Source organism: Symsagittifera roscoffensis, chromosome 1 (genome assembly GCF_963678635.1).
Source record: "Symsagittifera roscoffensis chromosome 1, txSymRosc1.1, whole genome shotgun sequence".
Taxonomy (NCBI): Eukaryota; Metazoa; Xenacoelomorpha; order Acoela; family Convolutidae; genus Symsagittifera; species Symsagittifera roscoffensis.
The window spans coordinates 12760232-12832320 of NC_087062.1; the positions used below are offsets into that span (position 1 = coordinate 12760232).

At 36.4% G+C, this 72089-nt stretch overlaps 2 protein-coding genes across 4 annotated transcripts; both read right to left on the reverse strand.

Moving 5' to 3' along the window:
• Nucleotides 1-7783: 7783 nt before the first annotated feature.
• On the reverse strand, nucleotides 7784-12155 carry LOC134854646 (neuronal acetylcholine receptor subunit alpha-7-like). Its single transcript, XM_063870998.1, has 2 exons — nucleotides 11256-12155; nucleotides 7784-8437 (listed from the first exon to the last, which is right to left on the reverse strand). The coding sequence occupies exons 1-2, from the start codon at nucleotides 11842-11844 to the stop codon at nucleotides 7890-7892; spliced, it is 1137 nt and encodes a 378-aa protein (XP_063727068.1). The 5' UTR covers nucleotides 11845-12155; the 3' UTR covers nucleotides 7784-7889.
• Nucleotides 12156-36573: 24418 nt separating this feature from the next.
• On the reverse strand, nucleotides 36574-56734 carry LOC134844794 (uncharacterized). 3 transcript variants are annotated; one of them, XM_063861930.1, is made up of 2 exons: nucleotides 56465-56734; nucleotides 36574-40214 (listed from the first exon to the last, which is right to left on the reverse strand). In XM_063861930.1, exon 2 carries the CDS (start codon nucleotides 40131-40133, stop codon nucleotides 36672-36674), a length of 3462 nt encoding a protein of 1153 aa, XP_063718000.1. In that variant the 5' UTR covers nucleotides 40134-40214; nucleotides 56465-56734; the 3' UTR covers nucleotides 36574-36671. The 3 variants fall into 3 exon arrangements, 2 of the variants coding, with proteins under 2 accessions (XP_063718000.1, XP_063718740.1); XM_063862670.1 differs by lacking the exon at nucleotides 56465-56734 and adding an exon at nucleotides 41990-42030; XR_010162788.1 differs by lacking the exon at nucleotides 36574-40214 and adding an exon at nucleotides 48968-49953.
• Between the last annotated feature and the right edge of the window lie 15355 nt (nucleotides 56735-72089).

A 72089-nucleotide genomic window follows, 5' to 3' on the forward strand; every position in this document is an offset into this window, starting at 1 on the left:
CTAAATAATTCAGGCCGGTTTTTCTCGACACCGAAACAAACTTTTAATTTTGAAATCGAAGCGTGACTTAAAGGGCTCCGGTATGACACAACAGTAACTCTTCTATTGTTTATTGGTAGGTAGCTAATTTTGCGTTAAAAAATATAACCGAGCCCTAGTTCCTTCCTTCAGCTTTGCGTGGTCGGAAAAACAACAGATAAGACAACTATTATACTAAGTACCAAAAGTCGACAATTTTTAAATTAAGATTAACCAGTTTTTTAGTCAAATACAGTTTTTCAGTACGAAGTAGTTTTCCAGAATAAAATTGGTACTAAATGGAAGGGTTCAATTTTTCTGGAACTTAGGTTTTTAGTGATTGAATTTATGTGGCGTGCCATTGAAGACGTTGAAAATTCAACATTTCGATCGACTGATCTTTCATGTCGAACCCAATCAGCTGGTATAATGTAACCCGGAAATGAACCAAAGTTATATCAGACTGGTTTCTAACTGGTCTCACTCGGATGTCATAATTGGACAGAAGTTTCCGGAGGTGTGACACTTCAGGCAGTGCAGATGAGTCATTGGTAGCATCAGCTGCTGAACAAAAGTAATTTGCAACATTTGAAACCAAGAACAGAAAAAAATAGCTGGAATTTTTGAACTATCTGCATTCGACATTGTTAGAACTGTAATTGACTGAACGAAAATGGTAGCTGGCTCAAAGCTTGCAACCATATGAAAATGAAAATTTATAACAGCTGCAGAACTGACTTTTTTCAAGCTTTTTTACTCTCCGTCATCTAAATAATCTCCGTAAAATATCTTAAATGCAAAATTTTGTAGCTCTGTCGATTAGTGTACCGACTTTTGAAGAAAGTAACAGAAATGGTTTCTGAACCGGATAAATTTGCGGCTTACGCGTCAGAAACGCAATATATTGAACCATAATTATCCCATATTGACAACTGTGAAATATTGCAAATAAAGATGACAAACGATTTCCTGTTAAGTTTTCCCTTTTGAGCTCAAAACAACAAAATCCTTCACACCGCTTTAAAAATTCGGTCAAAACCTGTTATTTATAAGGTCGCTTCTTGTCCGGAATAATCATATTCCGAGCACAAATTCGTCGTCAAAATTTATTATTGTCCATTTTTTTGAAAAAAGGGTCGGAATATTTATGCTTGCTGGTTTTTTTTTAATGAATGAAACCTGTGCATTTTTCAATTTTCATTTGCGTGTACCAATTGCGATGGTGGCACCCCTCATACGCGAAGGACCGAATGCGCGAAAATCAAAATCAGCCAATCAGATTTCAGTAATCTAAAATGTGGAAAGAAAGTATACATTACCAGGGACTGAATATTGATATTGGCCGAATATAAAAACGGCAGAAATATGCAAAATTTTCAAATTGCCACTGACTGCCGCCGAATTGGAACTAATTTTGGATCATGTTAACTATTCCCCCCCCCCCCTTTTGCAATAGAGGGGGGGGGGTGAATAGTTAACAAGATCCTAAATTTTATATTTCAAGGATTTCGTTATGAAAGAAGCAAAAAATTGCTTCATATAACTGAATGGTAATTGCATCTTTCTAAAAAATTGACTTTCGGCTAATTTTGTTTTCGGTCCTTTGCTCACGAGTTTTTTTCGCCCATTCGGTCCTTCGCGCTTGAGAATAGCCCCCAATTGCGATACCTTAATCAAGCTCAAAAATTATTCGAAGTGGAGTTGAGGACGCTTATTGGCCCAAATAATGTGGCAATAAAAGAGAAGTGCTTACGTAGCAGTATTTAGACAACCGCGTATTCAGACACGTTAGTATTTAGACAAATACTGTTTTAACCAATCAGAATCGAGACAAGGAAGAAATTAATAAATATTTATTATTTATTTTGGATTATTTATGTCTTATGTCGATTCTGATTGGTTCATACAGTATTTGTCTAAATACTGACGAGTATGACTTGTCTAAATACAGGCCGCACTCCAAGCGAAGTAGATCACTTTATATGTCTATAGGACAAATTACAAAAAAAAAGAAGAATATTCCACATTGCTTCATCAATGTTGTTTCTTTAATTTAAAGCATTTTTGAAGCCTATTCCAAGCAGCCTAAGCTAAAGTCAAAATATCCAGCCTCCATTATTGTATGTTTTAAACATGAGGATTTACATTTAAACAAATCAAGACTGCTAATATCAGGGCGTTGCCCTGGATGTTTTGACTGTACTTTAGGCTAGTTGGAATAAACTTAGCTGTGAAACCTCAATAATAGAATTTAAGAAAAAACATTGATAAACAAATTAGAAAACTTTAATTTTTTTTGTAGTTTTCGAAAAAAGATATTTCATATGTGCTAGATGCAAAGCAAACGGATGTTGATTAAGTTGAAATTTTGTTTTGAAAATTTTGTTTGACAGATAATGGTGTTTCAAGCAGCAGTTTGTAGTTTTTCGAACTATCTGTTCAACTTTTTCTATCGGCATTTTTGTACCGATCATTTCTTGTATCGGACATTTGAAAAACAAACATCGGTTTTTTTGGTCATTGAATTTATCCATTTTACGGTGATAAGCTGACGTGAACTTAATGTCAAGTCATTTCTGCTTAGTGCTATGAATGAAGTCTCCCGCCTTTAACAAAAATGAAAACAAGTCGGTTATTAAAAATTTTCGTGGTCTAAAAAATAGTCAAAATAATCGATTCCCAAGTTTAGTTCAGAAAACAAAATTAGACTAAAAAGGGATATAAATCCATTTTTTCTCGCCAAAAATATAGTGCATTATGATTCATTTGAAATCCCTGGTAATGGATTATATAATAGGTAGAAAATCACATTAAAATTGATTTTTTCCACTTTAGTTTTGCTTTGCGTTGTGCAAAATTTTGTAAGATTTTCTGCATTTATCAAATGAGTAATACGGAAATTTTGCAAAGCGAGTGTCGGCCTATTTCATTTCTAACTCTAAATACAAGTTGCAAACGGTTCCGTTAACCTCCCCCACCCACCGCATTTTAAAGAACAAACCCCCCCCCCCCCCCCCCCCCACACCGCACCTGAACCAACCCTCCTCACCGGGTGCGAGGTAATTGGTTTAGGTACGGGCTTGGAGGGGGTTAGTGGTTCAGGTGGGGGGAGCGAATGGTCAAAGATGCAAACGTTAGGGGGGATGGTTAATGGAAGGAGGATTAGTCCACCTCCAATTTAACACTCCGTTCAAAGTTTCTTAAAGTTTAAAAAAATTGTTGAAAGAAACAAAATTCAGTTACTGAATAACATTTAAAAAAAAATCAAAGCACCGCAGCAAAAAATAATTTGAGCAACCAGTAACCAACGTTAGTCTAAAACGTAGAAAAAGCTTTATGTGCGGTAAAATTCGCATCTCAATAAAGTGAAAAAAAAATTTATTACAGAATGGATTTTTTTTGCCTCGAAAAATAGTAAAATTATTATGCATTTTTAATTGATTATATTTGATTTTTTTTCCATTTTTGTGGACACTGACAATGAAACTCAATTATAATCGATTTTTATTCATGGAACTACAATGCGGGCTGTTGTCGATCCTGCCCAATTTTGGTCGCTATGGACAAGTTTGGACACATGCATTGAAAAATTGCATGATAAGATAAACCTTTTTTCTACAACCGTTCTTTTAGATATTTCATTTCTGGAAAAACTTCTAAAAAAATAAACTACGAAAAAGCGAAAGGAATATTTTCCAAAAATTCTGATACCAAAAAAATGTGCCTCAAACTAATATGCCAGATATAGTATTCATTTATATACAAATAGAACAAAAAAGGATAAGTGAAAACACACGCTCTGTTCAAAAAAAATTTCAGTACAATCACAAATTACCCGTGTCGAAGTGCTCAATTTGTTTTGATTTTCTCGACCAAAAATTGGTATGTTTCGACCGCCTCGACCAAGTTTTGGTATGTCTCCATTTTCTCGACTAAATTTTGGTATGTTTTGACTTTCACGACCCAACAAAAAAGTGTTCGACTTTGTTCGACCCAGTTCAGATATGTTTCAACTTCCTCGACTTTCTCGACGAAAAATTTTTAAAAATTTGTTTGTTCGACCTCGCCGAGATATGCTTCGACATTCTGAACCAAAAATGGGTGTATCTCGACTGTCTCGACTAAAAGATTTTTGATCGATCCCAGATTCGTTTCAAGCGGCGTGACTAACTATGCGATGTGTAATGATTTGCTCATATCCAGATCACAAAAGACTTGTTCTCGACCAAAATTGGGTATGTTTCGACTGTGCTCAACCTTTGTTTCAACTTTCTCGACCGACGTTTTTATAAAATTTGTTTCTTTGACCTCGAATAGATATTTTTCGAGATTCTCAATCAAAAATGTGTGCATTTCGACTGTCTCGTCTGAAATGTTTTGATCGATCCCAGATTTGTTTCTAGCGGCGTGGCTAACTATGAAATTTGTAATGATTTGCTCATCTCTAGATCACAAAAAGCTTTGTTCTCGACCAAAATTGGGCATGTTTCGACTTTTTCGACATATGTTTCAACTTTCTCGACCAAAATCGGGAACGTTTTGACTTTCTGCTTGCCCTATATTTCAACTTTCTCGACCGAAATTGAGTATGTTTTGACTTTATCAGTCTATGTTTCTGATATTGAGGAGTAAAAATTATGCAAAATTTGGTAAGAACCCTGTGAGAAGTTTTAATAGTCTACAAAATAGTTACTAACAAAGAAAAATTAACAGCCATCCTAATGGTAACTATATGATGGTCTTAAAGGTTTATCAGAACAATCTGTTAAACTTTTGACTATTTTTATGCATATTTTTCCAAAAATTGATTTTTTAACTGATCAGCCGCAAATATGTGATAAGAAACTCTCTAACGAAAATTGAATCTTTAGAACTTGTTTGAAACATTGATCTTTGTCAATTTTCATTTATAAAAAACACCGGATTTTCATTTTTTAAACTTCTCCGTGAATTGTTTTTGCATCGTAGTTTCCACTTAAAAGTATCCATAAAAAGTTTTCAAAAATATGGAAAAAAAACTGAATTTTTCATTCATTGTTGTTAGATCATTCAGTTTCATTCATATCCTAATTTCCTACTAATACGACCTTACCATAGCTCTTGCAACGATTAACCCCTTTCCATTGAAATTTTGGTCAATACATGTACTTTTGCCTGTTCACAAGGTTGCTTGAACCATGAATCGTTTTCCGACATTTCCGCTGTTCTCACGATTGAGTTTACGACCTTCCTATAACCTTCCAAGTTGATTTAGTTCGCTTACTAAGCATATAAATTTTTTTGAATGTTAAGGGCGATGGGTCTGTTCCAGACAGTGAACTTAAAAAGCAACAAAACTGCTCGTACATCAGGGCAAAATCCTGAATGTTCCGACTGTACCTTAATTCGTATCGAATAGTTTTTGGGAAAAGAAAATATTGAAAACCTATAAATTTTGGACAACATCAAAAAAGTGTTAAATTTGATTCGCACCGATTAAAACGACTGATTAGCTAGCCTCAGTTCAATTTGGAACAATTTTGTTGCGCGGGATAACTGGCCACGCACAATTAGTTCGCGTTACGCTCTCAGAATTATGAATAAACTCTGCAAAGCGCGCTTAAATTGTTCAACATTTTGGCCAATTTGGCAATTTTTAAACGCCAAGAAATTCACAAAAAAACAATTGGAGGTAAAATATCTTTTTAAATTTTAAATCAAGAAGGCGATACCTTCAATGGGGTATGTAAAATTTTTTGTTGAAAATTATTGTTTCGATCGGCAAAAATTGACTGAATAAAAACACTACACCGAGCATGAATATTCCGTTTTTCTCCAAAAGTTTACGACTGACAGTAATTGAAAGCAAAGCAGAAGTAAGGCACCCAATTAGAAGAAATTAATTAGCCCAAAATTGAATCATAATTTATTACAGCAATTATTCTGATTTTGAGGGAAAGGAATTTGTGGAAAAATTGTTCGTTTACCTCTTAATTTTTTCACTTACCCGTCAAAACGCCTTCTTCATTTTGTTTTGCGCTTTATTGAGCTCACATCCTGGATCAGATCCACCTCCTTGCCGGTCAGAGAATTTTGTTAACTTTATCTTTTAAATAGATAGAGGGAAAAAATTTTAGATGTTTCCGCAATGGTTGTTTTTAGGAGGTTGTGATACCTCAAACTTTTTGATTGAGATAGTTTTATATATATTTTTTGAAATTTTAGACCGGGAAAATATTAGCCCTTAATTTGTATTTTGTATTTAGGCTTGTGTATTTGTATTTGCGTATCTGTATTGTTCCAACTTTCGTAATATTGAACTCGGGTGGTTTTTTTTCTCCAGGCAAATTTTGACTTCTTAAGGTATTGTTGTTTGAGTTTAAAATTGAAAACATATTTCACCTGTGATCAATTTTTGGTAAACTTATGGGGGTCTAAATATTGCCATTTTGGCTTATTTGGGACAATTAACGCTCGATATAATTCGCGCTTTTAACGCGTAAGTGGAGATTTAATCCGTCTTAAAATTTTTCCAGATTTGTTGAAGAAAGCTTATAAACCATAAATGATTTGTTAATAGGAGCAAAATCTATTACTTTGAACTTTATATGGTGTGTGGGGGGATGATTTAAACAAAAATCTCAATTTAAGAAAAAAAATCGCTTTATTTCATTACATTAAATTTTTTCTTGTTTTTACTGCTCCATAGACCTTAAAAGGCAGTTGGAACATTCAGTCTTGTTGTTCTTGTTGTTACTGCTCCATAGACCTTAAAAGGCAGTTGTTGGAACATTCAGACTGGTTGTTCTGGCTTTCGAACAACAAGACATACGAGGAGTCTTGCTGTTCTGAATTTCGTAACGAAAGTAACGGAATCCTTGTGCTCGGGGTGTTTTTTTCTTCAGACAATTTCGTCGTTTAAACTAGCCAGTTTTGACTGAACTGTTTTATATCATTCGAAAAACATGGTTGTCCTGAGCCTAAATTTGAAAAGATATTTTACTTGTGATCGTTTTTCGCAACGGAGATTTGGAGATTTAAAGATTACCATTTTGGCAAATTAGGACAATTAACGCGCGATATATTTCGCGCTATCATTGCGTAAGCGGAGATTTAATCCCTCCTAGAAATCGTTCAAAATTGGCTGAAGGCAGCTTGTTTGTCATAATTTATTTGTTACTAGGAGCGAAATTTATCACTTCGTACTTTATATGGTGTGTGGGGGGATGATTTTCACAAAAAATTTCAATTTAAAAAAATGATAATTTTATTTTTATTATATCATTTAATTTTTTCGTGTTATTACTGATCCACAGAACTTAAAATGCAGTCGAAACATTCAGGGCAGTCTTGTTTATGTTTGTATTTGAGCCAATATTTTGTATGCTAGAAAATTATCCATGATATGGGCGGAAAAAATAGACAACTCGGAAGTCTACTTTTGGTTGTTGGCAAGTGCTCAGAGTAGTTACAAGCGACAAAAAAAAAGACTGAAAATATGGACTTTCATAGCTCTTCTGGAGCAAATAATATTCCAATTTTTTCATAGATTGTTTTCCGCTTGTGCCAACCCACAAATGGGCGGGCTACTAATCGGAACCATAACCCCGCGCGGGGAGGGGGGTAATCAAGCGAATGTTGTTCAGTAAAAATTATTCCTTTCTTTTTAATACCATTTATTTGTACTTTTCCAAATAAAACAATTTTTAATTTTTGCCATATCCAAGCAAAATAAAATTTTAAGCTTTTGTTTTCTTGTTGTTGCTCAAATACGAAAATTGTGCAATTTATTTTTGTAACATGGAAACACAATTAATTGAATTGCGGTTCGTGATATATACAATTTTTGGAAAGTTTTTGGTTTTTGTATTTATATCGCAGGAGAGTTTTATTCACAGTGTTACGAAGAACGCGATTGTGTAAACCAGAACTCCGATCAAGTATACAGTTCCGATCACGACGTCAACCAATCTGGGGCTGATTGCCTGTTTCTTCCTCTTGGTTCCGAAGTCACTTAGAGCCATATTGGATACCGTTTGAGAAGAATCCTTGGCATAGGTATCTGAATTATCATCATCATGGACCTGATGATCGAAGTTAATTGAAATAGTCGCCAAAACCATTGTCAAGCCAGACAACATCACACTTGTCAGGAAAAACGTGAACAGTTTGGGGAAGTGTTTCGATGTCATCGGGAGAAAATCAGTGAAGATTGTTAGACTAACAGTCAGAGCAAGAGTGACGGTTATTCCGTATCCCAATTTCTCCCCCAGTTTTCCAGGGATGAAAAAAGTAAGTGAGCTCAAGATTAGAAGCATGACGTTAGGAACGACAAGATTGACTACAAAGTAAGTTTGGATCCGATCGTAGGTGACAGTTATGATTGCATCACTGTATGACTGGTTATCGGTGTCCGAGATTTCCTCTTTGCAAGTGGCACCTGAAATTATAAAGAGTTCACGATGAGTCTTTGAAATATATTGAACGGACTATGCTTACACAAGCCCGATAGCCTTTCATAGATCTTCTGCGAACCACAGACGCCTCAATAATCATTTTTATTTTAAAACGGTAAATGTAAATTTTTTATATGCTTTTTTCACTATATATGTAATACATTTTACCATCTACAGTTGAATATTTTTAGAGTGATTTTTCAGAGTGAAACTATAAGAAAACTTCCATAACAAAAAAAGCCAGCAAGCAAAAAGTGCTAAAATAAACTGTAATCTTATGATGAAAAGGCATCTTATCAATCATACGATCAACCCGGGATGGTAAGCAATGCCCGTTATATAACTTCATGCTATGAAAAAATGCTTGTCACTTAGAGCCATATTGGATACCGTTTGAGAAGAATCCTTGGCATAGGTATCTGAATTATCATCATCATGGACCTGATGATCGAAGTTAATTGAAATAGTCGCCAAAACCATTGTCAAGCCAGACAACATTTTTTCTCAATCATACGATCAAGCCAGACAACATTTTTTCTCAATCATACGATCAACCCGGGATGGTAAGCAATGCCCGTTATATAACTTCATGCTATGAAAAAATGCTTGTCTTACTGTTTCATACATTTTATGGGCTGAAAAAAAGTGCTAAAATAAACTGTAATCTTATGATGAAAAGGCATCTTATCAATCATACGGTCAACCCGGGATGGTAAGCAATGCCCGTTATATAACTTCATGCTATGAAAAAATGCTTGTCTTACTGTTTCATACAACTTATGGGCTGAAAAAACTGTATGAAAAAGCAAAATAAGCATTTTTTCCATATTGAGAAATTTTACAATTAGCATTTTTTGCCACAATCGATAATTAAATAACAAGTTTTTTGCCATACTTTTCATCACAAAAATTAATAAAAATAGCAATTGCAACTTTTTGTATTATGAAATCATTTTTATTTTTTGCTTTTTTCATTAAAATTTCATAGAGCGTGGTTTTTTAGTAAAAATTTTTCAAAAAATGCCCAAAATGGCTTTTTTTACCTGTTTTTTTTTCTCAAAAAATTGTCTGTGGCGCAAACAATATTCTCAAAATACGGTCTGTTAGTGTACTCGAAGGACTTGGAAAATCAATTTGGTCGACCTTAAAAAAAGTCGACAAAAATTTGATTTTTTTTTGAAAATCTGCCTCCACTTCAAGAAAATTTTAGATCCGCCCATGAATTGTATGATTTTTTTTTCAAACTATGAAATTTCATGAAACGTTTTTTTAAAAAAAACGGTAAAATTAAAAAATTTTGTTTTGAAATTTTGCACTTTGTTCAAAACAAACTAAGCAAGAAACTATCTGCGATAGAAAAAGTCAGTTACAACGAAGATAAACTTGATTTGGTGATATTACAAATGTAAGTTAAAGTTAACATTTTCACACTTAATTACACATCAGAAACGTAAACTTTTGGCTAGAAAAATTTTAGTTAAAAAAATTCGGTGGTTGAGAAAAAAGGCCTGTTTTTTCAAAACAAATTTATGTTAATCTTAGCATATGAAAACAAAAAAAATTGTGTTTATAAAAACACCTACTTGTAATTTTTGGATTTTTTGGGTGAAAAACTCAAGCTGAACTACGTTATAGGCGCAAAATGTCAAACTTTGCTTGCAAATTTTTTGTGTGAAATGTATTTTTGAGCGCAGAAGCAAAATGGCAATCAAAAAACGATGAAAAAAATTTTACCTCAATTTTGTAGATTTTCTATGAAAAAATGCAAATCATAGAATTTTTATTCATGAAATTGAATAATAAGCTGTTTTTAAAAAAAAAATTGATTTCAAAGTTGCTTTCATGTAACCAAAACTGCCACTACATTATTTGTTCGGCTTTTGAACCAATTTAAGATATTTCTCGAAAAAAAAACTTTCGATTGAAAAAATGCTTGTTATACAATTTTTTTTCAATGAAAATTGTATGATACGCATTTTTTCCATATATGAAATTGTATGAGTGGAATTTTTTTGTATGGATGTCAACCCGGGAAGTCCGTTAGTGTTTTTTATTGGGATCAATTGAGCAATCTACCCCCCCCCCCCCCCCTGTAATGACCAATTGAGCTATCTCCCCCCCAGCAAAAACGAATAAACTATTCAAAAAGACGTCAGGAAACGGAAGTAGATGGATGTTTTGCTTATAGCACGCAATCGTTTGACCGACTGAAGTGTTTTGTTTATGAGTATTGAAAAAAATTTTGAAAAAAAAACTCGAAATTTATGAAATTTTTTTTTTTGGAAATTTTTGTATAGGCGACCATAGCCTCATCGAGGAAAGCGGTTTACCAGGGTTGGTGCTCTGGCCTTGTGTACGCAAAAGCTTTTTGTCTTTTTAAGAAAGAAAAAACTCGCTTTTTATGCCTGATTTATTGATTCTTTTTTCTATTTGAATGAAACTTTTGTTTTGAGCTTTGATATTGTAAACTTTGGCTTTCCACAGTCGTTGGAAAATACCCCCCCCCCCCACGCGAGAATGGGGGGGGGGGAGATTGCTCAATTGATCCTTTTATTGTCTTAGCTTGCGTTTATTCTTCCACTCTTAAGAATGTTCACGTGTTTATAAACATGCGCACAATTCAATACTCTCGTTGCTTCACTTGATTGAAAACATGAAAAACCGAGTGTTTTAATTGAAAGTTCAGGTAGCTCTCGTGGTCTTTTTTCAAGAGATTTTGTCAAGTAAAAACACGCAATTTTTCAAGCGAAAAGATGTGAACATTTTTAGAGTGTATTTTTGAGTTTATAATGAGCGACTTACTTTGCAGTTCCCACAGGCTATCTGAACTGTACACCGACAAGTCCACGTGGTCACATGACATCCTGATCTCCGAAGTTGAATACTGCCAGGAGCCAATAGAAATATGACACGTCTGAGAATCGAAGGGGAAACGAGTCGTGTCCATAGAACAACTAGTTTCGTAGTTCGCCGGCTGAGCCCAGTGAACTAAACCTGTATGCCGAACCAAAATGGGGACCACATAGTTGAATCTGTCGTACTTGGTATTCCCGACATCGTTGAAAGGCACGACGTCTGGAGTCCAGAGGTTCGGCCGGTAGAGCCGCATACTTTCGATTCCAGAGTAGTTAGCTGGATCCCAGCGTAAAAACTCATCGATCCACTCCATACGTTGAAATGTCAGCATTTTGATTGTTTGCGCCTCAGAACTAAACCCGACTAGTTGATAAATTGCTGTTTCATAGTAGATGTGAACAATTGTCGAGTGGTTTTCAACAGGGCGTGATTGGAAATCGTAGTCTTGGAGGAGATCTTTTCGAAGCTGGGTCTCGACTCGGCTTGCAAAAATGCCGAACAAATATGAACACAAAACAACTAATCTCAGCATCATTAAATTTTAAACGATACTTTTCAGTTTTTCTTCAAGTTAAAATGATATTTATAAGAAGGTTCATTAAACCAATGAACTCTCCAGATAATTATTTTGTCTGACTAATAAACACTTGACGCTTTTTCAGCGTCGCTCTAATTTTGCACACCAAAGTGAGTGTTGATATCCAGTATGTTATAGATACTATCTTCATCAAATGAACATTGACAGATCGCATGGTCTATAAACTTGTGGGCCACATATGGACCATAAAATCGCATATGGACCATAACAAAACAAAAACTTTTGTGCTTGCGCATAAAAGCTTCGGCATTGATAGGACCAACTACATGAGATCTCTAACGCATATGAAACAAAAGAAGTAAGCTTGCGAGCATTAACAATATCAACAAATTCTTAGCAAAGCTTTTTTTGAAAATAGCAAAATGAACAAAAAATTTTTCATTTTGAGAAAATTTCAGAATTTTTTTAAATTGAACATGAGAGTAATAATAATAATAATAACACTAATTACCGAGCGTCGGAGGCCCTTGAAAAGAAAACCATACCTCCACGCACTTACTTGGCCAAAATGCCGTAATTTTCAATGGATTTGTTTCGGGTTCCCTTGCCGTGTCCTGCTTGCTGCGCCATTACAAACCGTAATCAATACGTTTATTACAACGGTATAAATTGTCCCAAACTATAATCTGTAATTCATTCAACAACAGCTATTTTAGTACTCAAACAGTAAACTGGATGGCAAAATTGCAGGTACTTAATCAACTAACACCGAAGTGACAGATAACTCAAAGGGCGACAACAATTAACCTCAAACAACTCAAGCTCAAACTAACTGATGTACTGAAATATACATATAAGACACATACGTCAGATATAAAACAGAACCATCGAAAACATGAGTATCTTTTGATTAAACCTGAAAACGCATAGAAAAACGCAACATGAGTCATGCCCGCATTTCGTTAATAAAGCGTTAGTTATAACAAAATTAGAAGAAATGAGATGAACTAAAACTTCCATAGCAATTGTCAACAATTGTTGCAATCACTTCTTGGAAAAAGTGTCAAGGAGTTTTGGCTTCCGATTGAATTTAATCAAGCTTAGGGTATTCGATTGAAACTTCCTATCAGAAACGAATGAGTGTTTTAAATTATAATATATAATGTGTAAATAAATTTTTTCTTTCGAAGTGCATTTTCAAAAAAAAAAAATTGTCATAATTTAAGATTTTGAATTAGTCCCTTTCTCTGCATTTGTTCCAATTTATTTTGTTTTATGAATTTTTTAGGCCTAATTTGGCAGAAAATCTCAAAATCTATTGAGTTTTCAAAATAGAATCAAATATTTATGCTTGGAAAATGTTTATCAGAAAAGTTTTGAATAAACAATAAAAAAAACGACCTTTAAGCCTGTAAAAATACTGAAATTCCTGAAATTATAAAGAAAAAAGTTTTTTTTGTACCTGCAATCATTTTTGATGAAACTTGAGGGTTTGAACGTTGTCAACAAATACTTATATGGACTTGTTTTCGCGTGCTTTCAAAAAGTTTTCTATTATGATGCAAAAAGTAATTCCTACATACTTATGATTGGCGAATTGTCCGTTACCCAAGTTTTTCCAAATTGAGTTGAGGTAAATGATTAGTCAATTTAGTTCCATATTAGACTCACCCGCACCGAAGTTTCATGGATAATAATCGATTATAATGGATTTTCGTTGACTAAAATGTTGTCAATATAATCGATTATCATGTCAAATTTAGACCATATAATGGATTTTTAATCGATTATAATCGATTATTTTGGAAAAATTTAAATCCATTATAATCCATTAGAATCGATTATAATGGATTTTTATTGAATAAAATGTTGTCAATATAATCGATTATCATGTCAAATTTAGATCACATAAGTGATTTTTATTCGATTATAATCGATTATTTTGGAAAAATTTAAATCCATTATAATCCATTATAATCGATTATAATGGATTTTTGTTTTCAATATAATGGTTTATTTTTTTTACATAAAATCCATGAAAATTGAAAAAAAATTTTAAATAATGACTCTAATTTCTGCAACTTTCTGCAAAACTCGAACGAACACGTTCATCCAGGGGCGACCAATATGTAGTAAATTTCCAAAAAAAAAGCCCAAAAACAGCATTTTTGACCAGCTCTTCACGTCAACAATAACACCCCCCCCCCCGCCAACGTACTCCCTCCCCCCAACGTAACCCCTCAACGTATCCAATATCCAACCCCCCCCCCCCCACCAACGTACCCCCCTTCCCCAACGTACCCCCCCCCCCCCCTCAACCTACCCCCCAACCCACGACGTAACCCCTTCACGTTTACCCATCCCCCCACGAAACCCCCAACCACGACGTGCCCCCTCTCTCTCTAGTTAGGGGACATCTAACTCTAGTAAGGGACATCAACTCTAGTAAGAGGTGAGGGGGGACATCAACTCTAGTAAAAGGTGGGGGGGAGGGGAGGGTTGGTGTGCGATCTATAGGTAACTTTTTATAATTTTTCAATAACTCGATTGAAAATAGGAAAAAAAGAAATTAAGCGAAAAGAAATTAAAACAAAATAACTAACTTAAGTTTAACAAAATTATGAACAACACACAAAAATATTTGAATAAATAGATTATAATCCATTATAATTGATTAAAATGGATTATTTTTCTTTTGAAATTTTTTTTTTTGAAAATAATCGATTATAATCGATTATAATCGATTATATTAGGATTTTATTGCTTTAAAAATTATTATCACTATAATCCATTTTCAATCGATTATAATCGATTATTTTTGTTATTTTGTAGAGACTGACAATAAAAATCCAATATAATCGATTATTATCCATGAAACTTCAGTGCGGGCAAACTATAACACTAACTGTTTGATATTGACTGTTTGGGGAAGAGAACATAGCTTCCAATTTCACAAATTGACAATAACAAATTATTTGAGAATACTCAAAGAGCAGTCAAACCGCTTAGAACTTCTTCTTGATACGAGCAGCATAGCTTTAGTTCAATTTCAAAATATCCCGGTCTCGACGTTTTTTGTATTAAACGCACAGAAGATAAATTTTTTTTGTTGTGCTGTTTTTTCAATGTGCGGCAACTTTTGACAAATTAGGGTCTATGATGGGTTTTGGGGAATTTTGATAGCCGAGAAAGCTCTGAAATAGCAGCGGATTTAGGTGACAAGCGGACTCCTCCTTCCCTAATGGATAAAATCCTCTCGCCACCATAAGAATCAACTTGTGGTATTATGTACGAAATCCATTTTTTAGCAAGCTGAATTTACCGTTTTTCTTTGACGCCAAATTGCCCAAAAGTTGAGAGGGAGCGCGCACTACAAACCACAATGCTTTGGGCGCAACTTTTAAAAAAAAACTGAAAATTTTCTTTTTGTTTTTTGGCTTTTTTTAAATGATTTACCTGCGGCGCATAAATGTTGAGCAAAAAAGGTTCTGTATAAAGTTATAGGGCAGCTGAGATACACATTGTCGGTCTCTCCAACTCTTCCTCGAAAAAGTTCTACGTGACTGGACGAAATCGATGAAAAAAAGTTCAACAATTCGGAGGAAAAAAAAAGATTCTTGCGCTCATACGATCTCGAGTACTGAGTGATAAAATGAAACATCTTTTCAACAATTCCATCGTGTCACATCTCAGTTTTTTTGTTCTCCTTTCGTTTCATTTGATCGCTCCGACAAAAATTTAATATGTTTAAAGACTTGTCTCTGGATTTCAGAGACCTACATACTTCAAAAAGTGCACAAATCCAATGCAAAGTTTGGCCTCGTAATGCATGTGAGCAGTTTTTGAACAGCCTAACTTCGTAATTTTACAAGGGGTTAGAAACTGGAGAAGGGCCAAAAAATTCTTAATCGTTTTGTTTGGAGTTGTTAATTTGAAGGTCGAAGTTATCTGGAAAAAACCGCATCTGTTCTGTGGTACTGCAGCATCCGCAGTACATAACCTTGAGGACAGTTTGCTAGCTATTGCACCTGCAGTAACCATATGTGCTAACTATATCTATTATGCTATTATTATATAAGAGTGGTCAAGGCCATTTGGTGTTGCTAAAACGTTATAGATGAATTGGTCAGTGTTTCATATCGCATGCTATAAAACAGTAACCAATCTCAGCTACTAACTTCATTAACAAGACAAGATCAAGAACAGTAAATTAACACCATCTTTTCTTACTTTTATTCCTCAACACGCTAAGCAGTTTAGGAATATCACATGGCGCAACCAGCAGGATTTTTGGCTCAGGACAATAGAACTGACATGGGAATTCCTGTTTACTGGACCACAGCGAACTCTGATCCATCTTGGAATTTTAAAGTATGGTTCGATCAGTTCCTGATGGTGGTAACTGTAAAAGAAAATGTCAACCCAGAAGTTATGCTGGAAGATCCTAAACCAGTGTTGGAGGAGCCGGAACCCCGTCCAGAAACACCCAGAGAGGGCGAATCTGCTGCTGCAACAGCAGCTAGAGAAGCACGGGACAGACTATTAAAAGATCGAGTAGCAGCCGATAATGAAGAGAGGAGAGAAAGAGGACCTAAAGTGGGTCACAATATTTACTACAACGAAGTTCAAAAGAGCTAAGTATCCAGACTATTTCTTGCGTTTGGGACGGAAGGAAAGAAACGTTTTGTTCAAAAAAATCCACATGTGGAGATTTCTTAATTGCAATTTAAAGAGATGGCTAGATTAGCAAAGGAGACTTTTGAAAAGTGCCAGAGCATCACTTATGAGCGTTACAAGAAATTTAATAGATCGCAGGAAATGGGAGAATCGTTAGAGTCATTTCATGCCGCACTAACTGCTCAAGCAGCGAAATCGGCATTGGACACTTTAGAAGATGAGTTAGTCAGAGATCTCTTTTTTTCTAAAATGCGAAGTACAGCATTGCAGGACACGCTCACGTTCGAAACATTAACTCCCGAAGAAGTATTAAAACGTGCGATAAAATTCGAGCAGAGTAAACAATCGACACAGGCGTTTCAGAAGTCCACTCTGGGTACTGCTCAAACAGGGTCTCAAATTAAAATCAAGCAGGAACCGATTCTGGTGGTAGGAAACAGGAATCAGAATACTAGAAAACCCTATCGCGAAAGGAATAGACGGAAACAGCCGGAAGGAAGGGCGATATCGAATAAATATAACGCAGATGATAGGAAACAATGCAATAGGTGTGGCAGACCGTTTGTCGATGGTCATTTGAAAAATTGTGCGGCAATGGGGAAACAAGTTAAGAACTGTAACAAACCAAACCACTTTGCTCGAATGTGTCGTTCACAACATGTCAGTGAAATAACTGAGAACACAGAGAGTTCTGAGGAAGAATGTAATTTGATTCAAACATTTGATTCGTGCGAAGAATTTGAGGTTATGGCAATTGAACAAAAAGACAGTCAGATAGAGATGATCAATCGATACATCGAAGAGAAAGTAAAAGAGAACAGTGGTAGCAATGGAGTAAACAAACTCGAAACGAAAAAGATCGACATTCGGAAAGATTCAACATCGGGAAGGATGATATCACTGAAATCCCTAATCCGAAATGATAACCAAATAATAAATATGACCGTGGACACCGGAAGCCTAATTTCATTTATAAAATTTATAAATTGGACAGTGGCGAAACAGATTTTCGACTCGTCAGGAAAAATAAAGTTTACTCCGGTCGAAAAATTGAACTTACCAGCACAATTCGTGGACTATAATAAAAAAATCAATAGCAATATTGGGTTCTGTGAAGGCAAAAATACGGTCCGCTGGCTGGGAAGTTCCGGGTGCCACATTTCTGATAACTGAACGAAGGACACGGTGTATCTTAGGTTAAGATTTACAAAATAAAGTGGGTATAACCACTAGGCAAAGACCCGCCCCGAAGATAAAATCCCGATTTGACATAATGCTGTGCGAACAGTCGGGGCCGTGGAAAGAAATATTCTATGAGGATTTCAAACCCTTGTTTGACAGAAAAAGACGATCAGTACATCATGTAGTATATACAACGTTCAAGTACACTCTCTGTCCGATTCAGGAAAAGGAGAGGAGAATACCCATCCATGTGCAAGGAAAAGTTGAGAAGGAAATCGAAAAATTATAACTAGAAGGCCATATTCAGAAGTTGGACAAGTGTACCAGTGATTGTTTCATAGCCCCTATTGTCATCACAGTGAAGAAAGGTGACTCAATTAAATTGGCTCTAGACATCAACAGACAATTATACAAAAACAAGTATCAGATGCCGAATGTGGAGGAGCTATTAGACGGTGTTAGTCAGATAGTAACTGCACAAAAAGCAGGTACCTTGTTTTTCACTGTGTTAGATTTGAAATATGCGTATAGTCAATTAAAGTTGACTCCGCAAACTGCAAGACAGTGTAATTTCAACATCGTAGGGGGGAAAGCTACGGGCACATATCGATTTTTGACGGGATTCTATGGGTTGGCAGATATGCCAGCCGAATTTCAAAAAGCAATGGATCGAAAGTTAAATAGTTCCAAGAATACGTTTTGTTTCTTGGACGACATACTGATCGTCTCAAAGGGATCGGAGCTAGAACATGAAAAACTAATTACCGACGTTCTAATGAAACTAGATAAGGAAAACTTATCCCTGAAGCTGTCGAAATGTGATTTCTTCAAAACAGAAGTAAATTGGCTTGGACACAAACTTTCAGAAAGTGGGGTTACCCCGAAAATTACGAAAACGGAGGCTATCCTTAATTTAGAGCATCCCAAGTTGCTTAAACAGCTTAGATCCTTTCTAGGTAGTATTAATCACCTTTCGAAGTTTATACCAAATGCAGCCAATTTGACAGACAAGCTTAGACCATTATTGCGTGAGGAAAAAGAAAAGAAAAAATTGCAAAAATATTAAAATCCCAGTAAAAAAAATTGAATGGGGACCCGAACATACTGAGGTATTCGAAGAAATCAAACAAGCGGTAGCAAATATTGCTAAACTGAATTATTATGACCCGAGTAGGGATACTCGGGTCAAGTGTGATGCAAGTCATAGTGGACTAGGGGCATCCTTAGAGCAACAAACAGGAAAGAACGAATGGATTCCAATATCATTCGCATCGCGCTACCTGAATAATCAAGAAAAAAAGTATTCTACTAATGAGCTTGAATTGTTAGCGGTAGTGTGGGCAGTTGATCGTTTCAAACATTACTTATTAGGAAAAAATTTCGTAATATTCACTGATCATAAGGCATTAACATCCGCCTTAGAAGGCAACAGGTCTAACAAAACATATCAATCAAGATTAACGAGATGGGTGGACAGATTATTGCCATATCAATTCAAAATTGTCCATATTCCGGGAAAGGATATGGGGATAGTCGATTATCTATCTAGAGAACCAACCGGAGAACCTTGGCCAGAAACCAAATTGGATGAAAAATTTGTGGTCACTTCGATTGAGTGTTTTCCTAGAGCACTCGACTGTTTATACAGTCGACTGAATGATACTGATGTAACAATTCAGAGTGAAAAAGTTCTAGAATATTCTCAAAATTAGAAAAGAGAAGGCAATTTGCTAAAAACCAGGCGTGGTTGCCATAGCAACAAAACTGTCAAAAACCGAACAAAGCTCGACCGGAACGAGAACTGTGGCAATTCAAATTTTTTGTCTATTAATAACGTGTTGAATCAGAACACTTTTGTCAATTTCAATAGAGCAGTTCAGTCGGTCAATTTAGTCAAAAACAGAAAAAATAATCTCAGAAGAAATGGAGGACGAAAAAATGAAGAAAAAGACAGTGAGGATCGGAGACTGTAGGACACAGGAGGAGAGCAATAAATTAACGGAAGCAGAAATAACCGAGACTACCTTCCATCGAACGTGTCGGATAAGAAGAGGAACACTAGAAAGAGCGGGGTCAGACAGCTTTGAAGAAGACAGCTGTGCTGCACGACCAGTAATATGGGATCAAGACGCGGAAGAAACAAAAAACTTGCTATCCATTTGGGATCTGGTCAGCAAAGATCAAGAGATGCCGGGAAACATCAAAGAGCTAGAGGCGATCACTCAGATGGTCACGAGCAGCCCAAGAGATTCACCAACTAAATCAATCATAGAAGTGGATCTAACAATGGAGGACGACAATCTGGGTCAAGAAGTTAGCAAAGTTCAACCCTCGAGAAGGATTAACAAACGGCAAACGCATTTAGAGAGCTCAGTGGCAGACATGGGAGACGTCGAGAGTTTCAGTTTATCGAAACTGTTCGATAAAACGCTGTTGGCTGAACTCATTTCGGAGGATGTGTGGATGGACCGATTACGTCGCGTAATGGAGAGGAAGGATCGGGCTAAATTTGAACTTATGGGCCCATACACGAATCCGCTGTGGAATCAACTCTCAGTAATCGATGACTGCATTCTGGTAGACAATAGGATAGCAGTACCAGTTCAACTGCGTCAAGCTGTTATGAAGCGCATTCATAGAGGACATCCGGGGCAAGAGGCAAGGATTGACGTGTCCAATTATTTGTGGTGGCCCCACATGCACAAGGATATCGTGAACCTAGCGGAGGAATGTAGAGAATGTACATGTATTGCAGCCAGGGCAGGAGGTTCAGTTAGATTACGCGGGACCTTTAGAAGACTATAAAGGAAAGAAAATCTACCTGCTGACAGCGATTGATCGGTTTTCGAATTTTCTTTAGGTGAAAGTAACAAAATCAACGGGGGGAAAATCCACTATAAAATTTGTACGGTCGTACATAGATACACACGGAATCCCAGAATCGATAAAAACCGACCAATTTTCCGGATTCAAAGGAAAAGCCATGAAAAAATTCTGGTCTCGAAAATAATATAGAACAAAAGTTCTGCCCGGTGGGCGACCATCGCGGGTGTGGTCTAGTCGAGAGAACAATTCAAACCATAAAAAGGCGTTTGGGGGTGATGCTACTGGAAGAAAATGTAAAGTCAATTAAACTATGTCTCAGTACGATAATTAGGGACATGCGGTGGATAAAACAGAAAACCATACAGAAATCACCGTTTGAAGCACATTTTGGTAGATTACCAAAAACGGAGTTTAAAATTATACGAGATAAATTTGTAGAGTTCTGTGATAATTTAGATAAGCAGCATCTGGAGAGGTCGGCACTAACTGCAAACCAACTCAAGAAGGTGATTGACCAATCTCGGGATTCCCTAAAGATCGTCAAAAAAGGGCAGAAAAGCAGGGATGTCAGTCCCCTCTTCAAACAGGCCAGTATGTCGACACAGGAGAGAAACAGAGCAAGAACTCTACGGAACCTGTTAGAGGCTAACGCTAACTGGAACGCAGAGCGGCGTAGATATGACGGACAATTAGTGGACACCTCGAGTACAATCGACCCCGAGTTGCGAAAGGAGCTTCTTTACTCATGGGAAAAGGGATTTATTGAGGACAAACCAAAGGGGTCGGAGTGGAACAGCCACAACCACAGTCGCAGAGACGAGACAAGAAAAAGCGGGGCGCCACTGACAAAACCGTTCAAGGGGAAGGTTGCTTTCGATTCACCAAAAACAGTGACAACAGCTGCAGGAGCAGTATACCGGAAAAGTGATCTGGTAAAGTTGCCGAGTTCCCCTACGAAGACACCCAAGGAACGGACAAACCAAAAGGAGAAGGCAAAAAGTGTCCATTAGAGGAGCCAAAGAGCAAACACCAGAAGAAAGATGATGAGCTGTTGGAGGACTCGATATCGGAAGAGGAGGAATGGAATATACCGAGGGAACAGGCAAAAGACCTGTTTCAAGACAGCGAGACTGTCGTAACATCGCGGGACACACCTGTTGGTGGGGGACTCAACCTAGCAATAAAGCGAGCAAAGCCGAATCTCGGGGGTCCAAAGACAGTGGGACCGAAAACGCAAGAGCAGGTGGCGTTAAACCCGGTAGGGGACTCGCGGGATAAAAGAGATCAAACGCTTAAACCCAAAGGGAAAGAAAAAAAGAAAGCTGCTGTAACAGCAGAAGAAGTCACTGATCCAGGACAAACAGAAACGGTGGATCAAGCTGATCGTCCAGGCAGTTCCAGCACCAAAAGTGGACAATCTAGGAAGCGCATAACAAGGGACACGTCACCTAGCTCAATCTTGAATGCGTTCCAAAAACAAGATATGGGAGACGAAGAATGGCAAAGCCTCGCCGATCAAGTGTTGACTAGAGGTCTTCAAAGAACGGCGGACGAAATAATTAAATCCAGAACGGAAAATCAAACAGAAACGACAGGCGAACACGGATCTCCGCCAGGAATTTCGGACGACTCAGTCGTAGACGATCAAGGGAGTGCGAGCGTCAGGCGTAGTAAGCGAACCACGAAAAACCAGGGGCCTAAAAGACTGGGCAGCCCAATCAAACATTCGGTTAAATACATTAGCGCGGACGAAGAAGCGGACATTAATGAAATGGCCCTAGAGCAGTACCGATTCGGACTGGCGAATGTCAAAACGGACAAGAACAATCCGATGGAAACCCGACTGAAGCTTTTAGAACGCCATTTATTTCGGAAGAAGTTTGGTTATGCCGCTTTGGATACGACACAACCATGGAGCACGCAGTAGAAAGTGCCGTTAGAAAGTAAGAAACACTCAAAATGAAAGAAGAAATTGAAAAGAAAAAAACTTATAGTTGAAACTCAAAAAAAAAAAAGAACATTCATGCATCAATGGGACCACAAAAACTGAGCTGAAAACTCGTAGTATTGTTATTTATAAAATTTTATATGTATTAGATAAAATTTTATTGGTCCCTGGCGGAATGTGGTACTGCAGCATCCGCAGTACATAACTTTGAGGACAGTTTGCTAGCTACTGCACCTGCAGTAACCATATGTGCTAACTATATCTATTATGCTATTATTATATAAGAGTGGTCAAGGCCATTTGGTGTTGCTAAAACGTTAAAGATGAATTGGTCAGTGTTTCATATCTCATGCTATAAAACAGTAACCAATCTCAGCTACTAACTTCATTAACAAGACAAGATCAAGAACAGTAAATTAACACTATCTTTTCTTACTTTTATTCCTCAACACGCTAAGCAGTTAAGGAATATCACATGTTCAACCAAAATCTAGGCTATGTTTTTAAGGCACGCAAGATAGACTGCTAAAATTGTGGTATCAAATTAGTTCAAAACATAAATTTTTGTCATCGTAACTGATTCAGTATCTCCATCCAGAATTTTGAAAACAAAATAGATTTTGCGATTTGCAAATCGCTTGGAAGAAGAGTCTTTGAAGAAACTGGCGAGAAACTTGCTTTTAAATTTTTGCGACAAAGAATAGCGCTCGCTGTTCAGAGAGGGAACGCTTCCTGCGTTCCAGAAGCCATCAACTATCAGCTGACTAGCTACTGGCTTCAATCTTTTCAAGCGAGTGTGCTTTTTTTAGCTATCTTGTTATAAATACATTATTTTTAATTTGCCAGTCAATTATTTTAATTGAGTTATGCTGATGACTAGTAACAGTTCCCAAAAAATTTTACCCTGTCAAAATACTGTCTTATAGTGTGTTATGGGAGTGCTCAGAAAGTCAAGTTGGTCGACCTAAAAAAAACTCTGCCCTCCTCAAAAAAATCCTACATCTGCCTCTGTCCTCCGGGATCAATTATAGATGATGTGGCCCAATATCACAAAAATGGGATGCAGTTAACCAGTCTTTATACGGACTTTATGATGATTTCATACTAATTTGCTACTAATTCACGGTGGGTCAAACAGGGGCGGATCTAGGATTTTGTCGAGGAGGGGGGGGGGGCGGATTTTCAAAAAAACTTTTAAAAATTTTGTCGACCTTTTTTTCGGCCGCAGACAAATTATTGAAAAAAGCCAAAAATAGCGTTTTTAGGCACTTTTTGGAAAATTTTAACCAAAAAATATCCCCCCCCCCCTAAAAATTAGTATGTATTAGCGCCGAATCGCCCTAGGAAAAATTTTTGGGTTCGTCAGCCAAAAATGGATATCCCAAAACAGTACAAAGGGGGACCCTTTGGGTCGCCAGGGGGTCGAATCTCTGAGAGTAGGAAGGGGTGCGTTCGCTCCCCTCCCTAAATCCGCCCCTGGGGTCAAACATGATGAATGACATCTATTCGGTGATTTTATAGAAAACTACCTGCAGCTGAATGCGTCGGTCTATATGACATCCATCAATAGGCTCCCGACCTGTTGGAGTTGGAGCTCTAACAGTGCCTGCCACTTGACACGAAAGTTGAAACTGCAAACAAAGCTCTATTATGACAAAACGTATATAGTCCTGCTCATAAGCAGCTCTTAATATGTTATGTCTCGTCAAATAACTTTATTTGCTAGATTCTTTGAAAAAAAAATTCGGTGTGTTTCTATTCCAATGGCAAATTATCACCAGTCGTGCGATTTCTTTCGTCATATTTGGTGATTGAACAGCAGATTGAAGTAAAAATCAAAACTGTTAACTTTAATAAATAATAAATTTATTGGTATATTTTCTGCACATAAAGATTAGAGATAGAAAAAGCTGAACCAAATAAAAAATGCTGAATACCTCAAAACTTTCAGAACACAAGTTTTCGAGCATTATTATTAACTCACGACCTCCGTATTGGCGCCTTGGCTACAATACTTCTTGATTTGTACTTTTGTAGACCATTATCGCGGAATCATTGATAACTCAATGATAGCTCAATGTATGGAAAGGTTCAGTGTTGCTTCCAGAATAATTTAATCAGCGGTAAACTAGCGATATTTTGTGGATGAATCAGCGCTGGAGTCTTTTTTATTGATTCCGCTCAATTTTTTTTTTTCATTTTTCAGTTTTGTATTATTCAATATGCATAGATGCCGAAATCAGTACACTCACTGATCGCACTATTTAATGTAGTTAAAACAAATGCTATGAATTCATTTTTAAGTTGAGTTAATACAAAGAATATGACTCTTTTTTTACTTTATTTTTTTTTATGTTCTAGCAGATGTGAATTTCGAGCAAATGTAAAAGTGGTCATTTTTTCCTGAAGCTGTTTTCTATGTTTTTCTTGGCTGCTTTAAACTATGCCCCTTATTTGAAATAAACTTGAACAGTTTACCAAAAATTATTCATTCTAAGTCAGTTATCATAAGTAATATTTAATATAAGTGATAGTTTCAGTTTAAGGTTTTGAAATACTGATTTTTGGGCGGAATGAGAAAAAAGACCACACCGCTGCCTTACTGACAAAAATGACTTGTACTTCAGAAAAAAGACAAAAAAACATCAATTTGAGCTTACTTAAATATGAGCTTACTTAAATATGATAAGGGGCGGCCCTCCTGCCGTATCCCATTCCCCCTTTCAAAAAATTTCTGATCAACAGATATTATAACTTCAATAATTAAGTTTAAATAAGAGTTTTGAAAGTTTTAGTTTTAGCTAGCTCTCCATCTTCTGACACTGTACTTTGTTCTTTTTGAAGACTTTCATTTTCTTTCTTTGAGATGGGGACGATGACGCTTCTGATACCTCCTTTACCGCATGACGTACTTAAAATTGAGTCTGCTTCTTACTGCGTCCTGAAGTTCGCGAGGACGATGACTCGTTCCCATCTTGCTCTGCCGTAGTATCTGGTGTGAATTTCCGCGGGGTATCTGCCGACTTGTTTGGGCTGGTTTCCGGAGTTTGTTTTACAACAGTTAGTGGGCAGGACTGCGGCGTAAAGTTAGATTCTGCCACCTGGTCGTCTTCTGAGGATACCGGCACTAATCCAGCTGTATCTGAAACCACCTCTGCACCAGAATGTATGGTAACTCTCCTGGTCTTATCGGACCTCTTGTTATCAATCTTGATTGAAATTGGGACTGCTTTAGAATATGATGGTTGGTGGACTGGTGAAGAGCTCGCCACTGGAGGGTTGATGACGCCTCCTGAACTTGACAACGATCTTGTTAGGTCCACTACCGGAATTGGTTGTCCAGGAGTCTGGATTGGGGTGCTGGTTCTGTTTACGCTGGGTGCAATCGACCGGAATTTCACAAGGAGGGGGACCGCCGGTACTGCCAGTTTTGTTGAGGCTGACAATTGTCTCGGGTGCACTTTAGCCTTTGGAACCAACAGTTCGTCCGACGAGGAAGATGATGAGAACTTTCTTCATCTCTTTATTCTTTTTCCGGTTACTGGCTCTCTGGGTCTTTGCTGACCTGAAACTTGTGAATTGTTCAGTTTTAAGGAAATATCACTTTTTCTAATATTTTTTCCCGAATCCGTGAAATATTTTGAAAGAGGAATTTCGACAATTTTATCCCAGTAACGTTTAAATAGTTGTTTCCTTGACTTGCGATTTGCGACTTTCCTGAACACTTCAACTGAACTTGGATTAGATAAGAACAGTTACTCTAGTTTACATTTGGCATTGGATTTGGTATATCCATTGTGTCCTGTCTGAACCTCAGAGTGCCAGTTGATAAACTGTTTCTGAGAGAAGCCGCTAGAAGTTGATTTCTCTCTGTTAGAGTGCGGAGAGCTCGGCAACCTTCTTCATGGGTCAGCTTCTTTTTCCAAATTGTCCACTCATTCGCTGATTTGGCTAGATGTTCCAGGGATCTGTAGTAGGGTGTGTATGCGATCTGAGTAGTCTCTTGTTTGATTTTAGGAGAAACATCTCGGCTTTGGTAGCCCTTCCTCACTAATTTGATGCGAGACCTCTTTCCAAGTTTTGCTCGTCTAAAAGTAATTTAGATTTGAAATTGTCGGTCGCTAACGACCATTCAGAACTTGGTTTCCTGCCAAAACGTAGTTCAAACGGGATAGTCCTGTAACTGAAATTTTCGTTATCTCAATATCTTCAACTATCATTTTTAGAGCCAAATGAATATCTGGTGGAAAATTTTCCAATTGTAACGTTCCCAATTTCCTTTTAATCGTCTGAATTGTACGCTCTACCAATCCACAGCCGCGGTGATCACCGACCGAGCAGACAATGTGTCTGATGCCTTTTGATTTGCAAAATAATCTACGACTTTATTTTTAAAACCAGAATATTGATCATTTCTGATTGTCTTAGGAACACTATGCGTAAAAATATAGTTCTCCAAAAATTTAATTTTGTTGGCTCCAGTCGTTTTTGTGAGCATTGCAGACGGATATTTAGAAGAACGGTCGATAGCTACCAGGATATACACTTGGTTACCTACATCAGCTGATAATGGGCCTGCGTAGTCTAACTGAAATTCCTCATTGGGGCATTTAGTAGAGGAAGAGACTTGTACTTTTTAAAAAGACTCAGTGGTTTCAAACTTTTACCGAAATTTGTGCATTCTCTGCAATTGTTGCGATGGTTAACAATGACTCTGTGGATCCTCGGCCACGTCAAATACTGGGCCGTTACCACCATCTTCTCTTGGCCTGGGTGCGAACGCTGCAAGCGTGAGAGGTCTGCCCGTTGGGACAACTCGGTATCGCGATTCTGTCATCGATGATTATCCAGCCGTCCACCACCGCTGCCAAATCTCAAAAGGTCTTGATGTAGCAGTCTATCCTGGCGAAGCCTTCGTAGTCCCTGTTTTTTATTGTCGTTTTATAAGTCTGAGCGTTGCATCTTCGTCTGTTAGCTCGCTGATGATGTCTGCGTCTAGAATGCCTATCAGACCCGGTAGTGATTTTTTTTATCTTTGGCGACTATTCTTTGCGCAAGGGAAACTCGATTCACTTGTTTTGTCGCTCGTCTCGGTTTTATCATTCTCTGTTTCCGGAAGTTTGCAATTATGGTGGCGAATTTGGTGTGTCGGAGGTCTCCTGCTACCGCTGACGACACTCTCCTGGGCCTCTTTGCCTTCTGTCTGCGGATTGGTCTTAAACGACCAAGCGGAATTCTGTTGAGAGGCGCGAATTTGTTCAATAATCTTCTGAAGCTTTCATCCATTATGGGTTCTTCCATAGCATTCGACATATCCAAAAATGAAAGATTTTTACAAGTTAATGATCCGCTGGTGCCCAAGTTATGTTGACAATATGGCACAGATGGGTTTGATATTTTACAGATAGATACAGGAGAGGACTGTGTTTTGTTACAGGATATGCGAGAATGCTCAGGAACTCTGCCAGAGCATTGAGTACGATATTTCGGATCTGATTGGTTCCCGTTTGTGCAAAAGTTAACTGCGCCCTCTCGCGGAGGATGTACTTTATGTAGTTTTCTTGATTCTGATTGGTTCAAATCTGTGCATAAAATAACCGCGCCCTCTCGCGGCGAGTATCCATAAAACCGGTTACTCGATTGTGATTGGCTCGATTCTGTGTACAAATTGTACAAATCGGTGACGCCCTCTCGCGGTGTGGATCCATAATGAAGCTTGCTGAGCTGTAATTGGATGAGGTTTGTGCAAAAATCAGTGGCGCCCTCTCGCGGTGTGAATTGGCCTTCTTTTCTGAATGGTTTAAATTACTGGTTAAAACCCTGTCGCCTTCTTGTGGTTTTATACTATTGTTGGAGTTCTTGGTCTAGAAAAACCAATCTATGTACCAGAAATTGTTTATACAAGGGTTGCTTTTTGATACATCCTGTTCAAAAACCGAACTAAATACATTATTACACTCTTTGTTGTCAAACTTTTCGATTATTGAGCAAACGGAAAAGAAATTTTGAATCGATTTCACAACAAACTATTCATCGGAACTTGACGGTTGGGGGCTTCAAATGTTGGGTGACATAATAAATAATCGACTATACCTAGCTTTTTCCCGACAAAATGTGTGGTTTGAAATCAAAAGCAATTGCCTGTCTGCCCATCTGGTCAGTCGGGATTGATAGGATTTATTACCTCGGTTTGACTGGAACTCTGAGATGATGGCTTTGTGGTCGGTTAATACCTCAAATCTTTTCCCCAGTAAAAGGTTCAGGAAAGGTTCGCTTGACCATACTCTGGCAAGTAATTCTAATTCATTAGTGCTGTATTTCCTTTCCTGGTTATTCAAAAATCAAGAAGCAAATGATATTGGGAGCCAGTAATCATCTGGTAATTCCCGTTCTAAGGCTGCGCCTAGTCTACTGTGACTAGGGTCGCATTTCACCCTGGAATTCATCTTTTGGTCGTAATAATACATTTTTGTGATGTTTGAGATTAGATTGAGTGCGTCTTCGAAAGCCTTTTGTTGTTCTGCTCCCCACACGAATTTTTTGTTTATTGCTCATTTTGACGAAGATTTGAATTGTTTGGTCAGAGTATAAAGGTTTGGTAGGAGTTTCTGTAGGTGGGTGAGGACTCATATAAAGGAACGAAGTTGTTTTAAAGTGTGGGGTGGTTTAAGTTCTAAGAGTGCCTGTACGTTTGTGAATTTGGGTGGGTACCCGGTTTCGCAAATGTCGAAACCTAACCATGATATGCTTCTTACAGAAAATTCTCACTTTGATAATTTCAGAGCAAAACCATCTCTGTCTAGTTCATGGAAGACGTTTTTGACATTTTTGTTGTGGTTTTCAATAGATCTTTTCAAAAAACTTAGTTTATCGTCTAGAAAACAAATGTTTCCCTTGATATTTTGAAGAGTGTTGTCCATTGCCTATTGAAATTCTTTGAGCATTCATTTGAGGTCGTAAAATCTGGTTTTAAAACGATAGGTACCTGTTTGTTCTCTGCATATGATACTAAAGTTGCAGTGACTACTGACAAGATTGCTAAGTAAAAGTTGGCTAAAAGCATATTTTAGGTCAAGTGATGTAAGCCAACTTTGCCCGGCACATCCGCATTGATGATTTGCGCGGCAACATCGAATTGTTCCAGACGTCTAGGCATTTGTTATTGGCTTTTGAATATCTGGGCGTTCATTGGCTTTGCGTCTATTGCTATTTTTATGGAGCCGTCTTTTTTTAGCTGTTATAACTACCGGTGCTACAAAATGATTGCTAGTACATTTATTCAGCTTTAGGATATGTCATTCTTTGCTGAGGTTCTAATTTTCAGTGTCTACTTTGTCTTGGATATGTATTGGTACTCTCCGACCCTTTTCTTGGATTGGGACCAAAGGGTCCTTGAATACCGAATGTACCCGGTGTTTTTTCGATCTGCCCTGTCTAGTGAACGCATCTTTGAACTTACATCTTTGAACGCATCTGTTCATAAAATACATTCGCCACCTGTCTGATTCGGTTGATGGAGACGAAACCATGAGCTTCGCTGCAATGATCTGCCACTCTAGTGAAGCAACATCTGCCAAAAAAGTGTCAACTAATTTGATAGATCTTCTATTGTAATCTACATAATGAGTGTCGATAGGCGTTTCCGAAATTGACAATAGTATGCGCCCGACTTGACCAGTATATCTGCGGTTTTCTTGTTTATAAAAGATGCTGGGCTACCCGTAACTACGGTGGCCTTCAATAATGTTTTTTTTTTCTCAGTGTGATCTGTATACATCTGGTTTTCCCAGTAGCAGATTTGATGACTTCTAGTTTTTGACTAAATATTCCGGTTCTTTGTTTCTGATGGGTAGGTAGGTCCCTTGGTGAGATGTTCAGAACCGAATACTCCGGCTCGTTTTTCGAAGTAATAGAATCGCATTCCTCGTCTGCTGCGATTTCCGAGTCAGCATCCACTACTCCTACCTGGTTCCTGGAATTGCAGCAATTGACAATGGCCCTTCTCTGGGCATGGAAGTTTATGGTTTGGGGAGAATTCCTTCCCACAAAAATAACATGTTTTGCTTTCTCTTTAATGGTTTTGTTTTTGCCGGTTGTTGAATTTTCCTCTGGAACTTTGTGCTCAATTTGTTCTGGATGACAATTGCACACCGAATCTGAAATTGTATAAATCCTTAGCTTTTCAAAAAAACTAAGGATTTATACAAATTCAGATTCGGTGTGCAGTTGTCTTTTTTATTCAGTGAAATAAAATTTTTTCTTTCTTTCTACCGCTAAGTAATTTTAGTTCCGACTTTCGATACAAAAGTAACGGAATATTTGTGCTCGGGTGGGTTTTCTTTTTCTTCAGACAAATTTCGACTTTTTAACTTGCCATTTTGACGGAATTTTTTTTATTTCATTCGAAAAGTATTGTTGTCCTGAGCTCAAATTTTAAAAGATATTTTACCTGTGATCATTTTTCGTAAAGTTATTGCGGTTTAAAGATTGCCATTTTGGCCAACTTTGGACAATTAACGCGCGATATATTTCGCGCTATTAACGCGTAAGCGGAGATTTAACCCGTCTTAGAAATCGTTCCAACTTGGTTGAAAGAAGCTTATTTGCCATAATTGATTTGTTACAAGGAGCGAAATCTATCCTTTTGTACTTTATATGGCGTGTGGGGGGATGGTTTTCATAAAAGTTTTCAAGTTTTAGAAAGAAAAAAAATTTCTTTTGTTTCATTTCATTTATTTTTTAAATGTTATTACTGCTCCATAAACCTTAAAAGGCAGTCGGAACATTCAGGGCTTTGCCCTGATATGAGCAGTCTTGTTTAGTTTTTCAGATGGATTTGCTATAATAAAGAGTGAAACAAATGTTGAATTGCCTTTAGTTTGCTACCAGAATTGTTAGAAACAAACGTTAAACTGATTTCATCTAATTTGTTAACCAGCAAAGATGAAAAATTCATTGAAGAAGAAAATTGACAGCGCACTGTTTTAAGGAATTGCAGTTTTAAGGAATTGCATGAAGTTTTTCATTCACTTTTTTGCAATGGCGTCTCTGGTTAGAGCAAAAAGCAAAACAATTTAATCAAAGGTCAGACTCTATAGGATTTTATTTCACGGAATGCGGAGGAAAAATGGCGTAGGATGTCTTTTTAACGATCCTTTTGAATGCCTATAGAAAACTTGCAGGAGCTGAAATGAGTACCATTTTAGAGTTTTTTCAGCCGTGAAAACGTCTCAGTTTTGAGAAAAATATATCTCTAGAGTGTTTCCATTCTGAGTACTTCCACGTAAATTTACTTAAAAATGACACTCAAAAAAGCTTTTATTCAATTTTTACTTATTTTAGGTTTTATAAATCTCCACTTCATTTTACTGGTTTAAATATTGAAGTAATTTTTTGAAAAATTCAACGGGAAGTTAAAGAAAAAAGAACAATAATCTGATGTTTTTTTTTATAAATAAAATTTGTACTTAGCTCATCAAATGAGCTATTTACAGAGTATTCGTCTAGTTAAGTTTTGTGCTTCTGATATTTTAGCACAAAACCATCACAAAAATTGTGTTTTCTGCCTCAAATTTTTTTTCATTTGTGATTCAGTTGACGTTTAAAAACAATCCGATGAAAAATTGTAGCAGAATGCGCTTTTTTTGATTGAAATAAAAACAATTTTTAGTCCTCTCATCGTGCAGAAATGCTATCGAGATAATCAGAGGTAAAGTCTATAATTGAATTGAAATGAAGTAAATTGAAACCTTTGCTCTTTAAAAAGATACCCTTATTTTTTCTCTTGGGCATGAGTGGATCAAAGAAAAAACGTCGGAAACTAAGTCAACCTCATTGTTATTTGGCAAATTGATATTCTGAGGCCTTCGAACACATAAAAAGACGAAGTGTCTCAAACAGTTTGGGTTAAAACATGTACATTTCTCACAGAAATCAACCATTTAATCTTTTCTCTTGCATAGATTTTTGAAATTGGCTCTGTCTGAAATGAGCATTTAGTTCAGCGGTACTCAAACAACGGCTTTCAAAACTGTTGAAAAGCAATGTTGCAGCGTTTTTGGATCAAACTTTGCTTTCGATTTTTTTGACTGTTCGAGTTGATGCTTATCAAAGTCAAAGAAACCTTTTTCAAAATCCAAAGTGTCTACCAATTAAATTGGTTATTCTATTAAGGTCTGAAAGATAATAACTAAGACGGATCATTTCTCGCCCAAGACCATCGAGTTAAAAAGTATAAGACAAGAAGCCAAAACTCAACTGCAATCCGGCAGTGACAAAAAAAATCAAAACAGATGATCTACAGAAAATTGAACAGATATCAGATCTGTTGAAATTTTATATTGTAAGACTACGATTATCAGATTTAAATAATCGATTACAACTTATTGTTCCGACTTTCGATACGAAAGTAACGGAATATTTGTGCTCGGGGTGGGTTTTTTTTCTTCAGACAAATTTCGACTTTTTAACTAGCCATTTTTGACGGAATTTTTTAATCATTCGAAAGCTATTGTTGTCTTGAGCTTGAATTTGAAAAGATATTTTACCTGTGATCATTTTTCATAAAGTTATGGGGGTTAAAGATTGCCATATTGGCCAATTTGGGACAATTAGCGCGCGATAAATTTCGCGCTATTAACGCGTAAGCGAGATTTAATCCGTCTTAGAAATCGTTCAAAATTGGTTCAAGGATACTTTTATGCCATAATTGATTTGTTAATAGGCGCAAAATCTATCACTTTGTACCTAATATGACGTGTTGGGGGATGTTTTCACATAAAATCTCAAATTTTTTCAATTTTTTTTTCTATTTTAAATTGAAATTTTTCATGTTATTAATGCTCCATAGACCCTAAAAGGCAGTCGGAACATTCAGGGCTTCGCCCTGATACGAGCAGTCTTGTTTTGTTTCGAAAACTTTTGTAATATTCATCTTCATTACATGATCATTACCAAATACATGATCATTACAGATTATTATTCCGACTTTCGATAGAAAGTAACGGAGTATTTGTGCTCGGGGTGGGGTTTTTTTTTCTTCAGACAAATTTCGACTTTTTAACTAGCCATTTTTGACGGATTTTTTTTTTCATTCAAAAAGTATTGTTGTCCTGAGCTCAAATTTTAAAAGATATTTTACCTGTGATCATTTTTCGTAAAGTTACAGGGGTTTAAAGATTGTCATTTTGGCCCATTTGGGACAATTAGCGCGCGATATATTTCGCGCTATTAACGCGTAAGCGGAGATTTAACCCGTCTTAGAAATCGTTCCAACTTGGTTGAAAGAAGCTTAATTGCCATAATTGATTTGTTACAAGGAGCGAAATCTATCCTTTTGTACTTTATATGGCGTGTGGGGGGATGGTTTTCATAAAAAACTTCAAATTTTAGAAAAAAAATTTTCATTACTGCTCCTTAAATAGCATCTTAAATGTTATTACTGCTCCATAGACATTAAAAGGCGGTCGGAACACTCAGGGCTTCGCCCTGATACGAGCAGTCTTGTTTAAGCTTTATATCTAAAAACTTTATACCGATTATAAACAGATTATATACTCACTCTTTGAACATACTCGCTCATCCGATAATTAGACTATACTGAAATTATTTTAAAATGTGATATAGTAAAATTATAATGTAAGCTTTTCAATTATTTTTTTGAGCTGTTTGTTCTGAAAAATTTTTTTAAAATGATTAATGTTGAAATATCTTGCAGCAAAAACTAATTGTCTTGAGGTGTTTTTTCGAACTTTTTGTTGTGTTGTTTCACAAAAATTGCGCTGAAAAAGTTGATCTTATGATGGGTATTTGAAGAAGTTTTGCGGGAGCCCTTAGTTTGCAAAATATTAGAGCGATCTTTCGAAACTTGCAGTTTGCGAGCAAGAAATCTCCTCATTTGAGTTCAGCGCATGATAACACTCAGAACGATTTTTACCGATAGCAAAACTTTGCAAAAAAAATGTGAAAAAAACTTTTAATAAAAGTTTTGGACGTTCACAACTGAAATTTTTACAACCCTTATAGTTTTTAGACAACAAAATCAAATTTGTTTAGTTTTATAGATGTTTCATACAGATTGTCTATAAATTATCTACAGATTATAAGCGACTATCTACAGTTTTATTATATGAAGTATACATACTGAGGATAACCGAGGATAACTTTTTTTGCACTCTGCCGGAAATCGAAATGATGACGTCTAAAAAATAATTGATCAACGAGAGAAACAGTGAATTGATTTCTCTTTCAAATTTTTTCAAGTTCAGTTCAAAAATTAATCAGTTATAAAAACTGTGTTCAATAGTTTAGGCAATTACTAATTTAGTCAAAAAATTGAACTAAACAGGTTCAGACGTTGATGCAGCAAGCGGCAATGTTATCCTTCCGTATTAATTCACAGTTCCTCATTGATATTGACTTGGTATTTCAAACACTAAATACCACTGAACCTAAATACTTTTTCTAAAAAAATTTTAAAGGAATGCTTTGTTAATATAATTTTTTTTTGTAAAAAAAGAGGTTTTACAAATAGATTTACACACTTTTTTTCACAAAAATCTTGACCATTCTAGAGTCCAATAATGCAGTCAGTTTTTACACATTTGTTCAGTTTTTGTAAACCTCGGGTGGTAACAAAGTTTTATTTGCCAATTTGTCCATTTTTTCAAAAGAACGAAGTTTTTAGCTATTGCTGATAAATTTGCGAACGGTTCATTGGTCCCTTTCTAGCGCTCTTGTAATCTCAGTTCTAAACACTTTTTCAAAAAAAATTGGCTATTTTTTCTATAGTTATCCAAGTGGCATGTGCATGTAAGGTACATGCATTCAAATCAGCTAACTGAGAAAAATGAATTTGGCCAGAAATTTATATTGAGTTGTCTAAACCAATGACTTGCCTTCAGTTTACAGCTCTACTGGAACTATTTCTAATAAAATAAAATTTTATTTGGTTTGTTGAAAATTAACCACTTCCTTGGACAGAGTTCAATTTTGCACTAAATTGTTTAAAAACACTTTTACAAAACTAATCAGTGGAAAAAAAATTAAAACTCACCCATTGTCATTGAAAAATCAAGAAGAATGTTCAATCTTTGTTTCACTAAAAAGTCTCTTTTGATCAATTTGTGCTGAGTAAGTGTTTGGCAGCTTTTAGATTAAATTATATCAAATTCATGTAGTCAAACATAGATGACAGTGGAATGAAATGGTGTCTGAAATTGGTATAAATAATATATATTTAGCTTTCCGACAGCAACTTTCATTCAGCAAATTTATTTAAAGCTCTACAAAAAAAATTAGCCCTGATTTTATTAGGCTTTTTTCTTGCAGTTATTGATTGATTTCTTGTTCCGACAATTTGAACAATGTGGATGAATTTTGTTTTCGGGCAGGCGCGGATCTAGGAAATAGAATAGATTGGCGCAGAAGGCGCCTTTAGAAAAGATTTAAGGTCAGTCACCCAAAAATGCATATCTCAAAATAGTACAAAGGGGGCCCTTTCGGTCGGCAGGGGTTCGAATCCCTGAAAAAGAGGAAACGCTTACCAACCCCCCCCCCCCCCCCCATAAATCCGCTACTGTATTCGGGTGTGTTTTTGTACTTTTTTTGTTTACACAAGATTTTAAAAACATTTGAAGTGTTGAGAAAATGATTATTTGGGTGTGTTTTAGTTTTTTCTTTATTTTCCTTATTGTTTTCCACGCAATATCAGGTACCACAAACAATCAATCGGAATGATTCGAGCGATATATCATATTGAAGTCCTTTTAGTCGTGATAAGAACGACATTAAACATTTTGAAAAACTTTTCTCCGTGTCGAGAAAAACCGGTTTAAACTTGTTGATTTTTGGACTAATTGTGACCCTTTAGCTAATATCACATACTTAAAAGAGACAGAATCATTATAAACACTGGTTTTAAGCAAATACTGCAAAAAATTTGTGTGAAGTTTTTTTAAATTGCTTTTTTTGATGATTAGCTACTTTTTTAAAAGTTTAAAATTTTGCAAAAATATATTACCAACTAAAACTATTTCAAAATTATGTTTAGCTAAATACAACCGAGGCCAAATCCACACTTGTCAGGTTATGTATACATATATATTTACATTTTACGCAACTTTTGAAAAAACACGTTTTAAGATACATAGTATGTTTTGTGCAAAAAATTGGAGAAATTATAGTGTTCTAACTAAAAAAAAATTCTGATAAAGATACGCAAACTGCATAAAAGTATAAACTTTGAAGCAAGTTTATCCACATTGCTGTAGATATAGATAACTCTGACATTATTCTGCGAAAAGTAATCGTAATTTTCTGGCAGCAAACTTTCAGATTCGATTTCCCTTTGGGGTGATTTTGTTGTCGTATACGACAGAAGCTCGGTTTCTGCAAGCCCATTGGTCAACGAGGCCATATATTCCAGCTGATCGAAGCTCATTCGGGTCAAGTGATCGTTGGATAGTTTTGTAATTTGCTCGACTGAAAAACGTTTGAGATTCGGTTCGATTACTTCGGTAAAACTCAGTTTGTTGACTATTTCTGGTTTAACTGCCTGCAATGCCAACTTACTCGAACTTTTAAGCCAACGTGGATTAAGATAAGGAACTAGATTTCCCAGTTTTGTGATAACCAAAGGAGTTATATTCATTCCTGGAAATCGAAAAAGGTCAACAGCTAGATTGGCGAAATTTGAATAAAATCTATCGGAACAAGTCGTTAGTTGACCTATGATGGGAATACTCTTTCGTAATTGGTCAACCGACTCGAAATAAGATTTGATTGCGTTGTTGTGTGTCTCCGTTGGTAATTCGCACATAAGGTTTCCAAAAATCGAAACTTTCCACATGTTTAGAGGACCAACTGCTTCATATACCCGAGAGAAATCATTGGAGTCGAAAAGAAATCCTTCAACTTTCCCAATAGATTCCAGAACCTCAAAACTTCGAGGATTTTTGTCGGTTACCAAGTTCAAGATACTATTTACACTGATGTTTGTGAACGGAAGAACATGAGCTGATTTAATAACTTGTTCATGTGTGATTTCAGCATCCGCCGGGAAAATAGTTTCAGCGATTTCCGTTAAAACTTCATTTTTGAAGAATTTTTGGTGTTCTTTGATGAAAATCGAGCATCGCTCTAAATCGCATTTGCTCGAAAATTTTTGAAATTCTGACGCTTCTAAGAAACTGTTGCCCCAAGTTAGGCTTCGAATTACCGGGCAAGTTAGGAATTTATCGGACCCTGACTTGCAAAGAGATTCCAAGCCTGCAATAGAATTTGATCGAATGGTTTGGGTAACCAGACCTGACACAATTTTTGCACATTCACTTTGATTTTTACTCAATTCATTTTCTTTTCCAAGCTCATTAAGAACTTTTAAAAACGCCGATAAAAAGTATTCTTTCTGAAGATAAAGTCGCTCTGTTGAGTTATGGTCGAATTTGAAAACTGAGCAAAAATTCGCGCCCAAATCTTCGACTTTTTTTGGCGTGATGAAAACAAAGTGAAATTTGTCTTGAATTACTCCAGCAGTTTTTTGGTCGATTTCACATTTGCTGAAGTAGATTAATCCGTTGCTAAGCAGTTCGTACGACATTTCATTGACAGTTTTTATCGCAACGTAACATAAAAGATGTCTCAAATTGTCGACATCTTTTTGTGTCATTGGTTCATGCAATGATCGTTTGGATGGCGCTCGCTCACAGTTATTCATATAAACCTTGGCTAACATTCTAAGTCGAGGCGTCGGCAGTTCAAGTAGGTATTCGTCCTTCACCCGACTGAAAATATTATGACAGGCTAGTTTGTTCACTCCTTCCCACTCGTTTTCCTCGAATTCTAGAAACATTTCAGCAGGCATGAAAAAGATATCTTGATAGGGCAGCAATTGAATTGTAAAATCAGGTAAGACATTCAACTTTTTGAAATTTTCTCGAAACATTTTTGCTGCAAACTGCGCTTGTGATCTTGTGAACTGAGTTTTCCGCGAGCCGTAGATGCGTAAAATGTCAATTTGGTCCACGAGCGAAAGTTCATTTAGGTCATCAAAGTCCATACCCAAAATTGTGGAACCAATGTCTTCCGCTATTTTTGGGGTCAGTCGATAAGTTTGCGTGTAAATCTCAGATTGAAATATAGGATCTTCGATTTCGTCGACGGGTAGTTCGGCTTTTGATATGAAGTGTTGTGTTTCTAATATGCCTAAATAAGGTACTAAGTTTGAAGGCAGTGCCGTAATTGACAAGTCATTTGCTATTTTATCAGCTATTATCAGTTTCTGTGTATGCGTTGCTGCTTGCAGAAAAACAGGGCACTTTTCAACCAACTGCAAAAATATTTGACTTGGTAGGGATTCGAACTCAGTTAGGGGAATTCCCGATGCCAGCTCACATAAGTTTAAAGCTACTTCCTCTCGCGTCTGTTGAGGCTTCGTCGACGTGTAGGTATCTGCGATAAACTGAATCATTTCGTGCGGTAATGCATCTAGATTGTAAGTCTTGTCCTCTATAACGTATTCAATTTGCGAAACCAATCCGTGTTGTTTTATGTCTTCAGGAGTTACTACCGAGAGAAGTTGACCCAAAGGGTAATGACTTCTGTGCCTATCCATAGAGTAACTCACAAAATTATCTTCTAAAACTTGTATCAAAAACGGGTTCTGTGAGGCATCAAATTTCAAGTTATTTGGTACGTTCAGCAAGCGGGATGCTAATTGAACAAAATCATTGATTCTAATTAATGATACCTTTGAACCTATATTAGCTAATCTGCCTAACTCACTGTGATACGTGCGCAAATTTGATTCGATCGCCCAATTAACCGAATCGGTCAAAGAGTCGACCGTTTCCTTCTGACTCTCGGGTTTCAAAGAGTCTAAATTATCCAAGATTAGTTCTTTCCAATTCTTAATTATATTTTCTGTTTCGTACGGTGAAATACAATGCAGCCAAGGTTCCAAATCTGCTGGAACGAGACGAAAAGTTAGATCTTGTTTTTGAATCTGCCCCAGAAGATTCAAAACATATCGACATAATCCGTCGTCTCGAGTTTCAAGAGTCGCCAAAGAGCTGACAAGTCGCATCAAATGAGTCGTGAGTAATTGATTGTCGTAAAGCCACTGCAACTCGATTTCCGTTGCTCCTCGCGCGAAATCTGAAGTTACTTTTTTGAAGTCGCCCGTTAGAAAAACTTCGTCAATTTGGGCATTAAAACCCAAATTTTGGGTCCATTTTAGAGTCGGTTTTAAGTGTCTCGTGAGATTATACGCCGATGATCTATCTGAACAAGGAGCCGGTTCAACTTTTCCACATTCAGAAAGCGCCCTGAAAACTTTTAAGTGAGTCGTTAAATCGCTCGGGTGTGTCTTGATTATCGCGCGTAATTCCTCGTTATTCAACAGTTGAAAATACTTGTCAATTGACGAGACAACTAGTAAGTTTGACATTTGTCTCGTTTTTTGGTTATTATTTGATTGAAACGAGTTGAAATCGGATTGAATTTCCGACTTGAGGTCGGCCGACGAGTTATAAAGAGTGAAGTTCACCATATTCGCGAGTTCGGTATTAAATTCTAAAACCGACTGGACGGTTTCGGAAGCAAACGAAATAAAAAAGACAAGAGTTGTCAATTTTTTGATGCGTGAAGGTTTCATCTTGTTGGTTCTTCGAGAGAAACTTGTTTCCGAGAACAATCAATAAAAGAATGAAGACAGACTTTTTGCCTTTCTCAGAATCTAAACAAGTGAAATTTAATGTGAAAATATTATGAAATTGTATCGAGCTCACATATATGAAGTTTCAAAAAGATGTTTATTTAGAACACTTAAAATCAATTTGCGTTCAAACGCGTGTATTAATGACTGTAATTAGCAAACCATGGGTGACAAAAATAAATTAAATTGTCAAAAGAAACAAGATAGAAACTCTAACTGTATAAAAAAACCGTCAACTACAAGTGGAACCAAAACATAAGATTCAAAATAAAAAACGTGATGAAAACTAATTTTATAATTACTGAATAAACACGTCATAAATGCTGCTGAGAAGCTTTTTTGTTCCAAACTCATTCGAAAATCCATTATTTATTTTTGAAAAACTTATTCTGAATCTTATTTTAAAAAAAAACAAATGATTTGTGAACACAAAAATTAAGTTATAGAAAACAATCGTACTAATTGTTCCGACTTTCGATACGAAAGTAACGGAATATTTGTGCTCGGGGTGGGTTTTTTTTCTTCAGACAAATTTCGACTTTTTAACTAGCCATTTTTGACGGAATTTTTTAATATCATTCGAAAGCCATTGTTGTCCTGAATTTAAATTTGAAAAGATATTTCACCTGTGATCATTTTTCGTAAAAATATAAGGGTTTAAAATGTGCCATTTTGGCCATTTTGAGCAATTTGGGACAATTAACGCGCGATATAATTCGCGCTATTAACGCGTAAGCGGAGAATTAATCCGTCTTATAAATCGTTCCAAATTGGTTGAACGAAGCTTATTTGCCATAATTGATTTGTTACAAGGAACGTAATCTATGTTTTTGTACTTTATATGGCGCGTGGGGGGATGTATTTCATAATAAATTTCAAATTTTGGAAAAAAAAAGTTCATTTTATTTTATTTCATTTAATTTTTTATGTTTTTACTACTGCTCCATAAACCTTAAAAGGCAGTCGGAACATTCAGGGCTTCGCCCTGATACGAGCAGTCTTGTTTACCTTGTGTATTTTTGGAGCACCTTGCTGTAAAGTAACATATTTGCAATTTGATTTGGGTCAAACTTGAGTTTTGTGGAAACATAACAGGTCAACTAAAAATGAGTAAGCTTTTCGCATGATATTTAGTTTTATTTTTTAAAGTATGATTGTAATGTATTTATTACTGAACAACCATAATCCATAGCTAAATTTTGTGAAATTTATTGTAAAAAACTTGATATTTGGAGTCAAACATGTTTCAGAAGAAAGTTTGAAACTATTTTCATTACAAGGCCAAACTGTGCATTTTGTGAATTGCATGTGGATTCCGCAACCGGCAAAATAAGATTTAACGTGGAATCCGCAAGATTGCTATTTTTTTATCTTCTATGTTGTTTTGGATTCCACGGAAAAAAAAGCTAAAAAACTGTATTGCTCAAAATTGCTCCAAATACAGGCAACTTTGCGGATTCCGCAACAAAATGTGAGAAATCCGGAAATAGTTTGTGGAATCCATGAACAAATAATAATATATGTGTTTAAAGAACTTAAGCTGTCGCAGAATTCGCAACTGTAAATGGAATCCGCAAACTGCGAACGGAATCCGCAAATTGTAAGCAGATTCCGCAAATTGTAAGCGGAACCCGCAAATTGTAAGCAGAATCCGCAAATTGTAAGCGGAATCCGGATAAATTTGCAGAATCCATTTACATTGGCGGAATTCGCTTACATCAATGTGCCGACAAAATTTACGTTACAGGTATTTGTACGCGGAATCCACTGAAATTTTGTAGCTGGAATTCACTTACATTTTGGAGCATGTTTAAAGACTTGTCCCAGGAACATACAGGCCCAAAAATGCGCACCTCACCTATCCAAAGCTCAGTTTGGCCTCGTAATGTTATAAAGTTTTATGAGATCTAAAACATAAAATTAACACAGATGCGAAGCAGAACTTCGCACCACTGGCGAATGAGCAGAAACATAAAAGAAACATAGGAAGTCGAAAAATATCAAAAAAAATCAACAATGTTAAAAAAAACTAGGTCTACCAAATTTTAAATTTTGTATGTCACGATACGTGCCCGGCAAGGTTGCCAGACATTTGAATATTAAATTGGCAACAAATACCACCTGCGTAGAGGAAAAAAGCTGACAATCAGAGCAGACACAGACACATGTTGAGGCGAAAGAAAACAATTTTGTAAAAATTCTATAAACTTTATGTCTCACTTGGAACTACGAGAAAAACACTTTCAACTCCAATAAAAATTGCTTACAACACGAGAAAACTCAGCGATGTGGCTAATAAGCCGACAATTTTTTCAGCAGACATCAATTGACTCGAAAGGAAAATTTTAAAATATGTTTACGTTGTTCAAGTATCATCCCGAAAATGGAATGCCTAACACTTACACTTGCAACTGCAGTTATAGCTGCTTATAGCACAAGCAAAATCCGTGATGCGGTAACTTAGACAACATAACTTGAGCAGTCAAACGAAAGTGCGACAATTCAATTTTTACTGAACCATTAATCGCAATTGCATACATACGAAAAAAAATCCTGGCCGAGACTCAAATCACAATACTAAGGATGCAAAAAAGACCACGTTACTTCTAGGCCATGTACATGTATTCAAATCAGCTAACTGAGAAAAATGAATTTGGCCAGAAAGTTATATTTAGTTGTCTAAACCAATGACTTGTCTTCAGTTTACAGCTCTACTGGAACTATTTCTAAAAAAATAAAAAAAATTTTGGTTTGTTGAAAATTAACCACTTCCTTGGACAGAGTTCAATTTTGCACTAAATTGTTTAAAAACACTTTTACAAAACTAATCAGTGGAAAAAAATTAAAACTCAATCATTGTCAGTGGAAAAAAAAATTAAAACTCACCCATTGTCATTGAAAAATTGAAGAAGAATGTTCAATCCTTGTTTCGTTAAAAGTATCTTTTGATCAATTTGTGCTGAGTAAGTGTTTGGCAGCCTTTAGATTAAATTATATCAAATTCATGTAGTCAAACATAGATGACAATGGAATGAAATGGTGTCTGAAAATGGTATAAATAATATATATTTAGCTTTCCGACAGCCACTTTCATTCAGCAAATTTATTTAAAGCTCTACAAAAAAAATGGTGTCCTACAATTTAATGACATACAATTTAACACCGTACATTTTAACACTTAGTCTTTTCACTACTAAACAATTTAAATCGACAACAATATAACTCCTATTTTCCAGTTTAATACAGTACATTTAAACACCTAGTCGTTTCACTATTAAATCTAATGCTGTATGAATTCCTTATCTTAACTCTTATCACACCGAAAGTTAATCCTGCAATTAACACACGCACCATAATCAAAAACTTGGTTTATCTTAGTTATACATGCTAAAAGGAGGCTTCCTAATTTACTTAAGACTCTTATCTACAAGTTTGTAATTTACTTTCAATTAGACTTTTCGCAAAACCATTATGATTAGTGAAAAAGTGCTTGTGCTAATTGAAAATAATTTGACGTAAAAATTCTGACAAAAATTAAATTCTGACAGTCACTTTATACTTTACTCAAGTGATAAACAAACGCAAACACAAAAAACACATTATGATTGAGTCTTATTTCGAGTTCACTGTTTCATCTAAAAACAAGCCAATCCTTACAGCGTGCGGTCACGAATTTTATTTCAAGCGAAAACATCAGTTTACAGAAACTAGATTTGCTCAAAATATCAAACACATAAATGTCGAGCAACTGCTATTACTGAAAATAACGAATTAATCGAGACGCGTGGAGAGCATAACCACGACATTTCAGCGGGAAAAATGGAGGCCCGAATTGACATAAAGCCTATGAAAGATCTCAGCGAGAGATTTACCCCGTCTGTTGGAGTTGCCAGTGCGGTTTTGCCAATTACAAACGATTTGGCTACTCAGTTTGCTCTCCCAAGTAAAGACAAACTGATCCGAACGGCTGCTCGCACTCGTAAGCAGCTAGATGTAAATATGCCGCCCATCCCCGTTGCGCGAAATTTCGAGATCCCTGAAATTTTTGAAAGTTTTATCCGGTATGGCAGTGGATCAAATGATCATGAGCGAATCATTTTGTGCGGCGACCCCGAAAAGCTGAGCGTTCTGGAGAAGTCATCTTTGTGGTTAGCCGCAGATTTTTTCCATCTCTCCCAGAGTTACATGAGAAAAATTAATGAATTGGGTCTGAAAGTGACCTACGAAACGAATCACGATTTAGCGCTGGCTTTAAAAATGCTGCCATCGCTTGCATTTGAAAAAAAAAAAAAAGATCGGCGATTCCTATGACATGATCGTTCAGGAAATTCAAAATGTATGCGACAAAAATTGCTTAGAACCCGAGAAAATTGAGAAAAATGACGAGTTATGTCTGTACTTCGGCTCTACTTATATAAAAAGCTTGGTGCCAAACCGTGAAGTTTCATTCCCACCCTCCCTTTGGAACCAGCGAGATGCGGCCGTGATGGGGATTGCCTGAACAACAAATGCTGTCGAGGGATGGCATTTCGGGATTTAATCATATTTCAGCGGAGCCCACCCAAATATGTTGAAAGTAGTGGGTAGCCTGCAAAAAGACGCTTCCGTACAAAAACTCAATTCTTGCAGAATCCCGGAAACGTAACTAAACGCAAGAACGTGACTCGTGCCTTAGCAATTTTATCCCAGGACAATCGCCCTTATTTTTGGGATGCTAGGTTGGGACTACGGGCTGGCAAACCCTTTAGCTTTGCGTTTATGTGCCAACAGTTCAAAAAAAGCTGACAAAGCGATCAGGTCATAAGTTTAAGTTCGAGAATGATTCTAAAAATAATGATTTTAAGGCTTTTGGCATTAGTTAAAACTATTTTAAATTTCTATACCGGCTGAAATTGTCTAGAAAATTAGGCCATATTAGTCAAAGGACGTCTAATTATTTGCGGGCTTTTGAAGTTCATTGAACTATTGCTTGTTTTTGGTTCTTTTTGGAATGATTCATTGAAAATATTGGCAAGGCCATTTCATTTTGGTTTGAAACGTTTCATTGAAATCATTTGCAAGGTCATTTCTATTCAAAGCTTACGCGAATTAAGTAGCGCAAATTTGTCTGGCTTTAAATGGCAAAAATTTCTTTCGCTTAACTCTTTGATGGTTACCGAAATCCCCTTTGAAGTAAGTTTTCTTTTCATTTTGGATTAAAACGGTGTTAAGTCATAGAAATTGTTTTAAAATGTAGCGATTTTATATTGCTAAGGCAACAAAAATTAGGGAGTGAAATTGTAGGGTGTTAAGTTGTTTAGAGTTAAAAAGGGGGGAAACCAAAAAAAATTAGCCCTGATTTTATTAGGCTTTTTTTGCAGTTATTGATTGATTTCTTGTTCCGACAATTTAAACAATGTGGATGAACTTTGTTTTCGGGCGGGCGCGGATCTAGGAAATAAAATCGATTGGCGCAGAAGGCGCCTTTAGAAAAGATTTAAGGTCAGTCACCCAAAAATGCATATCTCATAATAGTACAAAGGGGGCCCTTTCAGTCGGCAGGAGGTCCAATCCCTGAAAGGGAGGGAACGCTTTCCCCCTCCCATAAATCCGCTACTGTATTCGGGTGTCTTTTTGTATTTTTTTTCTTTACACAAGATTTTAAAAACATTTGAAGTGTTGAGAAAATGATTATTTGGGTGTGTTTTAGTTTTTTTTCTTTATTTTCCTTATTGTTTTCCACGCAATATCAGGTAACACCAACAATCATCGGAATGATTTGAGTGATATATCATATTGAAGTCCTTTTAGTCGTGATAAGAACGACGTTAAAAATTTTGAAAATATTTTCTCCGTGTCGAGAAAAACCGGTTTAAACTTGTTGGTTTTTGGACTACTTGTGACCCTTTAGCTAATATCACATACTTAAAAGAGACAGAATCATTATAAACACTGGTTTTAAGCAAATACTGCAATGAATTTATGTGAAGTTTTTTTAAATTGCTTTTTATTTTGATGATTAGCTACTCTTTTTAAAGTTTAAAAATTTTGCAAAAGTATATTTACCAACTAAAACTATTTCAAAATAATGTTTAGCTAAATACAACCGAGGCCAAATCCACACTTGTCAGGTTATGTATACATATATATTTACATTTTACGCAACTTTTGAAAAAAAAACACGTTTTAAGATACAAAGTATGTTTTGTGCAAAAAATTGGAGAAAATATAGTGTTCTAACTAAAAAAAAGTCTGATAAAGATACGCAAACTGCATAAAAGTATAAACTTTGAAGCAAGTTTGTCCACATTGCTGTAGATATAGATAACTCTGACATTATTCTGCGAAAAGTAATCGTAATTTTCTGGCAGCAAACTTTCAGATTCGATTTCCCTTTGGGGTGATTTTGTTGTCGTATACGACAGAAGCTCGGTTTCTGCAAGCCCATTGGTCAACGAGGCGATATATTCCAGCTGATCGAAGCTCATTCGGGTTAAGTGATTGTTGGATAGTTTTGTAATTTGCTCAACTGAAAAACGTTCCAGATTCGGTTTGATTACTTCGGTAAAACTCAGTTTGTTGACTATTTCTGGTTTAACTGCCTGTAATGCCAACTTACTCGAACTTTTAAGCCAACGTGGATTAAGAGAAGGAACTAGATTTCCCAGTTTTATGATAACCAAAGGAGTTATATTCATTCCTGGAAATCGAAAAAGGTCAACAGCTAGATTGGCGAAATTTGAATAAAATCCATCGGAACAAGTCGTTAGTTGACCTATGATGGGAATACTCTTTCGTAATTGGTCAACCGACTCGAAATAAGATTTGATTGCGTTGTTGTGTGTCTCCGTTGATAATTCGCACATAAGGTTTCCAAAAATCGAAACTTTCCACATGTTTAGAGGACCAACTGCTTCATATACCCGAGAGAAATCATAGGAGTCGAAAAGAAATCCTTCAACTTTCCCAATAGATTCCAGAACCTGAAAACTTCGAGGATTTTTGGCGGTGACCAAGTTCAAGATACTATTTACACTGATGTTTGTGAACGGAAGAACATGAGCTGATTTAATAACTTGTTCATGCGTGATTTCAGCATCCGCCGGGAAATTAGTTTCAGCGATTTCCGTTAAAACTTCATTTTTGAAGAATTTTCGGTGTTCTTTGATGAAAATCGAGCATCGCTCTAAATCGCATTTGCTCGAAAATTTTCGAAATTCTGACGCTTCTAAGAAACTGTTGCCCCAAGTTAAGCTTCGGATTACCGGGCAAGTTAGGAATTTATCGGACCCTGACATGCAAAGAGATTCCAAGTCTGCAATAGAATTTGATCGAATGGTTTGGGTAACCAGACCTGACACAATTTTTGCACATTCACTTTGATTTTTACTCAATTCGTTTTCTTTTCCAAGCTCATTAAGAACTTTTAAAAACGCCGATAAAAAGTATTCTTTCTGAAGATAAAGTCGTTCTGTTGAGTTATGGTCGAATTTGAAAACTGAGCAAAAATTCGCGCCCAAATCTTCGAATTTTTTGGCGTGATGAAAACAAAGTGAAATTTGTCTTGAATTACTCCAGCAGTTTTTTGGTCGATTTCACATTTGCTGAAGTAGATTAATCCGTTGCTAAGCAGTTCGTACGACATTTCATTGACAGTTTTTATCGGAACGTAACATAAAAGATGTCTCAAATTGTCGATATCTTTTTGTGTCAATGGTTCATGCAATGATCGTTTGGATGGCGCTCGCTTACAGTTATTCATATAAACCTTGGCTAACATTCTAAGTCGAGGCGTCGGCAGTTCAAGTAGGTATTCGTCCTTCACCCGACTGAAAATATTATGACAGGCTAGTTTGTTCACTCCTTCCCACTCGTTTTCCTCGAACTCAAGAAACATTTCAGCAGGCATGAAAAAGATATCTTGATAGGGCAGCAATTGAATTGTAAAATCAGGTAAGACATTCAACTTTTTGAAATTTTCTCGAAACATTTTTGCTGAAAACTGCGCTTGTGATCTTGTGAACTGAGTTTTCCGCGAGCCGTAAATGCGTAAAATATCAATTTGGTCCACGAGCGAAAGTTCATTTAGATCATCAAAGTCGATACCCAAAATTGTGGAACCAATGTTTTCCGCTATTTTTGGGGTCAGTCGATAAGTTTGCGTGTAAATCTCAGATTGAAATATAGGATCTTCGATTTCGTCGACGGGTAGTTCGGCTTTTGATATGAAGTGTTGTGTTTCTAATATGCCTAAATAAGGTACTAAGTTTGAAGGCAGTGCCGTAATTGACAAGTCATTTGCTATCTTATCTGCAATTATCAGTTTCTGTGTATGCGTTGCTGCTTGCAGAAAAACAGGGCACTTTTCAACCAACTGCAAAAATATTTGACTTGGTAGGGATTCGAACTCAGATAGAGGAATTCCCGATGCCAGCTCACACAAGTTTAAAGCTACTTCCTCTCGCGTCTGTTGAGGCTTGGTCGACGTGTAGGTATCTGCGATAAACTGAATCATTTCGTGCGGTAATGCATCTAGATTGTAAGTCTTGTCCTCTATAACGTATTCAATTTGCGAAACCAATCCGTGTTGTTTTATGTCTTCAGGAGTTACTACCGAGAGAAGTTGACCCAAAGGGTAATGACTTCTGTGCCTATCCATAAAGTAACTCACAAAATTATCTTCTAAAACTTGTATCAAAAACGGGTTCTTTGAGGCATCAAATTTCAAGTTATTTGATACGTTCAGCAAGCGGGATGCTAATTGAACAAAATCATTGATTCTAATTAATGATACCTTTGAACCTATATTAGCTAATCTGCCTAACTCACTGTGATACGTGCGCAAATTTGATTCGATCGCCCAATTAACCGAATCGGTCAAAGAGTCGACCGTTTCCTTCTGACTCTCGGGTTTCAAAGAGTCTAAATTATCCAAGATTAGTTCTTTCCAATTCTTAATTATATTTTCTGTTTCGTACGGTGAAATACAATGCAGCCAAGGTTCCAAATCTGCTGGAACGAGACGAAAAGTTAGATCTTGTTTTTGAATCTGCCCCAGAAGATTCAAAACATATCGACATAATCCGTCGTCTCGAGTTTCAAGAGTCGCCAAAGAGCTGACAAGTCGCATCAAATGAGTCGTGAGTAATTGATTGTCGTAAAGCCACTGCAACTCGATTTCCGTTGCTCCTCGCGCGAAATCTGAAGTTACTTTTTTGAAGTCGCCCGTTAGAAAAACTTCGTCAATTTGGGCATTAAAACCCAAATTTTGGGTCCATTTTAGAGTCGGTTTTAAGTGTCTCGTGAGATTATACGCCGATGATCTATCTGAACAAGGAGCCGGTTCAACTTTTCCACATTCAGAAAGCGCCCTGAAAACTTTTAAGTGAGTCGTTAAATCGCTCGGGTGTGTCTTGATTATCGCGCGTAATTCCTCGTTATTCAACAGTTGAAAATACTTGTCAATTGACGAGACAACTAGTAAGTTTGACATTTGTCTCGTTTTTTGGTTATTATTTGATTGAAACGAGTTGAAATCGGATTGAATTTCCGACTTGAGGTCGGCCGACGAGTTATAAAGAGTGAAGTTCACCATATTCGCGAGTTCGGTATTAAATTCTAAAACCGACTGGACGGTTTCGGAAGCAAACGAGATAAAAAAGACAAGAGTTGTCAATTTTTTGATGCGTGAAGGTTTCATCTTGTTGGTTCTTCGAGAGAAAGTTGTTTCCGAGAACAATCAATAAAAGAATGAAGACAGACTTTTTGCCTTTCTCAGAATCTAAACAAGTGAAATTTAATGTGAAAATATTATGAAATTGTATCGAGCTCACATATATGAAGTTTCAAAAAGATGTTTATTTAGAACACTTAAAATCAATTTGCGTTCAAACGCGTGTATTAATGACTGTAATTAGCAAACCATGGGTGACAAAAATAAATTAAATTGTCAAAAGAAACAAGATAGAAACTCTAACTGTATAAAAGAACCGTCAACTACAAGTGGAACCAAAACATAAGATTCAAAATAAAAAACGTGATGAAAACTAATTTTATAATTACTGATTAAACACGTCATAAATGCTGCTGAGAAGCTTTTTTGGTCCAAACTCATTCGAAAATCCATTATTTATTTTTGAAAAACTTATTCTGAATCTTATTTTAAAAAAAAACAAATGATTTGTGAACACAAAAATTAAGTTATAGAAAACAATCGTACTAATTGTTCCGACTTTCGATACGAAAGTAACGGAATATTTGTGCTCGGGGTGGGTTTTTTTTTCTTCAGACAAATTTCGACTTTTTAACTAGCCATTTTTGACGGAATTTTTTAATATCATTCGAAAGCCATTGTTGTCCTGAATTTAAATTTGAAAAGATATTTCACCTGTGATCATTTTTTGTAAAGTTATAAGGGTTTAAAATGTGCCATTTTGGCCATTTTGAGCAATTTGGGACAATTAACGCGCGATATAATTCGCGCTATTAACGCGTAAGCGGAGAATTAATCCGTCTTATAAATCGTTCCAAATTGGTTGAACGAAGCTTATTTGCCATAATTGATTTGTTACAAGAAACGTAATCTATGTTTTTGTACTTTATATGGCGTGTGGGGGGATGTATTTCATAATAAATTTCAAATTTTGGAAAAAAAAAAGTTCATTTTATTTTATTTCATTTAATTTTTTATGTTTTTACTACTGCTCCATAAACCTTAAAAGGCAGTCGGAACATTCAGGGCTTCGCCCTGATACGAGCAGTCTTGTTTACCTTGTGTATTTTTGGAGCACCTTGCTGTAAAGTAACATATTTGCTATTTGATTTGGGTCAAACTTGAGTTTTGTGGAAACATAACAGGTCAACTAAAAATGAGTAAGCTTTTCGCATGATATTTAGTTTTATTTTTTAAAGTATGATTGTAATGTATTTATTACTGAACAACCATAATCCATAGCTAAATTTTGTGAAATTTATTGTAAAAAACTTGATTTTTGGAGTCAAACATGTTTCAGAAGAAAGTTTGAAACTATTTTCATTACAAGGCCAAACTGTGCATTTTGTGAATTGCATGTGGATTCCGCAACCGGCAAAATAAGATTTAACGTGGAATCCGCAAGATTGCTATTTTTTAATCTTCTATGTTGTTTTGGATTCCACGGAAAAAAAGCTAAAAAACTGTATTGCTCAAAATTGCTCCAAAAACAGGCAACTTTGCGGATTCCGCAACAAAATGTGAGAAATCCGGAAATAGTTTGTGGAATCCATGAACAAATAATAATATATGTGTTTAAAGAACTTAAGCTGTCGCAGAATTCGCAACTGTAAATGGAATCCGCAAACTGCGAACGGAATCCGCAAATTGTAAGCAGATTCCGCAAATTGTAAGCGGAACCCGCAAATTGTAAGCAGAATCCGCAAATTGTAAGCGGAATCCGGATAAATTTGCAGAATCCATTTACATTTGCGGAATTCGCTTACATCAATGTGCCGACAAAATTTACGTTACAGGTATTTGTACGCGGAATCCACTGAAATTTTGTAGCTGGAATTCACTTACATTTTGGAGCATGTTTAAAGACTTGTCCCAGGAACATACAGGCCCAAAAATGCGCACCTCACCTATCCAAAGCTCAGTTTGGCCTCGTAATGTTATAAAGTTTTATGAGATCTAAAACATAAAATTAACACAGATGCGAAGCAGAACTTCGCACCACTGGCGAATGAGCAGAAACATAAAAGAAACATAGGAAGTCGAAAAATATCAAAAAAAAATCAACAATGTTAAAAAAAACTAGGTCTACCAAATTTTAAATTTTGTATGTCACGATACGTGCCCGGCAAGGTTGCCAGACATTTGAATATTAAATTGGCAACAAATACCACCTGCGTAGAGGAAAAAAGCAAACAATCAGAGCAGACACAGACACAAGTTGAGGCGAAAGAAAACAATTTTGTAAAAATTCTATAAACTTTATGTCTCACTTGGAACTACGAGAAAAACACTTTCAACTCCAATAAAAATTGCTTACAACACGAGAAAACTCAGCGATGTGGCTAATAAGCCGACAATTTTTTCAGCAGACATCAATTGACTCGAAAGGAAAATTTTAAAATATGTTTACGTTGTTCAAGTATCATCCCGAAAATGGAATGCCTAACACTTACACTTGCAACTGCAGTTATAGCTGCTTATAGCACAAGCAAAATCCGTGATGCGGTAACTTAGACAACATAACTTGAGCAGTCAAACGAAAGTGCGACAATTCAATTTTTACTGAACCATTAATCGCAATTGCATACATACGAAAAAAAATCCTGGCCGAGACTCAAATCACAATACTTAGGATGCAAAAAAGACCACGTTACTTCTAGGCCATGTACATGTATTCAAATCAGCTAACTGAGAAAAATGAATTTGGCCAGAAAGTTATATTTAGTTGTCTAAACCAATGACTTGTCTTCAGTTTACAGCTCTACTGGAACTATTTCTAAAAAAATAAAAATCAAGTGTCATTTAAAAATTTTCTTCAAAGTTTACTGACGAAGATAAGAAAAGTATGCAGAAAATTTTTATCTTTACTTCCAGCAGATTTTTATAATACGCCCAAGTGATATAGTTCTCTTTTTAAACCTCTGGGCCGCAATATTTTTTCTTCGGTAGTTAAAATTTTGATAATAAATAGCTCGTAAGCTTCTCATTGCGCAAAGAAGGTGTGCATTATTGTTTTCTCATCAACTTAACATGTTAGGGTGGTCGGTCTGAGATTGAACAAAGTGGATTGTAAATCGAAAAAGCGCAATCGTTTCTAGTACTAATTAGGACATTGTTTTTCACGCGATCGACTCTACATGGTCGAATTAATATTTTGATTAGACCTATTTTTATCACAGCAAAGAATCAGCGAGCGTTAACTGTACGGAAAGCGTTTCTGAAAAAGATTACAGAAAGTGTCGCTCCTAATTTTTTACATTCTATTTTATTTCACTTTCATCATTCATAATCAAAATCATGGTTCTGCTTAAACAGAATTGATTTTTTTGAAAACCTAAGTTTGCAGATTAAAGCTTCATAAGTTTGTAAAACAGACCCGATTGTATATATAAATAGATACATGTAGATATCAACGGAGTTCGAAGAAATTTCCGTATTTTTAAAGTATAAAGAGATTTTGCTCTCACTTTCAAATTTTTATCTCACCGATTAAAACTTTCAAACAACAGCCTTGGAACTAAAAAACTTTCAAATTCAAGGATCCATTTTTAGAGAAACAAAGTTTGAAAAAATGCTTTTAGAAAAAAACTTTGAGAATTTGTCAAAATAAGCAATTTGTTAGCTTCTAAATAAAAACAAGTTTTTTTGCAAGGCAGTTTTTCTTGCAAAACAAATTTTTAACTGAATATTCATTTTCGAGACGCTAGCTTTTCTAAGCAAAAGATTCTAAAAAAAATTTTCTATTAAAATTTATTGATGATGAAAAGAATTGTATGTAGAAAACTTCTTATCTTTACCTCCAGCAGATTCATATAATTTGCCCAAGTGATATAGCTCTCTTGTTAAATATGTGAGCCGCAGAAACTTTTTCTCAGTAGTTAAAACTTGAAATTAAATTTTCAATAATAAAGAGCCTAAAAACTTCTCAATGTGCAAAAATATATGCATTTTCGTTTTCTCATCCACTGAATTTGTTCAGGTGGTCGGTCAAAAATTGAAAAAAGTGGAGTGAAAATTGAAAAAATATAATCGTTTTTAGTACTAATTAGGACATTGCATTTCCCACAATCGATTGGTCGGATTAAAATCAGACCTATTTTTTATCACAGCGAAATCTCAGCGAGTTGTAATTGGATTGAAAGCGCTTCTGAAGGAGATTACAAAAATTATCGCTCCTTATTTTCATACCCTCAAGAAATTAGGCGCAGATTTTCTAGATCAATCTTTTTTGATCTACTTTAAAATATCCCAGGAAGTAAAAACGACCAGCTAATTGGAAATGTAGTTTTTAGTGTAATGGAGACATTATTTGCTTTGTCACGCCATTTTTTCTTTGACTAAATTCTGTGACTCTGAGGGCTGACGGAAAGTATAATAGAGAAATGGCTCCGGAAAAGAATTCGGCGGCTGTTGAATCCGGCGGCTGTTTAAGGACATAATTGTCAATAGTGTTTTTCATTTTGAGAAACATTTTAAACGGATGCATTCAGTTCTTTGATTGCTGAAATATAGTATTTAAATCAATGCAAAGAACTATTTTGAGTCGGAGAAAACGCAGGAGAAACAAATAAATACAAACATAACAACAATTTCTGCCGGTACAAATATGATAGTTGGGTCCCTTATTTTTAGATGGATCCATGAAAAAAAAATTTTTAGGCTTCAAATTTTTCAAAAACATGGTTCGCGTTTGTTTACATGCGTTTTGAAGTTTTCACAAAAACTGCGCGACCCATCTTTCATACTTGCTTTTTCCTGGGACCTAACTATCATACTTGTACCTTTCTGCAAAATTTCTAATTATAACGTTTTTTCTGGAAAAAATCACAGTTTTCCCGTTAATGATGAAAAAAATAACATAGCAATTGAAAAAAATTGGGTTACACGAAATAAAGAACAAAAATTTATTAAAAAAAACCCGACCTCAAGATTTGAAAATTTTCACAGATCGCAACATTACGAGGCCAAACTGTGCATTCTGTGCATTGTAAGCGGATTGCGCAACAAGCCAAAATCAGATTTGTCGCGGAATCCGCAACTTTGTTACTTTTATTTGATCTTCTTCGCTGTTTTGTCTTCCACAAACAAATACCTACAACACTGTACCGCTCAGAATCACTCCAATTTTGCGGAATCCGCAACCGTATTTGCGGAATCCGGAACAGTTAAGAATAAATAATAAGACATTTGTATGGTTAAGTTGAGCTGTTGCGGATTCCACAACTGTAAGCGGAATCCGCAAACTGTAGGTGGAATCCGCATTTTGTTTGCGGATTCCGTTTACATATATGTATATGTGTAGTATAGCGTTTAAACTTATACCTTTTAATTACTGGTCACCAGAAAAATCAATCTAATTTACTACATTGATCAACTACAGTTGAAATACCAAACGTTTGGTCTCATTTCCTGTCAACCCAACTTTGATCTCAAATCCTGTCAATTTCGATCTCAACTTCAATCTCAATTCACTAGAATCGGAACCCACTATTGATGCAATCCCAAACTGCATCAGTATTTGGCATTGATGCAATCCCAAATACTGACGTAATTCGGCGATATACTGTGCATTGTGTTTCCAAATACTCTCAAGCCAATGACTACAAATATTGCACATTTTTTCGGCATTAAGCTTCCAAAATTAGTATTTAGGAATGACGCAATTCTAAACACTGACCTAAATTGGCGACATCCTGTGTGTTGTGTTTCCATACACTCTCAACCAAATGACTATAAATATTGAATTTATTCGGCGTTTTGATTCCAAAATCAGTATTTAGGAATGACGCAATTCCAAATACTGGCCTTATTTGGCGATATGCTGTTTGTTGGGTTTCAATACACTTTGAACCCAATGACTCCGAGTATTGAACTCATTCTATGTTGTGTTTTCAAAATACTTAAAGGTGACATCCACCGATTTAGTTAACTAATATTTTGAGATTTTTTCGTGGATTCCGCTGACAATGGTTAAGTCCTAGCCTTTAATTTCCGCCTTGCTATAGATAAGAAGTCCAGCTCTGGCTTTTGATTGTTCATAGGCAACGTCAGTAATAAGAAAAATTCTGAATCCACTTCTAGTTTGCGGAATCTGCTTATATTTGCAGATTCCGCATACAAATTTTGGCGATTCCACTTACATTTGCGGTTTCCACTTACACTTTGTGGAATCCTCTTACAGTTGCGGAATCCAGAACAACTATCTATATTCGCTTGTTGCTGAATCAGCGGCACAACAAATAAGCCGACAAAATTTACGTTACAGATATTTGTACGCGGAATCCACGGAATTTTTGTAAGTGGAATCCACTGAAATTTTGGAACATGCTTAAAGGTTTGTTTTTTGAATCCAGGAACATACACACACAAAATTGTGCGGCTATCCAGTGCACAGTTTGGCCTCGTAATGAGTTTTTTTTTGGGATAGTTGGGAATAAATAGCTAAATAAAACCAACATTCCTTGCTCCACAACTTTTTTGCTATACTGACTATAAAGATCAATATGGTTGAAGATCTGATAACTTTTTTCACAATAAAGTTATCTCATGGTTTAAAAAAATTTAAGACAAGAAAACTCACAGTTGTCGAACTATCTTCACATTATCGCGAGCTCGAACACGCTGATTTGAGCTTGCGGTTCGTCTTAATTGTTAATTATGCTCAATGATCCGCATCCGATAATCAAACTCAGCAACCTGCAATTAATTAGCAATAACACAAAACTAATTAGACAAATTTTTTGATGAAAACAATTTAACCAACTGATTGTTGTAAAGGACGAAAGTAAGAATTAATAGTAAATTTGCAAATCACAAAAGGTAAATGTTTCGTGAAAGACTGATTCTTTTGTACACCCTTTTATTGATAAGAATGCTGCTAAAGCCTCGACGTCAGATGTTTCTCTAGGGGACAAAGATAAAAAACTAAAACAATATCTTCGAAGGGTTAGAGTCAACAAAAACTGAAGAAGCCGCTCATTTCTTGTCAAATCTTTTGAGCAAACATCAACAAAACTTAAAGGGATATACTTGGAACAGTCAGAAGTTTGCCAATAACCTTGAGATTTAGGTAAACTGAAAGAATCTGGCGGCGGGTGTGTCAAAAATCTGGTGGCGGGTGTGTCATAAAGTCTACTTTGATTATTTTTTTCTTTATATATGCCGTTTTTGAGAGCAAACAAACATTGTTTCAAAAATGCCCAAATTTGGGTTTAACAGAGGTCGAGTAAAAAAGTCATGAAAATTCGATAAAGGCCATGAAAATAAATTCCTCAAAAAAATAAAGGCGTCATGAAAACAAAACGTCATTTTTTGAAAATCCGCAACAACGAAACCCCCCCCCCCCCCCAGAGATGTTGTTAGATCCCACCTGCCTGGCTGCAAGAATAATCTTGAGCCAATCAGAATTTGGTATCAGTTGAGTGGGATGGAGAAGTTCTACATGCTCAGAAGAAAAAGAATTATAGTGACTTTTCGGAACATCTTAATTTTGAGACCTTTAGAATCATTGCCTAAAGCTATACCTCATACTGTAACTCATTGTTACACCAACAATCAATCGTACAATCTACTCCCCCCCCCCTTCACCGTACATTGTCCACCCAAGCATTTAAATACGAAAAATAATTCTGTATAAAATATGCATTTCATACTAACAAGCAAAATGTAATTATTTCGAATTTTTCTTACAGCAATTGGTATTTTGATAGGCTACAAGTTTGTAAAATTGAAGTTTCAAATATGTTTCGATAATTTATAATGCAGGTGATATAACATTTCTCTTTAAAGTTATCTTGTGAATATTTCGAAATATCTATCCCCCCTAATTCGATTGAATTGGCGGAGAAAATTTTACGGCTGATCTTTATACGTTGACGGACAGTTGAAACATTTACACGGAGTGACCTGCGTAGACCGAAAATGCCTATCATACAATTCCATAAACAAAGTCTAAGAACAAAAATCACTGGAATAAAAATACGCGTAACGTCATAAATAAAAAAGAAAAAATTGTTGGCAAGAAAATGCTACTCATACAATTTTTATATATGCAAATTCTATGACTGATATTAATTTGATGGCGACCTCAAAAAAATCATGAAGTAATTTCGAAATTGTCCAAAAACTTTTTGAATTGTTTTCATGCGCAAGACAAAATTTGAGTTCAAAACAAACTTTCTTGCATGCAAATTTTATTTCTGGTGTGCATTTTCATACAGCTTTGCTGAAATGGTGTATTAGAATCGTAAGAGAACATTTTTCTTGCTTTGAAATAAAAATACGCTTAACGTCAAAAATAGAAAATAAAAAGTTTTTGACCAAAAAATGCTACTCATGCAATTTTTATGTTTGAAAATTCTACGACTAACACTTTTTTGATGGCAACCTTAAAAAACGTATGAAGTTTTTTTTCGAAATTGTCCGAAATTATTTTTTGTATTGTTTTCAAGCTCAAGACAATACTTGGGTTCAAACAATCTTTCTTGCATGCAAAATTTATTTTCTGGTGTGCATAAAGTAGCCCTAGATGCACAAAAACTGGATAATTTTTCCTAAATCCACTAAAAAATTTTTCAAAAACGCTCAAAATTTTTTTTGCTGCATTTTTTTTGCATGCTTTTAGCTATGCTAACTAAAATTTCAATTTCGAAAAATTAGCATCAAAAATTTTTGCCAAAATTAGAAGTTTGTCACTTTCAATACATTGTTTGTGTATGACATCTGTTCTTAGCTTGTCTCCAATACATTGTGCATGCAAGATCGTCCAACCTTTGTCGACTATAGCGTCGAGTAACTAGGGTCTTTGCCAGTTGTGTTTGGTTACGAATGCAACAAAAAATTTGAGAAGAAATTGAATTAGAAAAAAAACGCTAATGTCCCTATAGGAAAACATCCCTAAATTTACAAAAAGGACTATTTCAAAAATCAACCGTCAAAGAAAAGAAATGACGTCAGAAATTTAGAACCTTATAGACTAAACAGCCCAAAGTCAGGTTTTTTCTACATCGCTTGCACAAAAATTGTTTTTGTTGAAACTGATAGTTTGGTTTTTGTTTTGCTGAAGTGTTTTTACAGTACAACCCTTGTCTGGGCAAATTCTTAAAGTGATATGAAATTAAATTCTTAATTTGAAAAATTTTCACCTTTTTGGTTATTTTGGCTCATATTTTTGTCTGCAGGATAATTTTTTATTGAAACCTCTAAACGTATTAGCCAATCAAAATCGCTCAGGATAAAGACCAGAATCTTGAGCATTTAGCCAATCAGAATTGCTCAATTCTGGCTCAAGGTATAGAAATATTGATTTTGGGCCTTTTAGTGCATGAGACACAAAATTTGAAAAGCAAGCATAAAAGAGCCAAAAACTTACTTTGGTAAGAAAAACATGTTTTCACACAAAACCACTTCAAAAAAATTGTTGTTCTAGTTCTACCCGAGTCGCAGGATCATAAACTGACTGAAAATACTTTGCGTAATTATTAGATTTTACAATATTTTGCATTGTGTTGCGACAAGCATTTGGAAATTACAAACGTTTGTCAGACTTGGAATTTTTTTTTTACTTTTTTAACGAACCAAAAGATGTTTAAGGACATGCTTTTTGTAAAACTTGTGAAATGTGAGTCCAGGCGCGAATCTAGATTTTCTGGAGTGAGGCGGGTTTTCAAAAAAATTCCAAAAGTTTGCTCACTTTGTTTTTTTAAGTCGACCAAGCTATCTTTTGAGCGTTCTCAGAACATTATCAAGACCATAGTTTGACAATTTTTTTTTAGCATTGCTGTAAGAATCTATGTGGTTTAGTCAAAATTTTTGCTTGAATCCTCAAAAATTATCTCAAGTAATTCTGTAACAGAGCATCAATGTTCGAGGCCGAAATTTCGGCCAAAATCACTACCATTCAACCGGAGACATTTCAGCCAAACTATCAAGGCAGCAATTATTCTAAAAAATATCCATTACAAACGGCATTGGCAAGTAGCGAACGCTTGCTCCGCTGCGCTTAAACTCAACACCAGACAATAGGGAGCGAGAATCAGTGTTTTTAGTAAATTTAAATTGTTGCAGATGACTGGAACCGAAATTCGTCTGATTTTAATTTGGTTGGAGCGTATGGCAAATTTTGTCGAGATGTTATTCTTGTTTTGGTCTTTTGTCTACAAGTGAATAACATTTTCATAACGGTCTTAATTGAAATAAATCTCGACACCCGATACCCTGTAAATGTTTGAACATAATTCAAAGTTTGACACCTGAAATGTAAAAATACTGATTACGCTCTAGGGTCGAAATTTTTTACGCCCTCAAATCAGTTGTGTATCAGTTGAAATATCATCAAAAATATTTTCTAATTATTTCGATCTTTCTTAAGGTTCTACCTTGGGCAGAAAAATGTGAGACAATTTGCAGGGCTTGGGAGATGTCAATTGGTTGTTTTTTCCAATTACTGACTACTGACGAACGGGCAGGGTTCTCATGTTCGAAGGACCAAATGCTTGAAAAGTCTCAACCAATCAAAATCGCTAAGCGTTCCTATTGGCTAAATGCCTTTCTCACAAAATCGAAGTCAATATTAACAGAAAATGTTTTAAGTCAGAGGAAAATAATCAAAAATTTTACAAATTGCGGGTTACAACCGCAATACTATTGAGATAAACATCAAAATTTATGAGTTCAAGTTCATACGAATTTTTCAGTCTTGAAAACTCATCTGCTTATTATCTAATCGGTGAGTAATAACACTAATGGCCTGGATTAATTTTTTAACTTTGAGATTTTTGCGATTTACTTTGAGATTTTGAATACTCAATTCTGATTGGCTGAAAGTAAGCTAAAATAAGTTTCAAGCATTCGGTCCTTCAAGCATGAGGGACGCCACCCTGACAAACATAGGCAAGAAATTCAGTTTGAATTTTAGAAATGTTGTTATTTCTGTAAATCCGAGTTAAGCGAGTAAAAGAAAATTTTTTGGTAGCTTCCAAATAGCAAAATTGCACATGGCAGAAAAATTTTTCAGCAAAGCCGGGTTTATTTTTGGTGACTTTGTTAAGCCAATGAATCTTCTTCCAATGATTCGGTTTGCCGATTCATTCTGCCAATGAATCTTTAGATAAAGCTATTTCTGATCTTGATTCATACATTTAAATCAAAAAACGACCTAGCAAACACTATGAGCGATAATCAATAAAATGCGATCAATTGACACTTGAAAAATGCGGAGAACCCAATCCAATTAATTGACATACAATTTAAGTAATTGACATTTTATCTCCCAAATGACTTTTCGCAACACTTGAAATTTTACTCAACTACATAATTTAAGTATAAAGCGTTTCCATTCATCTTTATCGGCAGAGTAGTTTGGCTATTTCCTGATTCAGATTTTTAAAAATTGTAGAAATTATAATCAAACTAAAACTAAGCTTTTGACATAAGCAAAAAAACTTCAAACGAGCTGCTGAAAATACAGAGTTTCCAAAATAGACATTATATCAAAATCAAATTTAACCTTTAATTTTCGGATCAATTTAAAATTCTAGTTAGGACATCAACAACAATTTTTGTTACAAAATTAAATGCATTGTCAGAAGTATTTGGAGCTAGAGAAAAATCATATCATTGAAAACATCGAAAAATTGCAAGCAACTGAAAACGGGTCTGTTGGTCAGATGTGATTCAGGACGACTCTACGAGTGAAAACTCAAAGCGGGTCAATATAGAGTTAGCCAAAATGGACACCAAAAAATCTTATTTCAAAAATTACATAATGCTGTGGCAATTGAATTAGAATTGGAACAAAATGTTATAAGGGCTTGAGTTCTGTCAGTTCAAATGAAAATCTGTGCTTAAGGAAGTGTTTTAGAAACTAACTTGCATTTTTTCCGACAAATTTTTTCAAAGGTTTTATCTAAAGAAGAGTAGCATTTAGTTCCTAAATCCTTCTAGATTCACGTTCTGTCTAATTTTGAAAAATTGTTGAAGCTTTTTTTTTAATACAAGCAAACCAGAATTTTGGTATTATGCTTTTGTTTTAAACATGATGTACATCAAGCTCTATCAGACGTAGACATGATGTACATCAAGCTCTATCAGACGTAGACATGATGTACATCAAGCTCTATCAGACGTAGACATGATGTACATCAAGCTCTATCAGACGTAGTCGCATTTTATTGATTATCGCTCATAGTGTTCGCTAGGTCGGCAAAGGTTATTCTAATTATGACAATAAGGAGGACGTTAAAAACGGCCACAAAAGTTAAAGTAAAAATGGCTTGTTTAAAGTTGTTGGAACTCAGAGTAGGCGATGCAGCCCTCTAATCCGGTAATCTCTAATACGAAAAACAAAAATACATTTCAAAAATCATCGAGGTTAAAGGCGTGGTTCTCAATTTCTAGAATTGCTAGTTTCTCTAATTTAAAAATTTTCTATAATTAGGCACGTCCAGTTAATTCAAAACTGATTTTAAAAAGACTTACCTAGATTCCAGTTACATTTTAAGCTTCGAAGTGGTCAATAGTTTTTTTTACTTATGCAGCGCGAACGAACTTGGCATCCAGAATCAAGCGACAATTGGTCTGTCATTTTTTCATGGCCGTTGAGTTCCTCTAAACTTTTTTCATTTGTTTTCAGATTGTTTCCTGATGGAAACTGTCAAGCGAGCTCTAAATTTTGCAAACAAAAATTTTAAGAACTTGCAGAGTTCTCTTCAAGTTGAAAAGTTGTACCAAACAGTTCCTGGTTATTACGACCAATGCACTGAATGTGAGTCTTCTAGTCCGTGGTTCTTCAACGTTTTTTAAGATATTGTCGTTCTACATGCAATACCATTAGGTATTGGCACAAGTCCTCAATTAATATGATGTTTATTGTTACTAATTTTTTTTAAGGACACTGTGATCCATTATGTACAAGTTGTAGAGCGCTGATTTAAAAGATACAGACAAAATGAACAAAACTAAGGTTAAGATTAGACAAAAACCAAATAAAGCTAAATTTGTGCTTCAATTTGACAAAATTATCATGGTGCAATTTATTTTGTGATTTTCGTGGCCAAAAGCTTGCCCCAAAAATGGGTTATTCTGGCTTTTTAGTCAATCAAAACTCACTCTGAATCTAATGTCTCAATTAATGAGCCAGCTATATCACAGTGAAACTCTCAAACAGCCCAACAAAATTTTAGAAAAATATAACCTCAAAAAATCTGTTTAAATGAAAATATTTTTGTTTGATAGCCAAAAATGTCATTTTTACAAAAAAAGCTCCGATATTTCGGTTGAAAACAAATTTTAAAAATTTTGCGCAAATTTTTGGAGGTTATACTTTTCTAAGATTTTGTTGGGCGGTATGAGAGACTCACTGAGATATAGCTTGCTCGTCAATTGACTCGAATGACTAGAAGAAGCCAAAATGACCCGTTTGTGGGGTAAAATTGTGGCCCAAAATTCGCAAAAAAATTGCATGATAAAAAGTCTGGTAAAATATAAGCATCTTTAGTTCTAATTTTTGTTTGTCTAATCTCGGACCAATTTGAGAAACACGCGTTATGAAATCCAAAAAGTGTTGTTTTTTTTGTCCGGGTAATTTACCTCAGCACTTTAGCAAACTTGTTGAGCTTTGACAAACTTAACGATCGAAGATAAGCCAATGCAAACTATGATATTGCTAGGTGCAGACACAAACTGAGCTAGAAACAGTTATATTAATCAAGTTGAGCTTTAGTGACTTACCGTGTATCTCGCTTCATCTGTGATTCAGAGTACTTTACGGATTTTTTTCTGTATATCTGTTACCACAAGTACGGAAGAAAGTATAAGATGGCAGAGCCAGTTGGATTAAAGAACCCACATGGAACCAACCCTTAAAAGGATGGGGCAACACAGAAACAACCATTAGAGAGGGAGAGGAGGACGTTAATTTTGTATATGGGTTCAATCAAGAAGTACATAAAACGAATAGAATACGCTGCTACAAGACAAACCGACGCTGATATACTGTCTGGAACTAATATATGAAGGTGAGCTGATAAAAGGAAAAGAGACCCCGGCACAAGAAATAGACAGAAGGCAAAAAACACGGAGAGGAGAATGAAATCGTGAAACGAAATACGAAATTTAGAAAGAACGGGAGTGATGCGCGAACAAAGGTCATGAAACGCAGCAGATGCCAAAAAAAAAATCTAATTAATTCCATGGTTATTTAATTCATTGCCTCTCTGTACACATAGGTGCACAGATCGCTCAGACAACAAAAATAAAATGTCAAAATTAACACAATGACAGTGAAACAGTTGGGAGGATTATAAAAACATCTGGAGTATATGATCGTGGGCGAACGGATCATAGCGTTCGAGAGATACTACGACAGCAAGAGAGACATTCAATTATGCGCTCAGTAGAGAGAAGGAAAATGAAATTTCCAGGTCAATGAGAAACACCGGTATCTCCTCCCAGCAATCGTTAATGTAGACAACAAGTACAACAAACATCGAACAAGAAATCATAGCTTACATTAACAACGTTGTCTGTACAAAACAGTCCCATACAAAACAGCAGGTTGCGAGCTTGCCAACAGAGGGTAGGACTTAATCTGAAACTTAAACCTTGCTGACACTTGAAATAGTAAGATCAGCTTCTTACCAGAAAAAAGAAGCAAATACTTTCAACCGCCACAAAGATTCGCGTTGAAAGAAAAAGAAGTTAGTTGACTAATTCGACTGACATTATAGTAAGCACAAAAATCAATCAAATTTATTATGCAAACATCGTGAGCGAAAACGTTACAGCAAGTCAGGATCAAAATTCCACCAACACTAAAACCCTACCTGTCAATGATATTTCACTACGAGTTAAGAATCTAAGTTCGACTCTCTATCATTCGTTAATGTTACGAAGTTTAAAATCCACAGCTTATTAGCTGCAAAGCGCACTTCCTGATGTTTTGAAATTATGTTCCATGTTGTCCAAAAATTTTAGAATCAGTTACAAAGAAGCAACTGAATGGAGTATTCGATTGAATATAAAAACCGTTTAAAACCACCGGCGACCTTAAACCGGACTGTTTTGTATTGGACTTTTTTTATACTTCATTACATAATTTTTGGGACTTTTTGTATTGGACTGTTTTGTATATGCACAATAAACAACAACAATCAAAGAGGAAAACTCAAAAACAATGGAACTGGTTTTTTCAAAAACAACCACAATAACAAAAACAGCAACAACAATAGACAACAAGCCAAAGCGGAAGAGTACAATCAAGCTATAACAGTGGACGAGGCGTACACCATTACAGTTCAGCAGGCAGAAAAATTTTCGAACGCTGAAATAACTTTGAAAACAATCACCTGACCACCGTTCCAGTCAAATTGTGCAAAATGCAAAAAAAGGACATTTCACCAGGGGAGAATACCCTAGAAAAAAATAGAACCCTAAATTTTTTCAAAAATTTTGTCAAAAATGAAAAATTTGAAAAAATTGAGTTAGAAATATTTGAACGGAAAAAATAAGAGTCAAGACTGAAAAAGAGCCGGTTATGAAAATGAAAGGCGAATCAACAAAACTGTTGGGCAAACTGATCTTTTCTATAGAATTGATACACATTATGACATAAAGCCAAAAATAAAAGCCACGATTCTATAACATTTGATCAAATTGTCTCTGTTTGTCATGCCACGCATACAACATCGCATGTTCATACGTTGCATTCGTTGCATTCTCGTTTGCAGTCTTTGCAGTGGCGTCAGGGCCACCTACCTGTCGTACTCAACTAGAACACATGGTGCTAAAGTTTATGTTATCTGTCTGTTTATCTGTGCTAAGAGACAGACATACTCCAACAAACTTATTTAAACTCAAACTGTTAAAACCATCTTGTTATAGTTAGGTTTATTCTGGGTCCATTAAGATCCGATAGAAGTATAGTTATACTTATTCGCTACTTAATTCAAATCTTCCATTTTACCGAGTTTTGTTAGTCCCAGACTTCGTTAAATGTCATGGCGCAGCCACCAGTTCCTGTTTCGGATGACAGGACTGACCTTGCTGGATTACCTCCATTTTGGACGAAGCCATCTCTTTCTCACGCTTCATTTACGCCCATAACATGAATGATGATATTTCGTTTGTGGACTATAACAAGAATTCCATCAAAACTTTTGGAAGTCTGACGATACCAGTTTCTTCTGGGGGATGGAAAAAAGATTATGCTACATTCCTAGTTTCAGAAAACAAAACTAGATGTTTGTTGGGGTTGGATCTTCAAGGATCTTTGGGCATAGATACTGTTCAACGAAATCCACCTCAAGTGAAGAGGGTTTAAGGGAAAATTTGGTGGAAAACTTAACCTCAGACATGATTAAATCCCATTTTGTCAAGAAATTCCCGTTGTTATTCACTCGGCATGGTAAATCTAAATCTCATCAAGTTCATACTACGGTCATGGAGCCATTGATACCCAGACAAATAAAACGACGAAATGTGCCAATACATATCCAGGATCGTGTCTCTGAAGAGCTTAAGTCATTGGTCAGAGATGGCCACGACACCAAACTGGAAAAATGCACCACAGATCATTTTATTAACCCTATTGTGATAACAGCTAAGAAAGATGGGTCGATTAAACTCGCTATGGATGCTAAGCCTCTTAACGCTCAAATTTGGAAAAATAATTATCAAATGCCGAATTTCCAAGAACTAATCAATTCGGCAGCTCAAATTATAACAAGTGATGTTTCTGGTTCGGTTTGTTTTACCTCCCTCGACTTAAAATATGCGTTCAGTCAACTTAAACTTTCAAAATTAACTAGTAGTCATTGTAACTTCAATATCATCTGCGGAGAAGCAACAGGAACGTACAGATTCATCACTGGGTTCTACGGGCTGAAAGATATGCCGTCGGAATTTTAAAAAGCGATGGATTGTACGCTTCAAGGGATTCCGGGAAATATTTGTTAGTCGGATGACATTCTAGTGATTTCAAAAGGAACACTGTCCCAACATACTGAAATTGTACATAAAGTTCTCTCTAGACTGGACGAAGAAGGTTTGGCGTTGAAATTGTCTAATAGCGAGTTTGCAGTGGATAAGCTCGATTGGCTGGGTTTCGAGATAGATTCTTCAAGTAATGCCCCATAGTTTTCTAAGATTGAAGCAGTACGCAACTTGAAGGCACCTAGGACGCTTAAGCAACTTCGATCTTTCATGGGAACGCTCAACCATTTCCAAAAGTTCATGCCCGGATTACATAAACTCACGTGCGAATTTCGGGACTCTCTTAAACTTTGTAATAAGAGGAAATTTGTTTGGAACGAACCCCAAGAGGCGGCTTTTCAGAAGATTCTGGATCTCGTTGCCGAGATTACCGATTTGTTTCACTACGACCCGGCAAAGAGGACGCGCTTCAGGTGTGACACTAGCCACTCTGGTTTGGGGAGCGTGTTTGGAACAAGAGACCGAAGAAGGTTTGTGGGTATCTATATCGTTTGCCTTACGTTTTCCTAATTCTGCTGAACTTAAATATAGTACTAATGAATTGGAGTTGTTAGCGGTGGTCTGAGCGTGCGAGCATTTCCGCACCTATCTATTAGGCAATAAATTCGAAATACTTACGGACCATAAAGCGATTATTTTGGCTCTGAAAGAACATAGGGGAAATAAACTCTATCAGTCGCGTTTAACACGCTGGTCGGACAGACTTTTGCCATTTGACTATGACATCCGGCATGTGCCTGGTGCTACGCTTGGCATGGCCGATTATCTTTCTCGCCATCCTACATTCAACGCCCCCCCCCCCCCTAGTTCTGTTTACGATGCGTTATTTGTTACAAAAACCATCGAGAATTTCACTCAAGCGTGTAATTCAATTAGGGCTGGTGCCTGGGCTCCGTCTGCAGGTTTCACCGATCACACTTTTGTTTCTCATATATCTATTGAGGTTTTGAATTCTATCCAAAAGTCAGTTGGCATCGGAATTCCCGGTGCAATGCCGCGACAGGGCGCAATTTCAGACTCTGTTCCTCTCGACCAATCAAAATCGTTCACTGATAATCGATATATGCCGGTAGGGGCGATGAGTTTTTATCGCATTCCATTAGTGATGTAAATAGTGGTTCACCGCAAGAGGGCGTCGCTTGTGGGACTGGTGATTCTCACCAATCAGATTTCAATGTGGTTTACAGTAAGCGGATACCAATTAAGTGGCTTTTGTTGACGGAAAGTGTTAACCAATCACGTGCGTTCGATTGTTCAAGTTTACTGCCGTGCAAGGGCTACGCAAATTTGACGAAAGTGCTCAGCCAATCAGAAAAAAGATGCTCTAAAAGATTCAATCAGATGATCTAAAAGATTCAAAAGTGAATCAGATTCAATTTCACGCCTTCTCAAGGTCAAAACAAGTCATTCTCAAGTCAGTTCTGCTCATTTGTTAACTCACACTCAGTTGACCAATCATATTGTGAAATATCTTCCTCTCCGATAAACGCTTAAATGAAATCTCCGTTACAGTCCATAGCGGGATTTCTAGAGAAGAGAAATGCCGTCGCAGAAGTTTTGCGATTCGCGCTCGCCAGCAGCAAAAGACTAAAGGAGTTTGTGCAGTCAAGCTGAAACCTTTTGTCTCCCAAGATAAAAAGGAAATAGTAGGCCTTCCCAGCCTATTTGACGTTGGATTATTAGCAGAACTAACAGATGAAAATGAGTTCCTTGGGCCCATGAAGAGGGCAATTCAGGACAATGATGTTCAGTCCTTTTCGAAACAAGGGGTGTATATCTCACAGTTTTGGCCAATCGCGTCTGTGGTGGACAACTGTATCCTTATCGACAACAAGCTGGCAATTCCTTTCAAGCTCCGTTCGGCAATCTTGACTCGACTTCACCAATCTCACCCGGGCCAGCAAGCAATGATAGAAGCGGCAGAATATATCTGGTGGCCGTCTATGAAATGCCAAATCGTCGAAAAGTGTCAGGGGTGCATGGAATGTACAAAGTTTGGTAAGAATCTGAAGTCATCTCAGACCTTTATTTCTTCGCTACCGCTTCCTCCTCTTGTTGCTCCTAACGAGGAATTACAGTTAGATTTTGCTGGACCGTTGCCGGACAAAAAAGGAAGAAAGGTTTTCATTTTTGTCGCAGTAGACCGGTTCTCAAAATTCCCGTGCGCTTTACTTATAAAAAAAATAAAAAAATACCGGTTCTAAAAAAGTAGTTAAATTTTTGGAAGCCGATATAGGTATCCATGGCATACCAAAATCTATAGGCACAGACCACGGTTTCGGTTTTAAAAGTGCATTGCTTAAGGAGTTCTGCAAAAACTTAGGGATTGATCACATACTCTGTCCAGTTGGTGATCACCGTGGCTGTGGGTTAGTGGAAAGAACGATTCAAACTATGAAACAGAAATTGGGAACCGAGGCATTTAGCCCTCAGTATAGAGGTCTGAATAGTGTCCTCTATACAAGCACGCAACTCTTAAGAAGTCTCCTTTCGAGGTTCATTTCGGTAGAAAACCTAATACGGAATTTTCTTTGGCTAGAGATAAGATCCTTGCTAATGCTTCAGATCAAAGTTCACTTGCGCGGAATCTCTTAAAACCGAACACAGCCAAGACTATAGCCTGGACAGAGTGAAATTGGTGAAACGTGGTAATCACAGTCCCGACGTGCCATTCCGCTTCAAGAAAATTGTACCTGGACAGAAAATTGCTGACACCAAACAATACAAGGCACTTGAAGTACTTGCTCGCGCTGCTAAGCGTTGGAGTCAGCTGAAATAAAACATAAACGTGGAGACAGGACGAAATCTGATGAGAGAATTGGGATCACGCAATAATGAGATTGCTACCGCCCTGAAAACCGGCCTCAATAAAAGTACTCTGAGGTTCTATGATCGTGTTGCGGATACCCCCAAGTAGAGAGCGTTCGGTTTCAGCGAGTACTTCGAAGAAAAAAGCTTCCGGTACTATTACTTTAGAATCTCTGTTGCTACATAGTTCTGATGGTGTAAAAATTTATAGAAAGTGCTTTGACAGAAAATCAGGAAAACCATTGTATAAACTGGCTAAGTTCAAGATTGTTCGAGTTACAAACAACACATACATTACGAATACGGGAAAAGTATACCGGAAGACTCATATCGCTTTAAAACGTAATGTTAATCTACGTGAGATTTTAGCTAAAATATCAACAGCAGTAGCCCCTACGCGGGGAGTCAGGGTTGGACAAATGCCTCCGAGGAAACTTGCGCCAAGAGGTCAGACTGTTACGCCTACGCAACGCTGTCCTATCACCATTATATCAGCCCCTCATCAACGGTCAGCCGCCCCGCCAGTGGTCATTTTGTCAGATTCAGATAATCACGAATCTTTGTCTCGAACTCGTTCGCCCAGGAGGTCTCCTCGTGCAAGGTCTACGCCCCCGTCAGGTCTCAAAATCTTCGTCAGCGTTGGGTCAGAGATCGTCGGCCATGCCCGTGTCCCAAAAATCCTCTGCTCTCGTGCCTTCGTCTTTGCCGTTGGACTCAACAATTGACGGTCTGAACGCCTCAAACACTTCTATGGCTACATTACCTGCTGAGGATACATCAGTGGTACGAAACCCTTCACTACGTTCGCAATACGTCGCTTGGGTGACACCAGATACGTTGGCAGGACCAACGTCTTCTCCAGGGCAATTGGTGCCAGAATCTGTTCAACCAATCCCAACTGATGTAGGACCGCAAGCACAGGCAGATACGAAAAAGCTAACTGTGCAGGATGACGTGGAGTCTCAGGTTTCTTCCTCTTCCAGTACCAGGGCATCAAATAGAACTCGAAAAGCTCCAGCACGCTACGGGAGCCCGGTTGGGCATTCAGTTAAGGAAGTGGAGGAAGGTGTTGCCACTTCACCGTCGACAGGCCAGGTCGACAGCAGCTGCCCGGTCACTCCGAAGCGACGTTTTGTCAGAAGGAACACTGTGGATTTCATTCAGCCGAGTACTTCTTCTGCTCGACAATCCCCAAAAGAGATTGTGCTCAAAAAGTGAAGAATTTCCAGCATCTAAAACTCTCTCTTCAAAACTCATATCCAACTCTTACCGTTATATTTGGTGCTTGGTTTCTTTCGCTTAGTCGGCGAGTTGTTATGTTTATTTATTTATGTAAAATCATATAGTACATGATTTTCTTTTTGCCCGCGGGTATGTCATGCCACGGTAACAACATCGCATGTTCATACGTTGCATTCTCGTTTGCAGTCTTTGCAGTGGCGCCAAGGCCACCCACCGGTCGTACTCAACTAATACACATGGTGCTAAAGTTTATGTTATCTGTCTGTTTATCTGTGCTAAGAGACAGACCTACTCCAACTAGTTACGCTAGCTAACAAACTTCTTTAAATTCAAACTGTTAAAACCATCTTGTTATAGATAGGTTTATTCTGGGTCCATTAAGATCCGATAGAAGTATAGTTATACTTATTCGCTACTTAATTCAACTCTTCCATTTTACCGAGTTTTGTTAGTCCCAGACTTCGGTAAATGTCACTATTCTGTTTTTTTTTAACCAGGAAAAACCAAAACAGGAAGCGTAAATTGCCAATTGGTCGATGAGGTTTTTTTGGAGACCTCGATGTCAGGCTCGATGTCGGAAGAGAACACTCAAGCCATAACTATAATTAGGCACGTCCAGTTAATTCAAAACTGATTTTAAAAAGTCTTACCTAGATTCCAGTTACACTTTAAGCTTCGATGTGGTCAATAGTTTTTTTTACTTACGCAGCGCGAACGAATTTGGCATCCAGAATCAAGCAAAACTTGGTCTGTCATTTTTTTAAGGCCGTTGAGTTCCTCTAGACTTTTTTTCATTTGTTTTCAGATTGTTTCCTGATGGAAACTGTCAAGCGAGCTCTAAATTTTTCAAACAAAAACTTTAAGAACTTGCAGAGTTCTCTTCAAGTTGAAAAGTTGTACCGAAGAGTTTCTGGTTATTACGAACAATGGCAAAAATGCACTGAATGTGAGTGTTCTAGGCCGTGGTTCTTCAACGTTTTTTAAGATATTGTCGTTCTACATGCAATACCATTAGGTATTGGCACAATTCCTCAATTAACAAGATGTTTAATGTTACTAATTTTTTTAAAGACACTGTGGTCCATTATGTACAGGTTGTAGAGCGCTGATTTAAAATATTCAGAAAAAATGATCAAAACTATAGTTGAGATTAGACAAAAAAAAAT

Bases quoted from the DNA above. Each gene is read 5' to 3' on its own strand.
- LOC134854646 (XM_063870998.1), bottom strand. From the start codon at position 11,844: ATGATGCTGAGATTAGTTGTTTTGTGTTCATATTTGTTCGGCATTTTT. The intron at 8,438-11,255 runs GTAAGTCGCTCA...TTATAATTTCAG, and splicing joins TAGCCTGTGGGAACTGCAAA to GTGCCACTTGCAAAGAGGAA.
- LOC134844794 (XM_063861930.1), bottom strand. From the start codon at position 40,133: ATGAAACCTTCACGCATCAAAAAATTGACAACTCTTGTCTTTTTTATT.